The 62,372-nt window shown below is 43.3% G+C and overlaps 2 protein-coding genes across 4 annotated transcripts; both read left to right on the top strand.

Moving 5' to 3' along the window:
• Positions 1 to 14,264: 14,264 nt before the first annotated feature.
• Positions 14,265 to 33,542, top strand: TSPAN33 (tetraspanin 33). Of its 3 annotated transcripts, none has more exons than XM_044677900.1 (8): positions 14,265 to 14,549; positions 26,027 to 26,084; positions 26,663 to 26,790; positions 27,163 to 27,237; positions 29,049 to 29,144; positions 29,873 to 30,001; positions 30,578 to 30,739; positions 31,390 to 33,542. In XM_044677900.1, the coding sequence occupies exons 1-8, from the start codon at positions 14,445 to 14,447 to the stop codon at positions 31,471 to 31,473; spliced, it is 837 nt and encodes a 278-aa protein (XP_044533835.1). In that variant the 5' UTR covers positions 14,265 to 14,444; the 3' UTR covers positions 31,474 to 33,542. The 3 variants fall into 3 exon arrangements, with proteins under 3 accessions (XP_044533835.1, XP_044533834.1, XP_044533833.1); XM_044677899.1 differs by having other exon boundaries at positions 26,669 to 26,790; positions 31,265 to 31,482; XM_044677898.1 differs by having other exon boundaries at positions 31,265 to 31,482.
• Positions 33,543 to 43,600: 10,058 nt separating this feature from the next.
• SMO (smoothened, frizzled class receptor) lies at positions 43,601 to 59,894 on the top strand. The gene is made up of 12 exons (XM_044677667.1): positions 43,601 to 43,928; positions 48,794 to 48,999; positions 49,960 to 50,169; positions 50,825 to 50,997; positions 51,416 to 51,635; positions 51,713 to 51,836; positions 53,411 to 53,503; positions 54,496 to 54,604; positions 55,486 to 55,671; positions 56,154 to 56,302; positions 56,960 to 57,094; positions 58,178 to 59,894. Exons 1-12 carry the CDS (start codon positions 43,601 to 43,603, stop codon positions 58,600 to 58,602), a joined length of 2,358 nt encoding a protein of 785 aa, XP_044533602.1. The 3' UTR covers positions 58,603 to 59,894.
• The last annotated feature ends 2,478 nt before the right edge of the window (positions 59,895 to 62,372 follow it).

The following is a 62,372-nucleotide window of genomic DNA, read 5'->3' as shown; positions in this document are numbered from 1 at the left end:
AACTACCACACCAATGCAACTACCAACAATTTGGAAATTGGTCTTGATCAAGGACACATGACAAAACTAGTGGAAATGCGCATGGGTAGGGGGGGTGCGGGGGGGGGGTTGAAGGGGAAAGGAGGAGCATGAATCATGTAACCATGTTAAAAATGAATATTAATAAAAAAAAACTGGTTCAAAAATCTAAAAAAAAAAAAAAAAAAAAAAAAAGTTCTTCCCAAAGCTCTTTGAGTTCATTGCCATTTATTATGTTTCTTTGGTGTTTTTGAAGTAAGTGTTTTTATTTCATCGTCCTTTGAGTTTGAGCCAAGGTTTTCTCTGTTCCCACCCCCCACCCCCCAATAGCTATCAATAGTTGGGTCCTTTCTCCTTTGGCTGCTATTTTTTTTCTTTAGTGGCCAGTTTTGCTAGATATGTTATTCTTGGTTGTAAACCCAATTTGTCAAATAGGGAATGGCTGAACAAATTCTGGTGATGGTGATGCTGATGGACTACCTTTGTGCTATAAGATATGATGAGCAGGATGTTTTCAGAAAGAGCTGGAAAAACCTGCATGAACTGATGAAGAGTTAAATAAGCAGAACCAGGAGAATATTGCACATAGTTATAGCAATATTGTATGATCAACTGTGGAAGACTTAGTAACTCAGCAATACAATGATCCAGGACAATTCTGAAGAACTTATGACAAAGAATGCTATCCATCTCCAGCAAAAGAACTAATGGAGTCGAAATGCAGATGAGAGCATACTATTTTTCAATTTCTTTCTTTTATTGATGTTTTTATTTTGGTGTTTTGGTTTTATATGAGTATTCTCTTATAACAACGAACAATATGGAAATGGGTTCTCTAAGTATAACCCAGATGAAATTTTTCTTTCACCTCTGGGAATGGGGAGAGAAGGGAGGAAGGGAGACAATTTGGATCTCACAACTTCAGAAAATGTATATGGAAAATTGTTATTACATGCGATTGGGGAAATAAAATATCTTTTTGGAAAAATGCTAGGAATTGATGCAGAGTGAAAGGAGCAGAACCAGGAGACCATTATATACAGAGAATGATACACTGTGGTACAATCAAATGTAATGGACTTCTCTAATAGCAGCAATGCAATGATCCAGGACAATTCTGAGGGATTTTTTTTGCTTTATCTATCTTCTTTTTTTTAATTTTTTTAAAAATATTTTCTCATAGTTACATATTTCATGTTCTTTCCCTCTCCCCCAAACCCTCCTAACCCCCCTTAGCCGATACACAATTCCACTGGGTTTTATGTGAATCATTGATCAAAACCTAATTCTATATTATTGATAGTTGGACTAGAGTCATCCTTTAGTGTCTACATCCCCAATAATATCCCCATCAGCCATGTGTTCAAGCAGTTGTTTTTCTTCTATGTTTCTCCTCCCACAGTTCTTCAATTCTGAGGGACTTATGAGAAAGAACGATCTCCACATTCAGAGGAAGAACTGGCTTTTCCTGTAATAGCTGCTAGGGAGATGACAGTGTGATCAGTGTTCTGTTGCTGGCCATCCATCCTCTGAATGTCTTACTTCAGTGTATTCCAGAGGGAAGAAAGTATCTGCATCCTCCACTACCCAAAGGTAACATGCTGATTGAGTTTGAGGTGGCATTTTGTCCAGATAGGATGTGTTTTGATCACTCCAATCTGTGCAAAACCACTAGGTGGTCAGTTCTGTTTCCTATTTCCTATGATGTCATCAAACCAGGGTATGTCATCCCTGTGTCATTTTCTGGACTCAAGCAGACTTGACTCAGACCTAGGGGAGCCTGACTACTAAAAGAAGCAAGATCAGGTTTTTTTCTCACAAATCTGCCTCACTATGCTACTCCACTTTGGGATTCTGGGAAAAATCTCTGAAATGAATTTTAGGTATGTCTCATTTCTAGGGCTCCCCAAAAGAAATTAATAGAGTCCTATATAGAAAAAGTACTCGGTGCACCAAATTGTTTTAATAGCAGGTATAAGAGAACTACTTATATCCTGCTTCAATCAATCAACAGGCATTTATTAAGCACTAACTACTTATCAGGCACTGTGCTAAGCATTAGGAATAGATCAGGGGCAGTGAGGTGGCTCAGTGGGTAGAGTGTCAGGTCTGGAGATGGGACATCCTAAATTCAAACCTGACCTCAGAGCATTCCCTAGCTGTGTGACCCTGGGTAAGTCACTTGATCCCAATTGTCTAGCCCTTACTACTCTTCTGCCTTGGAACTGATACTTAATATAAATTCTAAGACAGAAGGTAAAGATTTTTAAAAAAGAAGAAGCAGAGGAGAGAAGGGAACAGCAAAGCAAAAGTATAGAGGTAAAAGATGGATCCTTGTGTATGAGGAAAAGCAATCAGGCCAATATGACTGTAAGTCAAAGGAAATGCTTAAACTACAAAAGATTCATAAGCATGTATAGATAATAAAGCATAAACAATAATCTATTACACTCTCCCAAGAGAAAAAGATTCTATGGGACTATTTTTTAAAACTCTTATCTTCCATTTAGAAATCAATATTAAGTATCATTAAGGGCTGGACAATTGGAGTTAAGTGATTTGCTCAGGGTCACATAGCTAAGAAGTATCTCTGTGGGACTGTTGAACAGATTTCACTCTCTCATTAGATACTATTTAATTAATTTAATTCATTCACTAGATACTGTTTAAGCAGCAATTCAAGATTCATGTCTTCTTGCCAGTCAGCCCAGGTACGCATGACTGTTCTAGCCTCCTATCTGTGATCATTTCCTCCAAAAAGGGTTTAGTAAAAAAAAAATGGGAAAGGACCTGTTTGTACAAAAATATTTATAGCTGCTCTTTTTGTGGTGACAAAGAATTGGAAACTAAAGGGACATCCCTCAATTGGGGAATGGATGAATAAATGGTGCTATACGATGGTGATGGAATACTATTATGCTATAAAGACTGATAAACAGGATGATTTCAGAAAGAATTGGGAAAACCTACATGAACTGATGCAGAATGAAATAAGCAGAATCAGGAGAACATTGTACATAGTAATTGCAATATTGTGGATGATCAAATGTGATAGACTTTACCACTATCAGCAGTACAGTGATCCAGGACAATTCTGAGGGATTTATGAAAAAGAATGCTATCCATCTCTAGAGAAGAACTGTTAGAGTAGGAATGCAGATGAAAACAGATGATTTATCACTTGTTTATTTGGGTACATGATTTGGAGTTTTGGTTTTATAAGATTATTCACTTACAAAAATGAAAAATAAGTAAATATGTTTTGGGTGATAATACATGTATAACCCAGAAAAAAAACCAACAAAATTAAAATTTTAAACCTTTTTTTAAGTGTTAAGTAGTAAAGAGTACCTTTCCCAAAACAATCATTCCTTAATTCAATCATTCCAAATCAACTCACCAAGTTTCTGTTAAGGCTAGAAGTTTCAACTTCTCAGGATTGCCATTGGGTTATCTGTGCTAAAGGAATGAAACACAACTAGAAGATGCAGTCAGAAATTTGAAGAGCAATCTCAGGGTTACTTAGACAAACATATTTTCACTGCCACCATAACATTTGCTGGGAGAGATGGGAAGAGTGAGAAGTCCGATTTCTTTCTTTGCTAGAAGTCATAGGAAGAGCAGGCAGAATCAAAAGTGAGACTCTCAAAAGAAGAGAGAAGCAGACTGTCCCCTTCTTTCAAAGTGTAGAGTAATTCTGATATAGCCTCTATCAGGCTATTTACCTATTTGGGGAGGAGAGAAAGAAGGGTGAGAGAGAATCCAAATCTCAAAATGTCAGAAAACAATTGTCAAAAATAGTTTCTTCATGTAATCAAAAAATAAAATTCAATTTAAAAAAGGTTGAATGCTCAGTTTTTCCTATCTTTGTGGTCATTTGTCTTTTATATATCTCACAGGACTGGCAGCCAATAAGGATTTGCTTCACCATCACAAAATGCAAGGGTTTTAGCACCCCCACCAAAGGGACCTGCAGGGAACCATCAATAAGTCAATGGCTATTTATTAAGGATCTAATATGTGCCTGGCACTGCATGACATGCTGGATAAAAAGAAAGGAAGAAGACATTCCCTGCTCTCAGAGAGCTCACATTCTAAGGAGGGAGACATTATGCAAACAGCTAGGTACAAGCAAGTCATACATAGGATAGATTGAAAATAGCCAACAGAGGAAAGGCACAAGAATTAAAGGGGATCCGTTAAAGGGATTCTTGTAGAAAGTTGGATTTGAAGGAAGCCAGGGCAGCTAGGAGGGAGAGTTGGGAAAGAAGAGTATTCCAGGCGTAGGAGAGAGCCAGGGAAAGTGTTGGTAATGGAGAGGTAGACTTTCTTGTCTGAGAAACAGCAAAGAGGACAGTGTCACTGGATCAGTGAGTAGAGGATGAGGAGACGGCAGGTTATAAAAGGCTTTGAACATCAAATAGAGGAGTTTATATTTGATCCCAGAGATGATAAGTAGCCACTTCAGTTTATTGGGTAGGGTACTGATGCTGTCAGACCTGAATTTTAATAAAAATCAATTTGATAGATGAATGGTAGATGCCCTGGCCTGGAGAGAGACTTTAAGTAGGAAGATCAACCAGCAAGCTATTGCAAAAGTCAAAATATAAGATGATGAAGACTTATACCAGAGTGATGGCAGTGTCACAGGAGAGATGTTACCAAGGTAAAATTGACAGACTTTGAAAACAGATTAAATAAAGAGGGTGAGATAGAGCTGAGAAGTGATGAATGACCTCCAGATTGTGAGCTTGGGTGAGTGGAGTGGTAAACCTCAACAGTTATGGGGAAATTAGGAAGAGGGGAAGGTTTAGAGGGGAAATTAGTTCTGTTTTGGACATGTCAAATTTAAAATATCTACAAGACATATAGTTTGAGATGTCTCATAGAAGAGATGCAAGACTGGAATGTAAGGGACTCCGTACTATCTATAATAAGGGCAACTAAGTCCAAGCGTCAGGAAGACTCATCTTTGTGAGTTCAAATCTGACCTCACAGTAACCCTGAGCAAGTCACCTAACCCAGTTTGCCTCAGTTTCCTCATCTGTAAAATAAGCTGAAAAAGGAAATGGCATGCCACTCCAGTATCTTTGCCAAGAAAACTTCAAATGGGGTCAGGAAAAGAGTCAGATATGACTAATCTAAAATAACAATAAACCATCTATAATGAAGATGACCAAGAGTTTTGAGAAATACCCCTGGAAATATTTTGCTAAATGCAAACACCCCAAACCTTTAGAGACTTACTCCTGATTAGCATGTGACACATTTCCAGGAACTGAATGACATGTGTGGGTAAGGACGTAAGGATATCAGACTGGGTATCCATAAGATACCCCATAAGGACCTTGAGAAGCCTGGAGATCTGGAAGCCCATGCACTGTGCTCTACAAAACAAACAAAAACCATTCAAATGAATGGTTTTAGACATAGCTGGGAAAAGATTTGCTTGGAAGGAAAGAGAGTGTAATCATCAGAATCAGGAAAATAATTTATAAAATAACAAAAACATTATAAAAATAAACAACTTTGAAGGGCTAAAGAACTCTGTTCAACATAATCAACCATGATTTCAGATTCTGATAATGGAGTATGCTACTCTCTTCCTGACAGAAAAATGGACAAGGGTTTGAATGAGACACATATTTTGGGGCATAGCCAATGTGGAAATTTGTGTTTCTTGACTTTGCATGTTCAGCACAAGAGGTTTGTTTTTCTTTTGTATTTTTTAGGAGGGGAAAGGTTGGAAGGAAGAGAAAACAAATTTTTGCGTACTGAAAAAAAATGTCCAAACATACCAAAAAAAAAAGAAGGAGGAGGAGGAGGAGGAGGAGAAAGCAAAAATAACTCACCATAGGGTACTCAAGAAAAATCCATTGAATAACTTGAGAGTTCTGGTACCAGTGAACCCCTAAGGAGCACTAGATAGCCCAGTAAATAGAACCTCAGACCTGGAGTTGAGAGGGCCTGAGTTCAAACTGAATTCAGACACTTTCTAGCTATATGACCCTGCACAAGTCATTTAACCCCATTTGTCTAGCCCTTGCCCTTCTGTATTAAGAGTTGTTATTAAGACAGAAAATAAGGGTTAAAAAAAATACCCCAGTGAATCCCTAAGCCAAGACTGTTAAATATGAAATAAGATTCTGGGTCAGGCTCAGAGTGGTAGACTTGAAAATTAAAAATAACAAAAAGCTGACACCACAAAGAAGTCTACTGAAGAGAAGAAGAAAGGAGAGGAAGATAAGACTAAGGAATTGGTGACCTCTAAAGTATCAAGGCTTTCTGTTATTTCGGGACACCTTGCCTTTACAGCTTTCTGTTATATTACTCTGCATCCAATATTATACTATATGTTTTAGTGAAACTGGCTTTCTTCTTCTTTTTTTAACTCTTACCTTCTATCTTAGAATCAATACCAAGTGTCAGTTCCAAGGCAGAAAAGTAATAAGGACTAGGCAATTGGGAATAAGTGACTTGCCCAGGGTCACACAGATAGGAAGTATCCAAGGAGATTTTAACCCAGGACCAAAGGTCTCCAGGGCTCCATTGAGCCACTTAGCTGCCCTGAAACTGGCTTTCTTACTAATCTTTGCCTATATTCAATGCCAATTCAGCCTTGTGCCTCTTCCCAGGCTTCCTATTTCTGGAATGCTTTTATCACAGGATACTAAACTAGCACTCCCCCTTTAGAAGGCAGTGTGAGTGCCACCGTTGTCTCTGATGTCTTGAAGTCAGAAGACCTAGGTTACTCACACAAGCTCTGTGATCTTGAGTGATTCTTTCTAAATCTCTTTTCTCATCTATAAAATGTGTATACAAATATTTATACAGGATTGTTGCATGGAAAGAGTTTTGGAAACCTTGAAGCATAAACATAAGCAAGTGTGAACAAATCATTTAACTTCCCTACACTTTAGTTTTTTTACTTATTAAATGCATATAACACTTTTACTAGTTACCTCACAGGGTTATTGTGAAGATTAACAGGAAGTAAGATAAAGACTGTGGAAGAGTTATTAGACCTGCTCTTCTGAGATCCACATGGCAGACTAAGAACAATGGGTAAAAGTTACAAAGAGTGCTCTTTGTAGTGACAAAAAATTGGAAAATGAGGATCTCCCTTGATTTGGGGAATGGCTGAACAAATTGTGGTATCCGTTGGTGATGGAATACTATTGTGCTCAAAGGAATAATGAACTGAAGGAATTCCATGTGAACTGGAATGATCTCCAGGAATTGATGCAGAATGAAAGGAGCAGAACCAGGAGAACCTTATACGCAGAGATGGATATACTGTGGCACAATCTAATATAATGGACTTCTCTACTAGCAGCAATGCAATGATCCAAGATATTTCTGAGGGACTTATGAGAAAGAACACTATCCACATCCAGAGAAAGAACTGTGGGAGCAGAAACACAGAAGAAAAACAACTGCTTGATCACATGGGTTGATGGAGATATGATTGGGGATGTAGACTCTAAACAATCACCCCAGTGCAAATACTAATAATATGGAAATAGGTCTTGATCAATGACACATGCAAAACCTAGTGGAATTGTGCGTTGTCTATGGGAGGGGGTGAGAGGAAGGGAGGGAAAGAACATGAATCATGTAACCATGGAAAATTTTTCTTAATCAATTAAATAAAATTTTAAAAAATGGGTAAAAGTTACAAAGAGAAGCATTTCCTAACAATTATAGTTCTCCCAAAGTGGAATAGGCTACCTTGGAGGGGGAGGGGGTTATCCTTCATTTGAAGTCTTCAAGCAAAGGCTGATCACTTTTGGGGCAGATTGTACAAGGGGACCCTTTTTCAGGCACAGAGGGTTTGGATCAGATGCCTCAGAGGGCTCTTCTAACTTTGACATTCTATGATTCAGAATGTGAAAGCACTTTGTGACCATAAAACACTATATATATGGAAGCTATTATTATCATTATCTGCCCTGGTGCTTCTCCTGAAGGAAAATCAGTTTTTCTGTGCCCTCAGCGAGCAATCTAATCTTTCTTTCTTGATCTGATTGATTTTCTCTGGGTTGTGATCTCAGCCCTTTCATGGCCTCACTAGGCAGGTCACTTTGAAAATCTGTGCCTTAGTTTTTCACCTGGTTGGGCAAGTATAAATGACTTGCCTACGATTACACAGTAAGTACAAAGCTGGGGCTTGGAGCCAGGTCTTCTGATTACAAGTCGGTGTTCAGTCCTTTTAACGATTATTCATTCATCTTCGCTATGTGAGAAATGCAGAATACAAGTGCTCTTCTAGCTGCTTTTGCCTGGATGTGAAATGAATAGAAGGACTAAAATGCAAGTCCTGTAATATTAAATGAAATGAGGGTTGTGCTCGTCATGACAGCACATATACAATATCTTTATATGTTGAGGCATATGTCTTGGAAAGGATCCTGGACTGGGAATATGGAGATCTGGCTTCTAGTGCCAACCTAATTAAATTAGTCATGTGAAAAGGGGCAAATGTCTTCATTTGTAAAATGAGATGGTTGTACTTCTTTTCCTCTGAAAGCCTTCTGCAGTTATAGTAGTCTAAGTGTGATGTGAGATATGTGGGCCTGCTTTGCTAACATGAAATATCATCAAAGCTATGACCTTCCATTATGACCTATTATGACCTTCATGTGGATGATAGGCTAGAATGATGACTCGTCATCTAATAAGATGAAATTAAGGTTTAAACATTAAACTGTACAAGTATAGGTCAAGGGAGACTTTAAGGTTTTAGTGGACAAAAACTTAATATAATTTAAAAGAATTACATGTGCAAGTAACAATCACACACACACACACACACACACACACACGCACACACACACACACCACTTTAGATCTTGGAAAGAGTACTAGAGTGGAAGACAAGACATTTGGATTCTATCCTGAACTTGATTATCTTTGTGATTTTGTCCACTTGGCAGAGTATAAGGGTACTGGGTTTGAAGTCAGAAAAACTGGTTTAAAATCCCAGCTCTATGATTTATGAGATTTGTAACCTTGGGAAAAGTTACTTAGCCTCTCTGAGCTGCTCCATTTCATCATCTGTAAAATGGGCATGGCAATGTTTATCTTACTAGGTTTTTGCAGTGATCAAAGATCAAAGATTTGGGTCTGGAAGGAAATTTCAATATTGTCTAGTTTGATTCCTTATTTCATTGCCAAGGAAACAGGCTAAGAGAGTTTACATGCCTTGATTAAGGTCACACAAGTGGGCAGAGTTGGTATTTGAACTCAAATTCTCTAACTCCAAATCCAGCACTCTTTCTATTCTACTGTACTATTTTTATGTTTTTATGCATTTATTTAAATGCAACTTTGCATCTAAATAATTTGTAAAACTATAAAGTCTCTATAAAGGCCAGCTATTGTTATCTTAAAAGCTCATACAATTTTAGACTTCACTGAGAGACACAGCATCCAACATGGAGGAAGTAATAATTTTGCTATAATCTGCTTTGTCCAGACCTAGAGAAAATTCCCCAAGTAAATAAATTTCTGTGGCTCTCTAAGTACCATATAAGGTCAAGCTCTTTTTTCTGCTTTTCATTGTCATCCATAATCTATCCCTTTTCTGTTTTTAAATTCAATTTTATTTTCAGTTCCAAATATTCTCCCTCACACTTCCTCTCCTCTACCCCACTGAGAAATAGAGAAACACAAATCCATTACAAATAGCCATAGCCAACAGGAAGGGGGAGGGAGGAAGGTAGAGAAAGAACATGAATCATATAACCATGGAAAAATATTTAAATTAACTAATTTAATTAATCAAAAAAACAAACAAACAAATAACCATAGCCAAGCAAAACAAGTTTTCTCTTAATAGTCATGTTCTTTCCCTCCCCTCAAAAATATACTTCTATCTGCATTCTAAGTCCATTACCTCTCTATCTGAAGGTAGATAGCAGGTTTCATCATGAATCCTCTGAAACTCTTTGGTTCCGTTGTATTGATCAAAGTTCCTAAGTGTTTGTCTTTACAGTAGTATTGTTATTGCATAAATTGTTCTTCAGGTTCTGCTAACTTCATTTTGCATCAGTTCATGTAAGTCTTCCCATGGTTTTTGAAACTATCCCTTTCATTCCTTACAGCATGATAGCATTCCATAGCATAACATTACATATATTTTATACATATACCATAGCTTGTTCAACTACTCCCAAATTGATGGGTACTCCCTTAGTTTTCAATCCTTTGCCATCAGAAAAAGAGCTTCTAGAAACATTTTTGTACACATGGATGCATCCCCTCTTTCTTTGGTCTCTTTGTGAGATATAGGCTTACTAGTGGTACCACAGGGTTAAAGGTTTTATACATAATTTAATTTATTTAATTATTAATTAATTTTATTTATTAATAATAAATATGTTTTTATTGATTATTTATTAATAAGTAAATATTAATTAATTTGATTTTTTCTTTCATTCTTTTTCATTGTCATCCATAATCTGAACCACAACTTTATTCCCTAACAAAATCTTTTTACTACTTTCAGGCTAGATTTCACTCTTCTGTATAGTCTTTCCATCTTCTTGTTCCTGTCTTTACACATTTACTCTTATTCTCCACCTTTCTTCCTCCCAGCTACCTATATTAACTTTACCTGTATTTCAAAGCTTAGCTCAAATTTCACCTAGAATCAAAGGATGTTAAGAGTTGAAATCTCCTTAGTCCAACTTCCGGGTTTTACATTGCTCAGCATTTGACAGAATATGTGATGTTAGGGTGATTCAATCACTCCTGTTTGCTCCCTTCATCCTACTACTGAATCATTGCTCAGTTGGGTTTCCTAGTATAAATGCTCTTTTATTCTGGAAAGTTCTAATAAAGTATCTGTAATTTTCTTTACCTCTTTTTTTTTTTTAGTTGGAAATTCCAGCCATAGATAGCACTTCTGGCAAAACACCTCAACTTTTATACATAGCCCTGACACTTCTCCATGGATGTTTCCCCTTCAGGGGCTTCCTCCCAACAATGTTCCCAATAAGTACCATCATTATTATTGTTCATCCTTCCTTTAGAAGAGGACCAATGGCATCATGGGGTGATGCCTTGACTTGCTTGTGAATTGGATTTAAATGAGGCAGAGTTGCACAAAGTTGTCAGTCTCACTCTCTCTTCCAGAGTCATTGAAGTCCAGTGGCAAGACAAAAGTCAGGACAACTGGTAGTGAATGACCCAGGGCTAAGTAGACCTTGATATCATCAATGTCAGACTGATCTCTAAGCACTCCATAATGTCTGTTTCAGCCACTTTCATGGATGTTGGAACAAACTGTTCTCATCTTTGCATTCTGCCAGGGGAAGTTTTCACATGCTTGAAGTATATGTCCCCCTAATTCACTGAAGGGTTTGAGGCCTATCTACTATTCTCAGTACCTCTGGTATAGGGACTTGCTTTCCAGGACAGCACATTCACTTTTGCTGTCTACCTGTCATCCATCTCTCATCTGTGGCTCCAAGAAGCTGTAGCATGCACATCAGTCACACACTGGTAAAACTGTCTTGGCAGATGGCTAATCCCAATAAGTATACCCCACTAGAAAATGGAATGCTTACCACTGTTTATTAAGTAAACTTTTTTTTTAAACCCTTGTACTTCGGTGTATTGTCTCATAGGTGGAAGAGTGGTAAGGGTGAGCAATGGGGGTCAAGTGACTTGCCCAGGGTCACACAGCTGGGAAGTGGCTGAGGCCAGGTTTGAACCTAGGACCTCCTGTCTCTAGGCCTGTATTAAGTAAACTTTTAAAACAAAAAAGGATAAACTCTCCCTCCCCCTCTCTCTAGAGGAAGAAAAAACAACTTCCCAATGAGCTAAAGGGGAGAAAGGAGATAAAGATGAACTACCTCAGCTGAATCTTTTGAAGAGTAGAGGTTGGGAGAAGGAATGTTTTGATAGCACAGCTTCTGGCCAAGACACCTAGTACTTAACTGGTCCAACAAGTCTTATTCCCAGAGTTCAGACCAGACCTCCTTTTTTTTGTGGCAATTGCTATTATCTTCCCACTGTCTAACCTCCATGAGGTTTTTTCAGTTTCCCTTTTTCCAACTCCATGCTGCTTCTGCTTGGCCAGTGGGAGCAAGGTTTCTGTTTGAGTCTTTAGACAGAACTTTGTGAACTGATTTTTAAAGGTCATTCTGAGGAGCTGCCCATTCTTCTTCTTCTTCTTCCTGTTTCCTTTCTGAGTGATTCAAGGGACTTAGTTATACCTCATGGAGAGAAGCCTTGACAAAGTCTGAAATATGTAACTGAAATACCAGGGTGGTATGAACGGGATATTGGTAGGTTCAGGGAATAGGTCTAAATGGTTACTCAGGACCAGTAATAGAAGATAACACAGGTTTGGGGAAGGCCAACAGGATATTGATGACAGGCAACAGATAGAGTCCAGGCAGAGGTAACAAACACAGGGATGGTTTAGTTTATTAAAGCAAGGGAAGGTAGGAAAGGGAATTTGGATAACCTTATCTAATATCCACTACCTAACCCTCCCCCACAGATCTATAGTTGTTCCCTCACAGGAAGCCTTCAGAGAGATTAAGCTACACTATCTACCTATCTACCTGAAGACCCAGTCCCTAATATAAATAAACTCCCCTAACCCAAAATCCCCTTGGATGGTAACAGAGGTATTGAGTTTAGAAGCTAAACAGGACAGGGCACAGGGAGAGGTTCTCACGAATAGATGGCTCAGATAGTTCAAGAAGTTCTGTAGATGTATCACTCAGCCAGCAGGAAATGGAATAAAATGGGTCTAGGCAAGAAGTGAAGATATAGCAGAAGGAAAGCCATAGGAGAAAAAGCCAATCTCACTAGGTCTACCCCAGGGAAACAAGACTCAGCCTTCAAGGCTTAACTGACTGTTAGAAAACATCCTAGTCACTTCTGTAGAATTCCAGAATCTTTCTTTGCCTCTGCATCTTTTCTGCAGATCCTCTCTTTCCTTATAAAGAGTCACATCTTCAACTTTTAGCTTTACATTTCATTGTTCCTTTTCTGATATTAAAACCATGGCTTTAAGGATCATCCCCTTTCAGAGGAAACTAAGGAACAAAGTGGGAAAGTAACTTTCCCAGGATCTCAGTAGTGGCAGAGCCAGGACTAGAACCAAGATCTCCTGACTTCAGGTCCATAGGTGGCAGTGTGGGTAGATTTTGGGGTCTGGAATCAAGGAGACCTAAATTCAAATTCCACCTTAGATACTTACTACCTATGTGACCTTGGGCAAACCACTGAACCTGTTTGCCTTTGTTTCCTTAAACATAAAGTGAGGATCAACTAGTACTTACATCCCAGGGTATTTTGAGGATCAAATGAAATAATGTTTGTAAAGCTCCTGACACAATAAATGCTTTTTCCTTTCCCCCCTAAACTGCTTTAGTTCTGTTGTTCAGCCCGTGGGGGTTTTCTTGGCAGAGATATTGGAGTTGTTTGCAAAACGTTTGGAGTCCTATAAATGAGGGAACTGAGACAAATGGGGTTAAGGCCCTGACTTGCCCAGGGCCACACAGCTAGTGAGGCTGGATTTGACTCAGGATGATGTCTTCTTGACTTCAGACCCAGACTGAGCCCCTACCTGCCCACTATATACCTTTTATATACTTTTTCAATTAATCTTTCTCCAACACTATTACTGATTTTTCTTCTCTGAACTCTGTATTTTAAGTCAATACCAAACATCTTTTTTCATAAATTTTCTCAAATGGCTTCCTGTATATTAGCTCTGTGAGAGGACCTCACATAGTATCTTACACATTTGTTGGACTTCATTGCTCTCACCTAGAGTGTCTCGTTCTTCTAATGGATTCCCCACCACAACTGGAGCAAGGGTAGGTACATAGTAGGTTCTTTAAAAGTAACTGGAGACTGGACTATATGTGTGTGCACTTATTGGGGGGTTGTGTGGGCGGCTGGCTGGACGCGCTGGGTACCTTTCCTCCCCCTCACCTCTTTCCAGTCCAGCAGCTGCAGCTCTGGCCCTGCCCTTTTCTGGGAAGCCAGGGAAAACTACTGACCCTTTAAGAAGTTATCCCTCACAGAACAGGTGTTCCCCTCTCCTCTTGGAGAAGAGGGAATGGCTGGGTATTTAGTGACATCAGCGACAGTCCAATGAAAAACCAGACGGCCGATAGCTGTGCCAATAGGCTCCGGCTTAGGGCGGGCCAAGTTGCCTGGGTGAGGGGAGGGGAGGGGGTGGTCCTCTGCTCACGGAGTATCGGGGTTCCTTTGGCTGCTGGCGCTGGCTTGAGCCTGTGTTCCAGCGGTTCTCGAAGACATTCTTTCCGTTCCTGGGGACGTTCCATCGCTGTCCAGCTGCCTCCCAGGGCGCGCGATTCCTATGTCCCTGGGTAGCAGGTGGGCCGGGCAGTCACTGGGGAAATAGGCCCCCTGGGGGAGGCAGCGGCGGGGCCATGGCCCGGAGATCGGGGCCAGCGCCGGCAGTCTATGATGAGGAGTTCTCCTTCGTCAGCCCCGTTGTGAAATACCTGCTCTTTTTCTTCAATATGCTTTTTTGGGTGAGTCTCGGTCCGGAGATGGGCGCACTTGGTGTTGGGAGGCGATCTGAAGACGGAAAATCAGGTTGTCTCTGATCCGTAGCTAGGGAAAGGCAACGAGGGCTATCTCAGGATGCCCAGCTCGGGGAGAATGGAGTGCGATGAGGAGCCCTGTGATCCTTTTCTCTGGAGATAGGTTCTTGGGATAATTTAATTCCAGCAGAAATGCTGAGGCAATGTGGATTGGGCTGAGGAGGGGGCGGCACGAAGCCGGTATTTGATCTAGGAAACATTGTGGTGGAACCTTTGATCCCCAAAGAACCTAATGGAGTTGTGTCTGGCCAAAGAGCTGATTTTGATACGAGGGAACCATCTGTGTAACCCAAGTCAAAGAAGGGGGTCGCTAATCAGTTCTAAGGTTAGAACAGGGGACTTCTCTGCTTGCGATCTGGGAGAGACTGCACTTTGGGAAAAGGGAAGCAAAGAAATGGCATTCCCTTAGAAGAGGGGATTCTATGTTGTGGGGTGAAAATCTTCCCTTTTTGGCCGCCTAACCTCAGTTGTGGCCTAGAACAGGAACTGCCTCAGGATATAAATGTGTTTCACCTGCCTGCCTGCCTGCCTCACCTGTTGCCTTCTCTTTCCCAGAACAAGGTTTCTGCTCTCCAGGGCTCCTAGCAATTTTAGGCTGATTTAGAGAAGGCCTGTGCCTTTGGGGCATGCAGCTAGGGGTCCAGGCAAAATTCCTATTGGTTAGCTGGAGTCAGAAAGATTTGGCAAGGTCTGGAATCCAGAAAAATCATATAGCTACAAGGTTAGGTCTGGGAAAAGACAAAAATTATATCCTGCCTAGACTTGCTACTCAAAATTTGGAGGGAAGATCTAGTGTCTCAGTTCTGAAAATGCCTTGATGGATCTCCTGGAAAGAAGCCATGTTCTGGAATGTCCCACAGAGAGTACCTGAAGTACTTCTTCCTCAAATTGGCCATTCCAGTATATCTCTCACATCACTGAAACTGCCTCTTTTGGGGGACAAAATCCCTTTGTCTAAGCCCAGCTCTGACTAGGTCCTAGAGCTCAGAGCTGGGATACAGAGGATGAGTGAGTTTAAATTGAGTTTCCAGAAGGAAAAAAACAAAACACCCAAAACCCAGACCAGAACTCTAAACCAACCAAAGAAAAGCTTCAGCTGGGTCTGAGCATGGAATACAGATAGGGAAAATAAATGGTAAGTGTTGGGATTTGGCATCAGAGTGGGATTAGCTCCTGGGGGCACTAGGAAGAAATTCCAGTGGTTCAGAGGGATTGAAGTTCAGCTACTTCACAGAAAGAAGTTTAGGTCTGAGGTTCACATGATAGGTTTAGTCATACCATTTTGGACCTGTAAAGAACCTTAAAGATAAGCTAGTCAACCCCACTCATTTCACAGATAAGAATATTGAGGCCCTTAGAGGGCTTTGCCTGAAGTCTCGCTAGTAATGACACTGGCTACTAGGGGCAAAGACAAAGCTGAGAACTGAAGTTTCCTGAGTCTCCATCCAATGCCTTGTCTAGTCTACCTTGTTGCCTCTGGGTAAATAAAATGCATGCCTATGGTTGGGGTGTCATTTATTAATAACCCATTCAAGAGTTTGTACTTATGAGCCTCTAGTTCAAGGGGGGGGGAAGTGTGGAGGGGTGAAGGGAGGAGAAGAGGTATTGAAGAGTAAAAGGAAATCCCTTTTCACCACATAGTCTGGGCTAAGAATTCCTTACCTCCGTTTTTCCACGTAAGTGCCAAATGAAATCTCTCACCCTGATGCCCACACACTGCCAGCTTCACATGACTCTTGTGCTGGGGGCGATGGGTCCAGGGCTGTCATCACAATGATTCCCCTGGCTCACATTCTAACTTAATCTACTCTTCCTTGCCCTGTGTCCCCTGTGGACTCCTCAACAGCCTGTGAACCACAGCTGTTCTCTTCCTGTGGACACAGCTCAGTGAGTGTACTTTGTTTCACTTTTAGTTCATGCTTCTTGTAGCCTCTGTATTTTTCCCCTTCTCTCTGTCAGTTGGGTTTGAGAAGCTTCTGACTAGGGAGAGAGCTTAGCTCCTCAGACCCATTCACCTTGGTACGGAAACAATCTGTTCAGTAGCAGAAAGAATTTGGCATAGCCAAAATGGGGGTCAAATTTGAGTCAGACTAATGAATGCTTTTCCTCAAATCTACCTTAGCCTAAGGAGAAGTCCAATTCTAGAGGGTCTTCAGTTCTCTCTCCAATTTGCAGCATAACCCTGAGTCAATGATCTCCTTTTCTGTGCTTCATTTTTTCTCCCTTTAAGAAAGATGGACTCGTATCTAATAGCTATTTAATGGTAAGTAATATGACTCTAGCACTAGACGTCAGTCTCTGTTTCTAGAAATAAATCTTTTTGACCTTGACTGTGAGGTGATGACCTTTCTAAAGGGCACATATACATACCCCAAAATACACACATGTACACATACATATATGCTTACATACGTGTATATACATACACACATATGTAATTCTCTTATTTCCCAGTCCCTCAGCCATGGTCTTCACTCCATTCATCTGGAGCTCTAGGTGAAAGATATGGGAAAATGGCAGTCCTCCCATTCATCTTCCATGGAGTGGTTTTTGCTGTTTTCTCACACAGTGTTCAGTCATTCTACCAGCATGGAACAATGGAAACAATGCTGGATTTGGCATCAAAGAACCCAGATTCACATCGCACTTCTGCTACTTATTAGCTATGTGACCTTGGGCAAATCATTTAATCTTGGAACCTCTGTCTTCATCTATAAAATGAGAAGTTTGGAGATGACTCAAAGGTGGTCCCTTCCAGCTCTAACTATGATCAATTAGGAAGACTCTCTAGATCAGTGATGGTGAACCTTTTAGAAACAGAGTGCCCAAACTGCAACCATTATGCCATATGTGAGCGTTCCCCCCCACCTTTACCCCAGACAGGGAAGGGAGGAAGCACTCCCATTGTGCTGCTGGGCAGAGGGTGAGTGATGGGAGAAATGTCCTCAGGTACATGTGGAGAGTGGGGAGGGAGCCAGCCTCTTCTAGCACACATACCATAGGTCTGCCAACATGGCTCTAGACCTTTATGCCTGAGGAACCCAATGACTCCAAGTGGGCCATTGTTGGCAGCTCATTTCACAACCAGAGTATGCTTTGGCCTATTAAAGGGTGGGGGGAATGTGTGGGTGCTATTTGTGTCTGTGCCTGGAACATATTAGGAGGACAGCTAGGATTGCCACTGTTTCCATAGAAGCTCCATCCCTGTGAACTACCTAGAGTCTGACCCTGGTCCTCTCAGAAAAGACAGTCTGGACCAGAAGCACCTTATTTTATTCCTTTTATTTAGGAACGTTGAGACTGTCTCCATGCCTTTATACTGTCTGTCTCCCTTCTATAGAATGTGCTCATTCCTCATCTTTGCCTCTTAGAATCCCAGTTTCTTTCAAAAATCATTTCAAGTGCCTCTTTCCGTATGAAGCCTTTCTTGATCCCACAGCTGCTTAGTGCCTTTCCACTCAGAAAATCACCTCATACTTATTTTATAGATACCTACATATATATAGTTATCTTCACTCATATTCAGAAAACTCTTTGAGGACAAGGACTTTTTTTTTAGTCTTCCCATGTACTAGGTTATACATAATTCTAATGCTTAATACATGCTTGTTGATTGATTGAAACAACCCTCCTATATACATCTGGGCAAGCTGTTAATTGTTTAGAGGTGATATCTCTTCAGGATCCCTTGACCTGAATTAGTGTTTCCAGGATCCTGGAAACTGTCTATAAGATTCCCAGTTTGGAAGTATCTAACACTCCTTTGCTTCTTGCATTGGTGAAATGCAAAGGCTGGGGGTGGAGTAGGAAGAGAAAAAACGGACAGAGAAGATATGAATTTATCAGTCACATGCAGAGGCTGAAGGGTTGAGGTACACACCCAGTATTAATTAAGGAGCTTGATCCTGCCCGGATACCCTCTGGTTCCATCTGCTGCTCAGGGATACCAACAGGGGTAGGTTCCAAATCTAGGGAGAGTCCTAGAAGTTCATACCTCCATAGTCCTAATACTAGCAAAAATCAAGATGCCACAAAGGAATCATACAAAGGTCTTTGAACTTAGAGTTGTCAGGACTTTATACCATCTGGACTACAGATTCTTTTCTTTTCCCCCTGGAGACAAATGTTGTTCAGTCACTTTAGTCCTTGGCCCCATTTGGGGTTTTCTTGTCAAAGATACTAGAGTAGTTTGACATTTCCTTCTCCAGCTCATTTTATAGATGAGGAAACTGAGGTCAACAGTGTTCTATGACTTGCCTGGGTCACACAGCTAGTAAGTGTCTGAGGCCAGACTTAAACTCAAGAAGATGAATCTTGGGACCAAGCCCATTGCTTTATCCACTTCTCCACTTAGCTGTCCCTGGTCTTGGAATTCTTAAGCTTTTTGGTGTGTATCATAGACCCCTTTGGTGAAACCTATGGACCCCATCTCAGAATAATGTCTTTAAATGAATAGAATATATAGGATTACAAAAGAAACCAATTATAATGAAATTCAGTTTCAAATATTTTTCAAAAAACGTTCACAGGGGGCAGCTGGGTAGCTCAGTGGAGTGAGAGTCAGGCCTAGAGACAGGAGGTCCTAGGTTCAAACCCGGCCTCAGCCACTTCCCAGCTGTGTGACCCTGGGCAAGTCACTTGACCCCCATTGCCCACCCTTACCAATCTTCCACCTATGAGACAATATACTGAAGTACAAGGGTTTAAAAAAAAAAGTTCACAGACTCAAATTAAGAACTCCTGTTCTAATCCAACCTGACATCATTTCATGGATAAGGAAACTGGACCTTAAAGAGATGAACTTACTTGACCAATATCATACAAGTGGTAGAACTGTGACTGTAAGCTAGGTCAACTGACTAGAAATCCATTGCTTTTGCTCTATTCTCCCATGCTGCACTCTTGCTGTAGAGTCCATCTTCTTCTTGATCACCAACACTGGGTATGTTTCAAGATGGAACATATATCAAGCTAAACAACAGTCCAGCAACTTCAGGGCTTTGAGCTACAATGTTAGCTTTACCGTGTGACCTTGAGTACCCCCTTCCCTTTATAACTTGGGGAACCCAAAGTGGGCAAATTGTGAAGAATGAAGCTGAAAGATTGTGGCACACAATCAGAGGACTCTAGAAATTGTTTAGTCATTTTAGATGGAACTGTGGCCCAGAGAGGCTATTGGCCATGCTTAGGGTCATGAAATAAATAAATGAACCCGGATTAACCCCCAGGAGCTCTGACTCCAAATTCAGTGTTCTTCTCACTACTACAACATGCCACCAGTTCCAAGCACAAAAAAGGCCAACCAGTCCACTTCTTAAGGTGACTGGTGGTGTGCCATGAATAACACCCACCGAGTAGTTCATTCTATTAAGGAGACATCATTCAAAGAGCCACTAAAGAAACTATTGTGGGGTGGGGGTGGTAGATGGCTCAGTCCATAGAGAGCCAGGACTAGAGACAAAAGGTCCCAAGTCCAAACCTAGTCTCAAGATACTTCCTAGCTATGTGACCCCGAGCAAGTCACTTAACACCATTGCTTAGCCCTTACCAATCTTCTGTCTTGGAACTAATACATAGTATTGATTCTAAGACTGAAGGTAACGATTTTGAAAGAAAGAAAATCAGGCACAGCTAGGTAGTACAGTGGATAGAGAGCCAGGTCAGGAGTCAGTAGGACTTGAGTTCAAATTTGACCTCTGGCACTTCCTAGCTATGTGACACTGGGCAAGTCACTTATCCCACTGCCTAGTCCTTGCCTCTCCTCTGTCTTAGAAGTGATACTAAGACAGAGGATAAAGGTTTAAAAAAAGAAAAGAAAAGAAAAAGAAACAATGCCCCAAGATATTCTTCGACTCAAAGTAGGAGGAGATAAGAAAAATGACTACCCTGGAGACGAGAGTACACAAAGAATATGTCACCCCTAGATGTAAATGTCAACACTATTCTAAGGCTCAAGAAGTAAATGAATTAGTTTCAAGAGAGTCAGGAATCTGAATTATTACTCTCTGAAATTCAGGGACCTGTATGAAGGATTACATTTATGCAAACTTCTTACCTCCTCCAGGACTCTCCATGAAGTAAGTGCCTGATAATCTTGGTAGAAAGTTAAAAAAAAAAAAAGAAGAAGAAAAACATACTTCCAAGGGTCTGAGGTCTCCTTGATGTGGATACTTTTTCCATGAGTAAGCATCTATTCTGTATGGAATACTATGGTGGGCACTGGAAAAGGTACAAAGTTTGGAAAAGATGTCATTCCTGTGGCTAAGGAGCTTTTCCCTTAAAAACAAACAAACAAACAAACTAATTCTTATCTTTTATCATAGAATCCATACTAAATATTAGTTTGAAGGCAGAAGAGCAGTAAGGGCTGGGCAATTGGGGTTAAACGACTTGCCCAGGGTCACAAGGTAGAAGTGTCTGAGGCTAGACTTGAACCCAGGACTGGATCTCTCACCCCTGAGCCACCTAGCTCCCCTAAAAAGGGGCTTATCCTAAAGGCTTTTTCTGCAGTTGATCCCTAGCACTTTCTCCTGTTCTTCTTCTACACTGACCTTGCCTTCATCCCAGAGTAGGGATGCCCAAACCCCTAAATTCGTGTCCCAAACTAAATAATGGGGCTCTGAAAAACTGGAGGAATAGGGATTCCAGAAAAGGGCTTGGACTCAGAGTCTACCCTCCCCTACCTCATGCTTTAAAACATGGGAGGAAGCCAAGCACTCAGCTTCTTTCCAGGAGGCCTTTTAAGCCCACACTGTATGGTGTCTTCTTCCCTGATTTGGGAGTTACCAGGGGGTTGCCCCGGGCTCCAGACATGCTGGCTCTTTGCCACCTTGCCTCTGAAGGCCACAGGCACCAAGCCAGCTCTCAGTTTTGTCTTACTTCCCTCTCTGGAGGGATGGATGAGCATATTGGGTATGCTGGCAAATGTTTAACAACTGGATGGGGGGGGGGGGACGGGGAGCAGAATGTGCTCTGGATACACTTACAGTTACTTTGAATCATTAACATTTTCCGCATTACTTAAGCCTAGACAATCAACAAAACAATAATTTAAGCTCTGGTTTATATTGCAGCTGATTGCCAAGGTGTAAATGCTCACACTGAAAATTTAACAATTGACTTCAGCACACTATATAGGATGAGCCTTTCCCCAGAGCAAGAATCTTTTGTGTATTTTCCAAGCAAACTAAGCAGAGCCTATGGATTTCCTCCTTCTTATGTTGTACCCAGGGGAAAGGGGTATAGAGCAATGATTTTTCTTTAAACTGTTACCTTCTGTCTTAGTATCAGTTCTAAAAAAGAAGGGCTAAGTACCTGGAGCTAAGTGACTTGCCCAGGGTCACGCAGTTGGGAAGTGTCTGAGATGAGGTTTAAACCCAAGACTTCCCAACTCCAGACTAGAGGCTCCATCCAGGTTTAGACCAGGTCTGGTGCTCTATTCATGGTACCATCTAGCTGCCCCTTTAAAAGGATTTTTTAGTTTAAGCAAGGATTCATGGAATTTTAGGGCAGAAAAGCAGCTTACGACCATCTAATACAAACTCTGTCATTTTACAGAGGAAGGTGAGGCTAAGAAAGATAAAGTGATTATCTCCAGAGCAAAAAGCCAGTTAATGGCAGAAGTGGGATTTGGACCCAAGTCTCCTGATCCCACTTTAGTATTTGTTCTTCCAGATTGAATTCTAGTCTTTTCCATCTGACTCAGGAAGATGGATGACTGACTATAGATCAGTGGACCCAGAGAAGACATTGATTTACATAAAAATTTTCACAGCATCTGTGTCTATCTCTCCCCATCTCTCTGTCTCAGTCTCTCTCCCTCTGCCTCTGTCTTTCTTTCTCTGTCTCTCTCTCCCTCTCTGTTTCTGTCTCTATCTCTCCTCTCTGTCTCTCTCTTCCTCTTTCTTTCACAGCTTAGGTATGTCTAGAAGATAATAATAGTTAAATGAAATTTTACAATTATAAAGCAGTTTACATGCTTTGAAAGATTTAGGAATACCAATTAGTTGATGATCAACTGTTTTTTAGTCATGTCCCACTCTTTGTGATCCCATTTGGGGTTTTCTTGGTAAAAATACTGAAGTGGTTTGTTATTTCCTTCTCTAGTTCATTTTACAAATGAGGAATCTGGGGCAAACAAGGTTAAGTGACTTGCCCAGGATCATACAGTTGTTAAGTATCTGAGGCCAGATTTGAACTCAGGAAAATGAGTCTTCCTGGACTAGCACTCTGCTATGCAATGATTAACTATGATTCCAGAGAAGCAATGACAAAAGTATTCTATATAACTCCTGTTGGAAACAAAATGGATTCAGGGTACAATAGAAGATATGTTTTGGACACGGCCAATGCAGGAATTTGCTTTGTTAAACTTCTTATTTATAAGGATTTTATTTTTCTTTTATTTTTCCCTAATGGGACATAAATGGAGAAAAAAGATTTTTATTCATTTTTTTAAATTACATTTAAAAAGTAGTTTCTAAACATTCTCCTTTAATTTTCACAACAACTCTATGAGGTAGGTAGTTCAAATATTTCCAGCATTTTATAAATGGGAAAACTGGTTCTTCTAGAAGACAAATGACTTACCCAAAGTCACACAGTGAGTAAATATCAGAGCTTAAATTTAAACTCGGATTCTTTAACTCTTAGATCCTGTGCAATTTTCATTCTACCACACTGCCTCCAAAGGAGTGAGTCCCTGGGAAGATGTCCTGATAGCTAACTACATGATGAACACGAAGGGAGGCTATTTTATTTATCTTTGTAGCATCCACAGTAACTAGCCTTATAGAGAGTAGGTACTCAACAGATGTTTTCTCAGCTTTGAGTTAACTATAATACAAAATGGGTAACGTGAAGTTCATCACCACAGAAATCCTCCTCCTTTGATGTCTTACTGCAACATGGAGGTGACCCTGGGTTAAGCAGAACAAAACTTGAGGAGATTTCCCAAAGCTGGGAAGTGCTGACCAAGAGCTGGACTGGATGTCTGTCATCTGAGGGCCGGTCTAGTTAAGTGGGGTTAGCTATTACTGGCGTGGCTGTAGGGTAATGAATTTTTGATACTCAAAGGCCAAAGTTTATAGAGAAGCTATGATCTGTGTAGGTAGACCCACATCAGTGAAATCACATTTCCCAGAGATATAATAATAATAACAATAACAAAATTATATTTATATAGCATTTGCAGGTCTACAAGGCATATTACATGTTTCAGTGTTTATTAAGGATCTACTCTGTGCCAGGCACTGTGCTAAGTATTCCGTGTCCAGGCAGTATCAGCTCCAATTTACTGATGAGCCGACCAACAAATGCCTTTGATGTTTTATGTCTTTCTCCTGATAGGAAGGGACCTGCCAGAATATTCTAGTGGGACAACTGGACTGAAAAGACTGGTTCAGGGAGAAAGGGAGAAATGGCTCCAGGAAGAAGGTTCAGAGGTGATATTAGGAGCCTGCTTTAGAATAAAAAAATTGGTATTCATTTGCTTTTGCAGCGACAGACCTTGAATATTTCTGGATGAGAGGAAGACACCTTCTGGTCCCTCAGTTTTTCCTCTTCCTCCATATAATTATAGACTGATAAATGGAATTACATTGGAATAATAGACATCTCTAATTCTGTACTTGCTATTTTTAGTTTTGCTGTGTCGGGACTACTTAGCAAAAAAAATTATGGATCTCGATTAGAATTAGACATGTAAAAAGAAAAAAAGAAAAAGAAAAAACCCAGTCCGAGGAGAATAAGAATGTGGGCTCAACAGAAATAAAGAGATCATTTATCAAAAAGTGTTGTCTGAAGGCAGAGTTGAGCATTAAGGGAAGAAGGCTGGGAGAAGTCCCTGAAAGAGATGAGGGGATGATGGGAAAGGGTCTCTGAAAGAGGGAATGGTTATGTGCCTATGGAGGGGTGACAAAGGGTCCCTGAAAGAAGAAAGAGGGAAGGGGGGACAAGAAAGGATCCCCCCAAAGGGGGAACCATGAGAGTGGAGAGGAGTATGGGAAAGGGTCCCTGAAAATGAATTGGTCTTTGGTGCCACCAGTGCTTTGCTGTTTGAAGAGGCCCCTCAGAAAAACAACTTTGTGCCTCTTGGCCCAGCCTGTCCTGTCTCTGGCAGCCCAAACTTCCCCAGCCCTGCCTCCTTCTCCATCCCCAGCCAGATCTACCACCCCCAAGGTTGTCTTCCTCCAGCCACAGGAGAGGGAGGGCCTCAGCCAGCACCGCCTGCCCTAGGCCTCCTTGACCCCTTCCCCATTGAGTCTCTTGAGTCCCTGCTGCTGAGAACTCCCTTTAGCCAGATCGGTGCCCCAGCCATCGCCATGGTGACAGCATGCTGCTGCTTAGCGCCAGCCTGGGGACTGGACCGCCTGAAAAGGGTGAGGGTGTGGGGAACAGGAGGGAGGTGTTCAACAAGGCCCTGCTCACTTGAATTAAAGGCACACAGGCAAGGTTCTTTCTGGGGCTACAGTCAAGCTCCATCGAGCTAATTCCCCTTGGGGGCAGCCAGAATTAAAGTTGGGCAAAATTTTGCCCAGGCTGCTACCCATAAACACATTGTCAGGCTCAACTCCTTAGCCTTCCGCCTATTGAGACTGCAGAACTAGTTCAGCTCTAGCCATGTTTACCCTAAAAGTTTCTAACTCTCCTTGCTAAAATAATACGATTATCATTTTGTAGAAACTCTTACCTTCCGCCTTAGAATCCAGATTGTGACTGGTTCCAAGGCAGAAGAGTGGGAGCTCCCATCTCTAGGGCTGGCTCTCAATCCCCTGAGCCATCCAGCTGCCCCTGTGCTTATCAAATTTGATTTGAGGTGCGTAAAACACTCTGCGTGTGTTATCTCATTTTGATTCTCACAGCAACTCGTGAAGTACAACCGTGAAGTATTATTCCCATTTTAAAGATGAAACTAAAGTTTGGGGGGGGGGCAGCTGGGTAGCTCAGTGGATTGAGAGCCAACCCTAGAGACAGGAGGTCCTGGGTTCAAATCTGACCTCAGACACTTCCTAGCTGTGTGACCCTGGGCAAGTCACTTAATTTCCATTGCCCACCCTTACCACTCTTCTGCCTTGGAACCAATACACAGTATTGATTCCAAGATGGAAGGTGAGGGTTCTAAAAAAAAAAAAAAAAAGAAAAAAGAAAGAAAGAAAATAAAGTTTTGTCAGAGCAGTTAATCGACTTGCTCACAAAATAGAAGGAAAGGATTCAAATTCCGGTCTTGACCTTCACTAACTAATTCCAGCTTTCTTTCTACTAAATGACACTGGAGCTTTTAGTCTCAGGAATTTAAAAGTTCACCTCCTTGCTCTATCCCCAGCATACCGTGAAGCAGGATTCTATTTTAGAACTCTTGGGCCCCTACTCTAAGGGTCTGCCGTCTTCTCTTTCTCTCTCTCTAGGTGATCTCCATGGTACTGGTTGCTATAGGAGTCTATGCACGGCTAATGAAGCATGCAGGTGAGTTCAAAACCTGTTCCCTCCCTAAACAGGATCCTGACCTTGTCTCCTTTCCAGCTGGTCCCCATAGCTCTTTTTCTACTCTTACCTCTTTCCCCTAACCCATCCGAGAGAAAATGGCTCTCTGGCCAACAATTCCAGGGAGCTACTCTGGGTAGAACGCAAACACTGAGGCTTGCCAGCTCTCCTGGAGTCCTTCAAGATGTCCCCAACTCCAAACCCAGGATCGAGGTGGTCAGGGATTGGGAAGCAAAGTAATTCTACCAGTCTACTAGTGAGGTAGCACCCTGCCAGTAGAGACACACCTCCTGGCAATAACTCCCAGAACTGAAATTCAAGAGCTGGAAAACCTAATGCCATTCTACTTTTCAGCAGGAAAACCATCCCCCACTCAGTTGGTCACCAAGCTGTACCTCCAGAGCAGGGCTAGAGTGGCTCTCTGCCACCCCCTCGTGGTGGCCAAAACTGGGACTTGACTTGTGTAAGCCAGTACCAAAAAGGTGATGATCAGGCTTGAGGGTGGTGAGTCTCAGAGCAAACAGGAATTGTGAGGAAGGTGATACTATGTGTCCCCTCAGAGGCAGCTATGGCTAGCCTGGCAGTGGACCCAGCCATCCTGCTGATTATAGTGGGCATCCTCATGTTTCTCCTCACTTTCTGTGGCTGCATCGGATCCCTTCGTGAAAACATTTGCCTCCTACAAACAGTAAGTACTTCTTGGGGGAAAGTGCCCCTCTCTTCCATTACAATTCTCCTCCTGTACAACTTTAAGGGCTAGGACTCCTGGGTTCCATTCTGAGATCTCTGTTAACTTCTTGTACCTGGCTACTCTGGTCTCAGTTTCAAAGGTGGAGCCCCTTCCCTCCTCTTCCCCAAAGCTTACAGTACTTATCTGCATTCCAGTCCTTTCAAGTATACCAGGCATTGTTACATCTGCACCTAGAAAAGCATGGCTCAGTGATGGATATGGTTGTCTTAGAGAAATGCTGTGGTATGCCCCATCACTCCCTGCAGTCTCAGAGAGAGTGGCATCCAAACTCAGTGATAAGCATCTCTCTCCCATTTTGTCTTCCCACAGTTCTCTCTCTGCCTCACCATTGTATTCCTGCTCCAGTTGGCTGCCGGAGTCCTGGGCTTTGTTTTTTCAGACAAGGTAGTATGATGGAGTTAAGGAGTCCTTTACATTGGAGAATGAGAGATAGGAACAGATGGTTCTTCCCTTTATAAGCTTTCTTAACCTCAGTTCTCCACCTTTTGAGCAAATTAGCCTTTAGAAATTCTAATTCAGGCCATCACTAGGACCACTGTATTTTAAATTGGTTGGAAGAAGATTGCTTGTTCTTGGAATAAGTTTTATTTTCCAATTTGGGAAATCCAAAATTGTGGGGTCAAGATCTCAGAATTTAAGGGGATCCATCCACAGTAAAATTAGACAGCAAATTTTCACTGCCAATGACCAAGTAAAATGTAGAAATTAAGTTGTTTGGAATTGAGTAATTCAGGATTTTCTACATCTTTGTTGGCAAAATGGGAAAAATGAAACAGTAGACCAGCTTACACTGTGGCTAGAAGAGCTGTCATTTCTCTTATTCTGCCCATTTATTTTATTCTGTCAGTGTCTTTGTTCAACACTTCCTGGAAAATCTTCAGTTTCTTAGCTTGACTTTGAAAGTCAACAAGTATTTTTAAGTAACTCACACAAGAGGTACAAGAGTCCCTAAGAGGTAGATTCAAGGTGCTTTAGAAATAGTCAACACTGTTCTCCCTCCAGCTCTAAGTGCTGCTCTTTCCTTCTCCTGCAATGGGCTTAATAGCTGGGCCACAGACCATTCCAAAAAATACCCACAAAGAAGTGTTGCTCTAAATGGTGCTAAAAGCCAAGCCTGCATCTCCCTACATGGGGGCACCTGAAGAACCCTAGGGCAGGAGTTGGAAACTGGATTTCAAAGCTAGAACTAGTCTCTATTTTTGAAGCTGTCTTAGATAGGGAAGGCTGGTCAGAGTCAATTCAGTTGCTGTTCTAAAAACTACAAATCTACAATGGGCATGGTAGGAAAGGAGATAATGAAGATTGCAATGGAGAGAAGAAACAAAGGGTGAGATCAGATCTTAGGTAGACCCCCTCCATCCATTTTAAAACTTGGGGGGAAAGGATGAAGTGACAGAGAAGGTGACTTACAAGAAGAACTCTGCCTCCAAGGACTTTACAGTCTATCAAGGTAAAGAATAAGGTACATGAATAACTATAAAACAAAATCAGCTCTGTGGAGTTTATCCTCCACTAAAATACTCTTCCTCTGATGCTTTATTGCAACATGGAGGTGACCCTGATTAAGTTAAACAAAATTCTAGGAGATTTCTCAAAGCTAGGAAGTTCTTAAGTGCTGGCCCATCACCTGAAGACCAACCTAGTTCAATTGGGTTAGCTATTACAAGCTTGGCTATAGGGTAATGGATTTTTCAACTGCAACTATACTCAAAGACCACCCACCAATTTATAGAGAAGCTGTGATCTGCACAGGTGGACCCACATCAATTAAATCACATTTCTCTGAGATAAAATAATAAAATTACATTTACATAGCACTTAAAGTTTACAAAGCATATTTACATGCAGTAGCATTTATTACGCACCTTCTATGTGCCAGGCACTGTCCTAAACACTATAATAGATAGGATTAACTCCATTTTTACTGATGAGGAAACAAACTCAGAGAGTTTGTGACTTACTCATGGTCATGCAGATAGTGTCAGATGGATGTGAACCCAGGTCTTATTAATGCTAAGTCCAGAATTTTGATCACTACACTTTGCCACTTCTTGTGTTAATTTAGAAGTACCAAAAGTTCTGAAGAAAAGTACAAGGCTCTAGGAAAATTCAGAGCATACCCTCCTCTCTGGCATAGCAGAAGCAAGAAGGGTGAGTGTCCTACCATACCACATCTCTTCCTCTGTATCTGGCAGACTCGTGGAAAAGTGAGTGAAATCATTAACAATGCCATCGTACACTACCGAGATGACCTGGACCTACAGAACCTCATTGATTTTGGCCAGAAGGAGGTATGGACTAGATGGTGGGCTTAGTCATCTGGGAAACCAAGGGCAAGAATTCAGCTGATTCCAAGAATCAGTCTGTTTTCTGGTTCAAGTTCAAATCAAAAAGTTCAAACTTTTTGGTCCTCATTTACTTTGCACAGTGTCCATCAGAATTTGCAAATGTATGCATTCTTTGGTGACAAAATGATGGTGAATCCTCACCCTGAACTTGACATTTGATTTTGAAGGGTTTTTCTTTGCTTCTATTCCATAATATTGGCTTCTACAACCAATTTTCTGGGGTTTTTTAGTGGATCTTCTCTCTCTTCTCCCATATGCTAGAGTCGTCCCCTCTCTCTTTCTTTGGATGGCAAAGGAAAATCTGCAGCATCAGATATCATTTCTTTAGAAAACATTTGTTGAATACTTACTCTGTGCAAGGCACCATGCTAGTTATTGTGGGTGCTACAGAGATTAATAAAACAACCTCTGCCATCAAGGGTCTTAGAATTTAATAGAGATGGCAGGTGTAATGCAAGGTAGAATGTGATTGGTGCTATAGGTGAAACATAAAGTATTATTGACCAGAAAATGTTTTAGCTCACAGGAATCAGAACCCTGACCTTTAGAAGATTTACTGAAATCGGCAAAAACCTAACATGGACTTGTGGAGGGTTCTGAGTTCTAACCATGACTCTCCATGGTGTTAAAAGTGGGCAATTCTTAACCTACATGGATGGGCTTCTTTGCAGTTCCACTGCTGTGGTGGTATCTCCTACAAGGACTGGTCCCAGAACATGTATTTCAATTGCACAGAAGACAACCCCAGCAGGGAGCGGTGTTCTGTGCCTTTTTCCTGTTGTTTGCACAAATCCAGCCAGGTGAGCTATCTTCCCTACTTATTCCTCTTAGTGAGGACAGCCCTGGTTCTGACAGGGACAGCTGTTAGAAATCCAGAAGGAAATCCTGGACTTCCTCCTACCTAGGACAGCCATGAAGTGAAACTTTCAATTGTGATTCCTGTTGACCCATCATTTTCTGTAGACCAAGGGTCTCATCTGAGGGAATGGGCTAGTAGAAAGAAGGGAGTGGAAGGAAGAGGAAAGAAATCTAGGCTATACCAGGTGTTCACAGATCAAAAGGAGTTGGATTTGGATTTGAATGGAGAAAACCTCCTACCTAATATTTTCCAAAAGTATTCCTGAACCATTGTGGGGTATGTAAAAAGTGGGCAGCTTATTAACTGGGGTCTAAAGTGGAAAATGAGTGGGAATTCCATTTGGTTTCTCTTCTCCCTCCTCTAATCCTACCATGCCTCTCCCCTTCTCTCTTTCTACTTTTCCCTTTCCCCATCCCCTATGTCTCCTTTCCCTCTCTCCTTGCCTTGCTTTTTTCTTCCTTCCCTCTTTCCCCTCCCTTCTTCTCTTTTTTCCTTCTTCTTTCCTCTCTACCTTCAGACAGTAATCAACACCATGTGTGGCCAAGGTATGCAGGCCCTTGACTACCTGGAGGCTGGTAAAGTCATCTACACTAATGGCTGCATTGACAAGCTAGTCAACTGGATCCACACCAACCTCTTCCTCATTGGGGGTGTGGCACTGGGCCTAGCCATCCCTCAGGTAATCCTCTTGGTAGAGTTTGTGAATTGGATTAGGATAAAAGAAGCTCTAATTCTTCTCCCACAGAGGTTAGAAGGTTGTGTTAAGGTTAGTGTACCACAGGGGACCAGTAACCAGGACATGGGTATTGATAGAGCTAGGAAATCATTTTATGATAGGGCATTAAAGCAAGGGAGGAAATAAGCATTTATTTAGTGCCTATGTGCCTTTTTGCCAGGCACCATACACTGTACTCTTACAAATTTTATCTCCTTGGATCCTCACCCTAGCAGGTAGGTGCTATTGTGGTCCCCATTTTACTGGTGAGGAAAATGAACCAGACAGGTTAAATTAGTTACTCAGTGTCACATGGCTAGTAAGCGTCTGGAGTCACATTTGATCTCAGGTTTTCATGACTCCAGGCCCTCTATCCCAATTGCCAGCTGCTCCTGGCAGGGTAGATAGACTGGGACTCAGGGGTAGAGATGGGGAGCAAGGGACATGGGAAGGAGTATTATTAAAGACCAAGTTCTTTGCCTCTCTCAGCTGGTGGGCATCCTGCTATCTCAGATCCTTATCAATCAGATCAAAGATCAGGTCAAGTTACAATTCTACAATCGGCAGCACCGGGCTGACCCATGGTACTGAACATCCATCCATTCCCCCACCAGGATGAAAGGTGGGCATCATCTACAGACAGCACTGGGCACATCCCTGGGCAAAGAACAGAAACGTGGATTCCCCTCGCCCAGTGACGTAAAAGCAAGCTGCAGACAGGCAGACAAAGGCAAAGGCAAGACTTGTAGATGGCCTTCATCACGGGAGGATGATCCTCCCTCACACTGGGCCATGCCACAGGTTTTTTTTTGTTGTTGTTGTTGTTTTTTTAACTGAGAGAATCTTATATTTTGTTTTTGTTTGGGTCTGCTTGGGCTTTTTAAAGTTGCTTTTAAACAAAAATATTTTAGAGGATGCCAATTGCAGTGTTGCTTCCCAGTGCAGGCATCCCAGTAACCAGCCCAGTCTTTTCTATCTCTGGACACTCAAATTAGTGCCAACTAGATTTGGGCACTGGAGGGAGTAGTATACCAGTAGCCCCTGCCCAGGGTCCAGCTGGCATAGTACCAGCTCCAAAAGCTTGACTGTAAGGTAGGGGGAGAGTTGTGATCATAGGAGTCAAATGGGGACAGTTATGTATGTGTTGGGTAGCACTGTGGAAAGGGATATAGCTGCCAACTCCCCATTCCGTGTTCCCCCTTAGATAGTCAGGGCCAACTCCATCCTGACCCCTCCTTCATTTCCATGGAAATATGGCAACAAGGGGGCAGGGGAAGCTGTGGCAGTCAAATTTCATCTTAAAAAAGTGGGGGAGCTTGGAGTTACAATATCTTCTTTGGCTGGTGCCTGGGGACTGTCCCTGTAGTGGCCAAGGTGGATGTGACAGCCACACACTTTTACAACCTCTTCCTCTCGCCTGGCACTTTCCCCCATGGGCAGACATTTCAAAAATCTTGGGCACATGGGGATATTAAAGACAACAACTCCTTAGCCTCCTTCTCTGCCAGCCCCAAGACTGGCATTGTTTATGTACTGGCACAACTTTCTCTTTCTACAAGGTAAGAAACAGGAATCCTTCAGCACTTGAGAAAGAAAAGTATCCAACTGTGCTGAGCTCCGTTCCATGTCCATGCAGTCCTGGAAGCTAGAAGGGGGACAGGGAGCCCTAGTTCGAGCGAGGAAAGCAGAAATAGCCCCCTAATGGCTTCAGTACCCTGTGGAAGCGATCTATCCCTATCTCCCCGTTCCCCACCTCCCCATCTGGATACCCCAGCTTTCGGCGATTCCCTACCCAGTGTTTGAGGTGCCCTGAGGTTTCTAATTATCTCGAGGGGTGTCATAAATGTCTCCAAACAAAACTAATTTCAAATCACTTTAATTAGGAAAACCTGTCATTCAACAGTTGGGGGGGCGGGGCAGATGTCAGGAAATCAAGCCACTTCGCTCATTGGTCTAGCCTCTACATTGTAGGGGAGAAGAAGCCCTCCCTTGCTCGGTCTGGTTCGGGCTCGCTCGCTTGCTCGCTGCCCTACCTTTCTCCGAAGCGTTTGTGTGCGGGGACGTTCACAATCGAACCCATTCAGGTTTCATGGCTTTCAGCCCACCTTGCTCCAGTTTAGATGGAGAAAGAACAGCCGCCTCTCCAGGCCTTGGAATTGGTGTTTGCTCTGGCCACCGGCGGGGGAGGGGAGGGAGGGAAGAGCACAGTTGCCATAGTCTCAGACTGAATGGAGATGACTCCCACTTTCTGGGGCCTCGGCGGCGCTGCGTGGGCGGGGAGCCTGGAGGGGCGTGGCCATTTCTCCGGCGGATACTTGGCTGGGCAGAACCCAGCTGGGACTTTCTGGGTGGTCCCACCCGGCGTACCTCCTCGCCCCTCCCCCGGGCTCTCCGAGGAGGGTGTCCTGACCCGGCCCCTAAGCTGGCGCTGTATGGAGTCTAGAAGGTAGAATTGGGAGAGGAGCTCCCGCTGCTGCCCGTGCCGCTCTTAAGATTCAGCCACAACGTCCCTCCTCAAGAGTCTGCGTGTTCGAACCCCCGCCCTGCTTTCCGGCCTGTCCAGATCGTGCATTTGGATGGTTCAATAACTTTAAAGGTCTTGATACAATAGGATATAAAATGTGTGCCCGAGAGGCAAAATCAGGCTTGGTGAGGATTGCGGAAGGGTCCCTTCCTGACACACACACCCCGCCCCCAGTGAGGGGCTGCTCACCAGACGGAGAAGGGAAGTTCATCCAATAAACGTCGAAGGGGATTGAACATGGTTCTTTCGAGTCTTTTCCCTTAAACCTATACTCCCCAGCCTCCCAATGCTGCTCCGGATTTTTAAGCTCCGGAAGGGTAACCTCAAGGTCCATGAAGCCGCTGGCCTATAGTTTCATCTCCACGGGTAAAGAAAACAACAAATAGGACCTTCCGTGCTAGGGATTAGGAGTGAAGAAACATTTCACCAGTAACTCGCATTGGTTCTAGGGACGTTAATTTTATGTTTTTGCTACTTTCCACATTAGTAGACTTTCGCGGGAGCCATTTGGGAGTAGGAACAGAACATGTGTCTACATTACTCTTGGAGCTGACTTGGGTGGGAGGGCTCATTGGTACTTCTAACTCAGCAAACCTAATCAAGAAACTGGGATGGTGTTGAAGAGTCCTGCAGCCCCTGAATTCCAATTCTGGTCTTGCCACTTAATTGCTTCCTCATTATCTAAAAGGGAAAAAGCCCAACTTCAAAGTGGAAGATTCTGGAGTAGAAATAAAACACCCCCCCCCCCCCGTGGTCATAGAAAAACTTTATGTTCATGCCCTCATGCTCTTTCACCATTCACCTATTTTTGCCCATTTCCCATCTGTCTCACTAACCCCCTGAGCTTGAAGGCTAGGCTGGAAATCAACTTCTCTCAGTTCTGTTATCCCAAACCCCTTCCTCTGAAATTAGGACTACCACATCATTTGGCTGGCAATCGGTCCTTCTATTTTTGTGGTGCAGACTTCTTCCAGAAAAAATCACACGTCACCATCTCTATGTTGTTCAGTTGGTTTTCAAATGTGATCAATCTTTTAAGTCCTTATTTAGGGGTTTTCTTGGCAAAGATACTAGAGTAGTTTGCCATTTCTTTCTCTAGATCACTTTACAGATGAAGAATGGAGGCAAAAAACAAGGTTAATTGTCTTACCCAGGGTCACACAGCCAGTAAGTGTCAGAAGCTGGATTTGAACTCAGGAAGATAAGTCTTCTTGACTGTAGGCCCAGCACTCTATCAACTTTGCCAACTAGCTGCACCATTGTCATCCAACTTTTTCTATTGGTCTGTATGAGTTTGGGGGGCTGAAAAATCCAACATATTGAGCTTCTCCAACCGTACCTAGACTGATCCTCATATTAGAAACACAACCTATCAATGGATCAGAACTTGGAAGGCTTCATAGTTTAAAGGGACCTTTTAGAGCTTGTATTCCATAAGAACTCAAGGTTGCTTCTACCACTTTATGAGACAAGGATGGTGAGGTGGGCATGACGATTATCTTTTTTTAGTAAATTCATGCTCTTTCTTGTTTAGAAAATGAGACATTCTTTCTCTTCTCCCTTCCTTAAGGGAAAAGGGCTTGATAATGGGCAATCTATTGCCATTAGCAAATCCAGTGGCAAAACTAATTTCCATAAGGTTGTAGTTGTTGTAATATGATGTAGGTAGGAGTGTAGGCCTTTAAAAAAAATCTAGACAATAGTTTTCCTTCTTTGTTGCTTCCCTCTGCCTGAAAATATGGAATATTCTGACCTTTCTTCTTCCAGTCAACCAAACTCCTGAACCTTTTTGACCATCTAATGCAAGCTCTCCCTCACTGGTTCTGGTAGATAGATGAATGAAAGATGGCCTGTGGGAGCTGGCAGAGTGCTGGATGGCTTAAGGAGAAAGGGTCTGGTGAGTCTTATTGAATTAACTTGGCTGAGAAGTTAAGATAGGTTCTAACCTGGAACAGTTTGAAAACAACTGAGTGGCTCACACAGGAAGCCTGTTGAAGCTAGAAAAGACATTTAGTAGTTTTTTCCACTTCCACCTCCCATATCATGAATACAGACAGAGTTCTAGACACAGAGGATGCTCAATAAATTCTGACTGACTCCCTTCCTCCCTCTCCTGGGTCTTCTGTCTGACATAATGCCCTATGTGGACATGTTAATGTTGGGTATGAGTTTCGAAGGACTTCATTGCCCTCCTAGCTGAAGATGGAAAACCTGTGCACACTGAAGAGCATTCATTGCTTTATTTCCTCCCCACCCTTGGGACTAGCCAGGTCAACAGGGACAGGGAGAAATATGAAAACAAGGAACCCATGATTTCCTGACACACTAGAAAAATATGTCTTACTTTAGCTACTGCCATGAGAAGTCTATTCTTTCCAGAAAAGCCATAAACTGAGAGACATTTTGCATTCCAAAAATGATTCTGGGAGTCTACAGATGTTCCACCCCTAGGTAATTAATGCATTTTGCCTGGTGGAACAGGAAGAGAAGGGGCAATATTGTCTGAAGGTCATCCTGGAAGCCAAGGTATCTGGGTCCTATTTGTGACTCTGTCCCAGATCTATTTTGTGACACAAAGTACATAATATTGTTTTCTGTCTTCTGGGAAGCAGAAAAATTGCCTTGAATCAAGGTAGAAAGCAGTTGCATTCAAGGCGCAAGAGGCCAACCCCTGCAGGTAAAAGTAATGTAAAATATCTATGCTGTCTCATCACAGATGATGTTCACAACTCCCCCTTACTGGTCCAGCCTGGCATTAACTCATCCCCTGCCCTCTAGGGGTATGGAGTTGATTAGAAAAAGGGAGGAACACTTAGATAACCACTTTCTTCTTTGAGAAGATTGGCACCAGCTAAAATGTAGAAGAATTACTTTGACATTTATGGAAATCTCTGGGTAGACAGCCAAAATAGGATAGAATGGTCCCACCATGATTCTAACATTAGGAGATGGGAAGAGAATGATGGGAAAAGACTGGAAAAACTTTTCTAGTGGAACTGCAAGGGAATTACAACATCCTGAATATGGCAGATGGTTACCCAGAAGTTATGGCTGAGCATAATAGTAGCAATGGGTTAGTCTTCTGGGAACCTAAAAAATAACTTTGAGGCAAGGTAGAATGCAGCTGCATTTTAAGCACAAGAGACCAACCTCTGCAGGTGTTGAGGCTAGGTACTTAGAATGGAGTTATGCTAGGACTTGGTCAGGCAAGCCATGAACCAAGAATAGGAAATCTGAGCTGAGGTCAGGTCAAGAATAGGTCAAGAGAAATGCAGGAAGCCAGTCCTGAAAAGGAAGGTCTGGCATGACAACAACAACAGGCTGATGATGGGACAGATAAATACATCATAAACTGAGCTGAAGTTGGAGGGACCACAAGGGATGTTGGATCAAGGGTGAGGCAAAGGCAAGTTACAACAGTTTCTATATCAAGTGCTACCTTTAGCAGAGCGTACCATAGCTTTTCAAGCAGCTCTGCCCTGGGGCCCATGGTGCATCCTCATCTTAAGGTGAAAAAAGAGTTGTACAGGCTGCCTATTGAGTACTTGAACAATAGCTTCATATGCTTCCACTTAGGATTTCTCCAAACCTGTTTTGAGAGGCAGTGTTACATCTTCAAAGTAGAAGGGGGTGGGTGGGTAGGGTTCACTAATTCATATGATCATAGGTTTAGAACTGGAAGGGGCCTTAGAGGTCAACAAATCCAACCTTCTCATTTTACAGATGAGGAAACTGAGACTGAGAAATTCAATAATTTGCCCTGAGACCCACAGCTAGTAAGTGTCTGAGGCTAGATTTGAATTCAAGTCTCCTTGCCTTCAAGTCCAACATTCTACTCTCTCTCACATAGCCTCCATCCCCAAACTCCTTGGGAGTTGCTATTGTTTTCCCCTTACATGGTTAAGGATAAGACTCCGTCCTAGGATACCTGCTCCAGATGTCCAATCCCAGGCCTTGGTATTTTTTTTAACATTTATTAATATTCATTTTTAACCTGTTTATATACTTTATGTCCCTACTTTCCCCTTCACCCCCCCCCCCCCCTCTCCCCCCAACCATGGCCAACGCACATTTCCACTGGTTGTATGTAACATGTGTCCTTGTTCAGGGCCTATTTCCATATTGTTGATAGTTGCATTGGTGTGGTCGTTTCGAGTCTACATCCCCAATCATGTCTCAGGCCTTGGTATTTTCAATGAACATTTCCACTAGGCTGCCTAGTTATAACCTCAAACTTAACATGTCTAAAAATTGAACTAATCACCTATCTTCACTTTACCTCAAATTTGTTCCCCTTCCATACTTACCAATTTCTGCCAATTCAATGATACCCCAATTTTCCTATTTACTCAGACTCAAGACTACAAAATCAGGGGGCAGCTGGGTAGCTCAGTGGATTGAGAGCCAAGCCTAGAGACGGGAGGTCCTAGGTTCAAATCTGGCCTCAGACACTTCCCAGCTGTGTGACCCTGGGCAAGTCACTTGACCCCCATTGCCTACCCTTACCACTCTTCCACCTATAAGTCAATACACAGAAGTTAAGGGTTTAAAATAAAAAAAAAAAAAAGTAAAAAAAAAAAAAAAAAAAAAGACTACAAAATCATCTTTTGTTCCCCCTCTCTTTTTCCTTCACACCCTACTAAGTCCTGTTCTTTAAGGTTACCTCTCAAATTCATTCCTTTTCTCCCCCAGGACCCTTGCATGAACTTTCACTAGTTCTCAGTTTGAGTCTTCAACTGTTTCCTAATTGGCTTTTTTGCTTTCCAGTCTCTGCCCTCCAAAATATCCTACCTGATTAATATTCCCCCCCCAAATTTTTTTTGATCATTGATATTTTTAATCACTTCCCTGCTCAAAAATTTTCATGGCTTCCTTTGATGTATGAAGAATTAAATACACTCTTTTGTTTAGAATTTAAGGTCCTCCAAAATCTTCCATCTTACTCATCCAGCTTGATTTTCTGCCACTCCCTTACAGTCAGAGATTTTAGATTTTCCCATTCTACTTACTCACTTATAATAGCTTACCTTTCAATCTACACCTATCCAAAGTCTCCCTGAGTCTCCCTTCTCCCTAAGGGTCCAGTTCAAAGCTCCCCTGCCCCAGGAAGCCTTTTCTGTTCACTTCAGTCTTCATTCATCACTCCCACTTCTGCAGTTCTGTTGCACTTATAACCATTCATTCATTTATTCATCCACCCACTAGCTATGTATCAAGCATCTTCTACAGGTAAGATGCATAGTGGAGGAAAGAAAGATAAGTAACACATGGCCTCTGTCCTATAGGAATTTATGATCTTTATATGTTTTTAATTGTTTCCTGAGCATAGATCCAGTGAAAATATAAGATTTTCAAGAAATAGAGCTATATCCTATCTGGCACAGAACTTTGCACATATTAGGCCTTAATAAAGATATATTGAATTAAAATGAACCCCTTGACACTCTCCCCTCTGGGTACCCAATCATTCATAGGAGGATGACTGAGGTTAGGGATGCTCTCTGTGACCAGTCTGTGCCTGTAGATTAAATAATTGGTTCCTAGAGGACCAAATTCATATCCTTGGTCCCAAGAGTATCTCACTTTAGCAAAAAAAATTTAAGCCAATTGAACTAACTCAAATATGAAACATGGTTAACATTATACAGGCAGAAAAGGAAATGAATACCTGTAATGAGTAAAAGATGAGATGATGAAGGAAACAAAGGTACAGTCTTTTGAGCATATTGATTTCTAAAGCAATGCACAGCAATTGCCCAATAAATCAGGACTAGGCTTCTTCCTTAGCTTAGGGCTGGACCCCAAATACAGGGGGACACAGAATTTTATTCATTAAAAAACAATCAAATATAGCCAATTAACAAAAATATAATATTAGGTAATCTATTTTCTAACTGAATGAAAGATTAGGGACTTTCCAAATTTGGAGGTGGGAGAGAGTAAATAGATACAATTCCCTGAATTCAGAAAAAGAGATGTCTCACTTGTCCCAAATGTCTATATGCAATCAAAGGAACATGTAAATAATAACTAATTGACCAGTATAGGGCCAGTTTTCAGAGAAGGCATGTGGGCTACTTGAGATGTATGATTACAAGCAAACTCCTTTTCATTAATCTTAGGATCTGATGCATTCCTGGTCAGCATAACCTGTTAAGTGTCTCTAAACAGCAGGTACAGGTGGTCCAGTTTCCTAGCCATCAGGGCTTAAATTCAAACAATGCAATAAGGTTTTCTCCCAATTCCCACAATTGAATAAAGTTTTCTCACAAGACTGGACCCATAATTGGATAGAAAGGGAACCAAGCTAGCTCCAAAATTGAGTTACAAGACTGAGTCAGGTGGGGTTCACTCAATTCCCACAATTAACCACTTGTTGACCTAATCCCTTCCATCCTTCACAGTCCCAGAATACAATTAACCTAGAATTCAATTCAATAAACTTTGATTAAAGGACTACAATGTGTGTTGGAGGGGATGTGGCAAAATTGGGACATTAATGCATTGCTGGTGGAGCTGTGAACTAATCCAGCCATTCTGGCTGGCAATTTGGAATCATGCTCAAAGGGCTATAAAAGAATGCCTGCCCTTTGATCCAGCCATACCATTGCTGGGTTTGTACCCCAAAGAGATCATAAATAAACAGACTTGTACGAAAATATTTATAGCTGCGCTTTTTGTGGTGGCAACAAATTGGAAAAAGAGGGTATGTCCTTCAATTGGGGAATGGCTGAACAAACTGTGGTATATGCGGGTGATGGAATACTATTGTGCTAAAAGGAATAATAAACTGGTGGAGTTCCAGGCGAACTGGAGAGACCTCCAGGAATTGATGCAGAGTGAAAGGAGCAGAGCCAGAAGAACTCTGTACACAGAGACTGATATACTATGGTAAAATTGAATGTAATGGACCTCTGTACCAGCAGCAATACAATGACCCAGGACAATTCTGAGGGATTTATGGTAAAGAATGCTACCCACATTCAGAGGAAGGACCGCAGGAGAGGAAACATATAAGAAAAGCAACTGCTTAAACGCATGGGTCGGGGTGGACATGATTGAGGGTGTGGACTCGAAGCTACCACACCAATGCAACTACCAACAATTTGGAAATTGGTCTTGATCAAGGACATATGACAAAACTAGTGGAAATGTGCATCAGCCATGGGTGGGGGGAGTGCGGGGGGTGAAGGGGAAAGGAGGAGCATGAATCATGTAACCATGTTAAAAATGAATATTAATAAATGTTTGAAAAAAATTATATGTAAAAAAAAACTACAATGTGTTATATGAATGGAGAAAGACTATTACAGTGGATAGTGCTTGGATTCAAGAAAAACTGAGTTTAAATCTAGCCTATGACATTTACTAGCCATATGATCTAGGGCTGTGCCCTAGATCCACTAGCCATCACTGGTCTAGGACAAGTCCTTTAACCTCTGTGTGCTCCAGGCAACCCTCTACCTAGAACTTAACTAAGTCATGGAGAAGTTTCAATTGGACTTTGTGGAGGGAATCAGAGCTAGACAGAACCTTAAAGGCTGAACAAATCCCGCTCATCTTACAGATATGGAAAGTAAAGCTTCCACAGGTTAAGTGAATTGTCCAGTCATATCCTCTGTGTCAAGTGGGATTTAAAGTGAGATATGACTCCAAGTACATTGCCCTATCTACTATAACTGCTGCCTCCAATACCAGGTTTTATCCAACTGACAGAACCATAGAGCTTTCTAGTATTCAAACTTATTCAAGGTGCTAGAGATGTAAAGGTATACCTGTCTCTCCTCTCAATTCTAAAAAGAGAAATATAAGGAGACAGTGTTATATACTAGAAAGTTCTGCTACTTGCTCTCTGACTTTTGGTGATTCATTTAACTTCAGCTTCAGTTTCCTCATATATAGATGAGATTAGAGTAGATGACTGCCAAGGTCCTTTCCAGATCTAAATCTATGGTTTTACAAACCTATGAAGCACAAAGAAAAGGTCCTACTGATATACTGAGAGACGGGGAGAGACAGACAGAGACAGACAGAGACAGACAGAGAGAGAGAGACAGAGAGAGAGAGAGAGAGACAGAGAGAGAGAGACAGAGAGAGAGAGACAGAGAGAGACAGAGAGAGAGAGAGACAGAGAGAGAGAGAGACAGAGAAACAGAGAGAGAGAGACAGAGAGAGAGAGACAGAGAGAGAACACACTAGTGGAGTCAGGGAAGGCTTCAAGAAGAACTGACAGTTGACTTGGACCTCCAGGGAAGGCCTGCTTACAATAATAAAACATTCTGAAGCAGTTCTTATATAAAGGATAAATACTATATACGTAAACTTCTGCATGGGGAAATCCAGCAAGGATGGCCACATGCGAAGTGAACTGAAGAAAGACAGACATTAAGCACAAATGGAAGCAAACTGACAGAGGAGAAAAGCAGGGAGCCACTGTATCAACCTGAACAATCATATCTGGCACTGCCTTTTTTTTGGACAAAAATAATTGGTAACCCACACGTGGAAAAGACAGAGCCGCTGCTGACTATCACAAGTGACAGCAGTCAAAAACCAAAGGTTAGGCTGCAGACATTTGCAGGGAGAGAGATAGCCTGGCCATTTTTATTAAATCTTTTTTTTTTCAGACACAGGAGTAAAGATAGCCATAGCAATAGCAGCAGCAGTCAATTTAGGGCTAGAAGGGACCAAAGAGGCCATCTAATCCAAACTCTTCAATTTAATCAATGAGGCAACTGAGACCTGAAGAGATCCTGTGACTTGGCAAAAGTTACCCAACCAGTAGAAGACAAAGATGATGTTTGAACCAGAATCATCTTACTCTAAATTCAGGACTTTTTGATCACTTCCATGTCAGCTACATCTTTCCATTTAAGGAATGAGAGAAATGTGTAATTGTGAAAAAGAGAGGCAGAGATAGAGATAGTCATACAAGGAGACAGTGACAGAGACACAGAGAGAGTCTAGCCCACAGCAATCAATCTCCACCTCTCTATTCCTCACCATCCTCCCCTAGAAGCCAAGCAGAAAGTATATTCTAGCTACTTATAAACAGGAAGGTAGAAGGCAAAGGGAAGTTATGGAAAACCTGAGGCTTGGTACAGTGTAAATAGCAATGATTCTGGAGTCAGAGAGCCTAGCTTTGAATTCCCTTTTCTCCCACTTGTTGCCTGTGTCAAATCAAGCAAATTACTTAATCTCTTTGGACCTGTTTCCTCATCTGTAAAATGAAGGGACAAAATTGGTTTTTATCTCTAAAGCCCTATATCTGAACCAAGAGAAACTGAAGATTGAGAAAACCAAGCTGAAAAACCAGCGCCTAGAAGCAGACTATAATCGAGGGGTCAGTCCTAGAGGGGAGGGGTGTTGTGAAATACAAAGTTAGCTCCTGGTCCATAGGCCCCCTTCTCCCTACCTAGACTCTATTTTGCGACATATACTTAAACCGTGACCCGGAGAGAAGGATCTTCGCTCTTACAAGTCAAGGAGTGGGAGGAGAATCCCTATCCCAAGTCTGACACCACCCTCTGGCTCTATCCCGTTCCCAAGATAAAGAAATCTGTGAAGCATCTCCTTCCTACCTCTCTAGCCCTGGTATTTGGGCCGGGTTGTTGAAAAAGTAGTCTGATTCCCCTTTTCCCGGCCCCCGAGACGGCGGGGCTACCCCTGCCCCTCCCCTCTCTTCCATCCTCTTCCCTCCCCTCAATTCGGTCCGTCCCTCCCCCCAGGCTGCTAACTAAGGGGGGCCGGGCTTGGCTCTCTGCGGCCCGTGCATTCCTGAGAGCGGAGCAAAGGCAACAAAGGAGCCGGGGAGCCGGCGGGGCTAGCTTGGGGTGCAGCGGGGTGCTCAGCGGGACCAGGCTGCGGCTCGGTGGTTGAAGGGCCGGGGCAGAGTTGGGGTGGGGGGTGGTTTGTCTAGCATTTACAGCCCACGCACAGCTGCGTTTGCTGAGCGCGCTGGAGGCTTTTATGGTGGGAGGGGGAATGAGCTCGAGGATCTGGGGGTCCGCCGTACTCTAGGTGCTGAAGGAGATTTGGGGAGCAAGGCGGAGGGGTGGGGGCTCCAGATCGGGCCCGGGCCGCCTCCACCCCAACCATGGGCCGCCAGTTACAAAGTTTGCAAAGTTGGGCGCGGAGGGGTCGGGGCGCGGGCGGCGTCCAGGGGGGGCCGGAGCGGGACTCGGGGGACTCCCAGGCAATCTGAGCGGCGCCCCCGGTACCTCGGGTGCTTGTGTACGCGGCCGGGGGGGTCAGGGAGGGAGGGGGCAGTCTCTCTTTCTGCTGAGTTGGCGGGTTTGGCCATGGCCGCGGCTCGGCCCGCGCGGGGGCCGTCGCTCCAGCTCCTGGGGCTGAAGCTGCTGCTGCTGTTGCTGCTGCTTGGAGGCCCGGGCCAGGGGGCGGCTCTGAGCGGGAACGGGACCAGGCCTGGACCCTGGAGCGGGAGAACGAGTGGGGCCGAGACTCGCCCTCCCCCGCTGTTGAGCCACTGCGGCCGGGCAGCCCCTTGTGAGCCGCTGCGTTACAACGTGTGCCTGGGATCGGCGCTTCCCTACGAGGCCACCTCCACGCTGCTGGCCGGAGACTCGGGCTCCCAGGAGGAGGCGCACAGCAAACTCGTGCTGTGGTCGGGTAAGAGCATGCAGCGAAGGTCGGAGGGCCATTTTGGGGGTGATGAGATTCCAGTCATGGGGCCCTGGGAGAAGGGACAATGGTGGTGGGATCGTGTGTGTGTGTGTGTGTGTGTGTGTGTGTGTGTGTGTGTACAAGAGATTGCTTTGGAAGGAGGGGGGGTTGTATGGGAAGTCTTGAGGTCCCATTGCATGCAGGATGCCACAGATTAATTGGGGGGAGGCTGGAGTCTGAAGGGATTTGTTTGCATACATTGGACAGTGAAATGATGCTTTTTAAGTTGAAGGTTACAAGGGGCCTATGTAGATTAGGGGTACAAGTGATATTAAAGGAGTTGGAAACCGGGGTTAAAACCATAGGGAAGGAAATAACTTAAGGAATAGGGGGATCCAGGTTAATGTTGCCCCAAAGTTCTTCCCCTAAGGGTCAGTTCCCAGGGTTACCAAGATGTTGTCTGAGTGACAGAGATAAGATCAGTGACTGAGGGAGGAGAAAAGAAGAGCAAAAAGACTGGAGGGGCTTATTCGTTTAGAAGGAGAATCCTTAGAAGGAGAATCCGAGGAAAGGCTTGAGATAGGAGAATATTGTTAAGGGATGGAAGAGTGGAGGGGAAACCCAGGAAGAAGGAGGTAGCTGAGAATTAAGTCAAAAAGTGGCAGAAATTCTGAAGACTGGTGATTTGGTGGTCAGTCTGAAAAGTTGTGCCTTCTGCCTCTTCCCTTCTTTGCTTCACTCTCAGGTTAGATAAGCAAGGATCTTTCATCTGAGTTTTCTCATCTGGAAAATGAGGTCTCTGATATTGGTCTGTGGCTGGGAAAGAGCAAAATAAATCTAGGAAACTTTTATAAGCCCATTATACTATTCTAGGCCTTAGAATCCATATGTTGGAAAGGACTCCCGTCGTACACCTCAATCTCTACTTTTTGGAGTTGGTGGATAATTTACATTTAGGACTTGGGAGGAACCAGTAGAATGGACCAACATGGATCCTTCATTATATCAGTCTTTTTAAAAAGATTCTTCCAGAGGCCTGGCCTACTATGTTCAGAGCTTATGGTAGTGGAGGATTGGTATCTTTCTGAAATGTCCCCAGAACACTGATTTGGTTTACTTCGTTGGGCCTGAGAAGAGTAGCTAAGGAAGAAAAAGAAGACAAGAAAGGAAAAAACCAGAATCATACAAATTATTCATCCTAGGATCATAGATTTAGAATGAGAAGAAACCTTAGAGATCATTTAACTCAAAGGTTCTTAGCTTGGAACCTGTGGGTTTAAAAGGGAGATCAGGATAATTTCAGGGGGTCTTTGAACTTGTGTGAAGGGAAAAAATGGCTTATTTAGTTTCACTAAAATCAAACTTAAATTCTGTATTAATTTTCTGTATTTTAATTTAAAACATTGTTCTTTAGAAAGAGGTCCATAACTTCATTAGAAAAAAGGTCCATGCCACATATAAAAGGGTCAAGAAATACTCATCTACCCCAGCTTCCTCATTTTACAGATTGAAGAAACTGAGACCTATTCAAATTAAGTGTTATCCAAGGGCACTGAATTTGACCCCCAAATCTTCTGACTGAATCAGGTGTTGTTCGATTGTTTCATTCTAACTCTTCATGCTCCCATTTGGGGTTTTCTTGGCAAAAATACTGGAGTGCTTTGCCATTTCCTTCTCCAGCTCATTTTGCAGATGAGGAAACTGAGGCAAACAGAGTTAAGTGACTTGCCTAGCATCACACAGCTTGTAAGTATCTAAGGGCAGGACCGAATTCAAGTTTTCCTGATTCCAGGCTGGGTGCTCTATCCACTTCACCACCTAGCCCAGAACCAGTATTGTGTCCACTAAACCAGAATTGTACTTTCATAGCATACTTGGTATGTCCCATACCTTAAAGACATACCCTGAGTAAGTATAGTATCTCATTACTTCTAATAGAGAAGCTTTAAAATGTAATATTATCTGTGTTTATTATATCATGATATTGTAATATAATCCTAATTCTGAGGTGATGAAATTTCACTGGAGCCAGAGAGGGTTGCTTGAGGGACGAAGAGTGAACAGAGCCAGACAACATTGATTGGGATCCTTAGAGACTTTTGCTCTGAAAATTATTGAGGGGATGGGGGAGGGGAGGGACAGAGAATATCATAGTAGAAGCAGTCCACTAAAAGTCAAACGGAAATACTCCATCCTCTGACTCTAGTAAGATATGACTTTGAGAAAGTTATTTAACTATGAATCTCACCTTTTTCCTTACTGAAAACGGGGATAAGACCTATAGTGTCTACTTCCCAAGACCTTTTGTGAGGCTCAAATGAAATCAAGCAGGTGCTTTGCAAAAACCTTTTATAAGCTACTCTTTAAATTATCAGCTATTGTTATTACTCACCAATGAAAAATGAAGAATGTATGGACATCTTCTCCAATCTCAGTCCAGGGAGCAGACACCAAACACAGAACAGATCCAGACAGGGGGTTTTGATAGAGAAATGTGTGAATTTCTTTCTTCTTTGACCCACTCTCAACTCAGCCCTTTCACTTTCTTGGGTTCTAGGTAGTTTCTGTATTATTACCCTAAGGAGGTGGCTGGTAACATGGAGAGCAGAAGAGAGAAAATGTGGGGTGCTTGAACACATGAGGCGGGCGGGTATGAGGGTGAATAAGGTGGCTGTGGACCCTATTTAAGATCCACAGTCAGTTCTGTGAACTGATTTGGATGGTGATTTAATCTGTCTCAAAGCTGGGACCTTACCTGAGAGTTGGGCATAGTCACTATGGAGATGTTTGTCTAGGGTCTTAGCTGTCTCAGCAGGCTGTAGATAATTCCTTGAGGGCAAGAATCATTTACTCTTTACTTTCCTTCCTTCCTTCCTTCCTTCCTTCCTTCCTTCCTTCCTTCCTTCCTTCCTTCCTTCCTTCCTTCTTTCCTTCCTTCTCTTACCCTTTATCTTTGAATCAATTCTAAGTATCAGTTCCAAGGCAGAAGAATGATAAGGGATATAGGGGTTACATGACTTGTCCAGGGTCTCACAGTCGAGAAGTGTTGAGGCCATATTTGAACCCAGGATCATAAGGCTCTAGGCCTGGTTCTCAATCCCCTGAGCCACCTAGCTGCCCCTGCTCTTTACCTTTCATAAAGGTCTAGAACAGAGATGACTGAATGGGCCACAACACTCCTAGATATAGCCAAAAGAGATTAAAATGTAATTAGAACTGTGTGATCCTGAGCAAAACACTTAATCCCCATTGCCAAACCCTTATCACTCTCCTGCTTTGGAACTGATACACAGTATTAATTCTAAGAGAGAAGTTAAGGTTTTTTGTTTTGTTTTTTAAAATGTAATTAGAAGAGGTAGCTAGTTAGCAGTGTGTCAGGCCTGGAGATCTGTGGTCCTAGGTCCAAATCTGGCCTCAGATACTACTTCCTAGCTCTGTGACCCTGGGCAAGTCACTTAACATCGATTGCCTAACCCTTCCTGTTCTTCTGTCTTGGAACAGATACTTAGTTTTGGTTTTAAGACAGAAAGTAAATATATTTTTAAAAATGCAATTAGAAACAAAATAATTAGAAACAAAGCACAACAATACAACTTAATTCCTTATGTATGGATTACTGGCCCCTCTTTCTTTTGAATTTGAAACCACTAGTCTAGAGGATTTTAGTACTCTGGAGAGATATTAGATTGTAAGCTCCTTGAAGGCAGGGGATTTTTAGCTTTTGTTTCTGTATCCCTAGAGCTTAGCGCTATGCCTAGCAAAATAGAGGAGCAGGCCTGGAGTCATCTTCACAAGTTCAAATCTAGCCTCAGATACTTATTAGCTGTGTGACCCTGGAAAAGTTACTCTACCCTGTTTGCCTCCGTTTCCTCATCTGCCAAATGAGCTGGAGAAGGAAATGGCAAAGCACTCCAATATCTTTGTCAAGAAAACCCCAAATGGAGCCCTGAAGAGTTGGGCATGGCTGAAATGAACAAACGACAACAGCCACCTCTCAGGGACCCTGATGTCATGATGCTTTTGAACTCTCTACAGCTCATCACAATACACCCCAGGTCTCTGCTCTGGAGATGGCCCAGTAGCAAGGAGAGAGGTTAGCCTACTTTTTAGATCCCAGATGCCCACTTCGTTCTTCCTAGGCGGTGGTAGGGAGCCTTCCACAAACTCAGACCTACAAACACACACCCCATTTAATAATTTCACCCTGGACCCCATACTCCCAGATGTCATTTCCGATGCAACTCCTGACTAGCCAAGGATAGACTGTCAACTAGTGATGAAGCAGGGATGACTGAGCAGGGGCTACTTAGGGATGGAGTAGGAGGAAATGGACCAGACCAGCAGGGATGATGGGCAGCAATGATGAGCTGGGTGAAGAATAGCAATTGTCCGTTCCTGGCACCTTTTTTCCTGCTGTCATGCACAGAGTCTCCTCTGTTTTTCTCCATGTGACTTCCTGTTTCTTTTCTCTCTGGCCACGGAGTACCTGGCTCCTCTGATCACCTCTTCCTATGCTCCCACCTCCTCTCTGTTTTACCTCAGCTTGGTAAGGGGGGAACGAGGCTTCTCGGGGGGGTGTTTGCAAATAGAAGAGGCTTCTGAGGTCTCTTGAATTGATAGCATGCTCCATGGAGTGAAGGGGATGGGGTGGGGGAGTCTTGGCTAGATGTATTCTACTAATGATGGCTGTGAAAGGTTTAAGATCACTAATGTAATGTGTTATGCTGACTTAATGTCTCTGACCATGCCTGGTTCACAATGTTAACAATAAAAAGTGCCCTAGGATGCTTTGGGGTACATAGAACGCTGTCTTGTATCGGGGTAGGGAGAGTCTCTTCACTGCTCTGTCTTCACTGTTTCCCTCATCCCAGGACTTCGGAATGCTCCCCGATGCTGGGCAGTGATCCAGCCCCTGCTCTGTGCTGTCTACATGCCCAAGTGTGAGAATGACCGGGTGGAGCTTCCTAGCCGAACCCTGTGCCAGGCCACTCGGGGACCCTGTGCCATCGTTGAGCGTGAACGGGGCTGGCCCGACTTCCTGAAATGCACTCCAGATCACTTCCCAGAAGGCTGTCCAGTAAGTGGGAGTAATGAGATGCTAGGCTTAGGGGACAGATCCAGGGTGGCTTGGATGAGGGGTGATAGGAACAGGATACCTTCTCTTTTATGATATTCTTATTCTATAACCAGAAAATAAAAAAGCTATAGCCTCAAATGAAACGAATCAAAGAAATTGAGTGGGTTCACTTTATAGCATAGCAGACAAGTGAAAATCCAACCTTTGCTTTAAGACCTCAAGTGTGGGTGAATCTATTATTACTGTAAGCCACTCTTTTGGGTGCCTCCAATGGTTAGAAGTTTTTTTTTGTATGAGCTTTAACTACCTCTTTCTCCCTAAAATCTGGAAATAGAGGAGCCCAAGTACAATATTAGACCATGACCCAAGATACCAACTTGGGGTCAAATTGCTTTGTTTAGGAAAAAGCAAAGAAGGACATAGGAAGATTTGAGCCTCAGGTAGACTGATCAGCCATGTCATAACTGGTGCTGGTGATACACCGGTTGACCATGAGTCAAGAAGGCCAGAGTTTGAATCCTTCCTCATACTCTAATGGCTTTTAGCTCTGGGCAAATCACTAAAGCTTTCTTCATTGGGAAAATAGAAATAATGAAAAGATCTCGGAAATTCACTGTGGGGATCAAACGAGATAACATATAAAGCATTTTGTCAACCTTAAAACTCAATATAAATGTTATCGTATTAGCATCAGTATCATTGGAAGGGATCCCTTGATTAGTGTCTAGAATGGGAAGTTATCTCTATTCTCGCTCTCATTGCATTTAGTGTATGGAGTCTAAAGGCATATTTGCAGAATAGCAACTACATAATGAAATATAACTGAATTTGATCATGTGCTAGGTCTGTGAAATTTATTTTAAATTAAGTGATTATACATTATTAGAAATACAAATCATTTCTGATCACGCTCTTTGCACTCTCTTCTTCCCGTCTTTCCCACCCTGATGATATCCCTAGAATGAGGTACAAAACATCAAATTCAACAGTTCGGGACAATGTGAGTCACCCTTGGTACGGACAGATAACCCGAACAGCTGGTACGAGGATGTGGAAGGCTGTGGGATCCAGTGCCAGAACCCGCTCTTCACCGAGGCTGAACACCAGGACATGCACAGCTATATTGCTGCTTTTGGCGCCGTCACTGGCCTCTGCACCCTCTTCACCCTGGTCAGCATGGGGAGGGTCGGGAGAAGGAGGGCAGCACCCTAGGTTTTGAACAAGGGAGGCCAGAGAGGTTAGGAGGCCCCTAAGGATGGAGGAATTCAGTTCACTTCAACAAGCATTAAGCAAGGCATTGTCCTGGGTCCTGGAAATATAAAGACAACAGAAAAAAAACATTAAGCCTTGACCCTCAAGAAGATTACATCTTACTGCGGCTAGGGAAGTACAGAAATACAACATTAAATATGAAATAAATGCAAAGATAAACAAAGTAAATATAAAATGATTTCTGATGGAGAGCACTAACAAGGGAGTGAGGAAAGGCACCTCGGTGTAGCCTTGGAGTTTCTAGAACAAATGAGAAAGGAAAGCATGGCACATAGCCTGGGCAAAGGCAGGGAGTGGGAGAAGTCTGAGCTTCTCAAAGCTGTGTTAGCAGGGATTAAGGGCCGGAGAACAATTAGGATAATGGGTTTATGGAAACCAGGAGAAGGAGGCTTACTAGGAATGGGCTTGGCTAGGGAGCATTCACCTCCGAGGGAAGTACCCAGGGGTGCCAAGGGAAGATCAGGGAGTGAGAAGTGGTGGGGCTGGGAGTCCAAAGGGGAGGCAGACTAAACAGCCCCCCCCAATATTCCATTTGTCACTCCCCCCTCCCCAGGCTACATTTGTTGCTGACTGGAAGAATTCGAACCGCTACCCTGCTGTCATCCTCTTTTATGTCAATGCTTGCTTCTTTGTGGGCAGCATTGGCTGGCTGGCCCAGTTCATGGATGGTGCCCGCCGGGAAATTGTTTGCCGAGCCGATGGTACCATGCGGCTGGGGGAGCCTACGTAGGTGCCCGGGGAACCTAAAGGTGGGAAAAGGGGAAGGGAGTTTGGGAGAGGTTAGTCTTGAAGGCCAGTCTTGAAGGCCAGCTTGGAATTGGAAACCAAAGTCCAGTGCATACTTCAGATCCAAGTCCTTGGAACCTGTGTTAGGTTGGGGAGCAGAGCCAATATGGCGGCTGAGTGGCTGCGAAAGCTGGAGCCACTCGGGGAACCCTAGATGGTGCCCCTTCCCTTCGCCCCCTCGCAGCCTGCATCCCCCGTCGCCTTGGGGCCGGGTCCTCTGCTACAGTGAGGCCTTGTTCTGAGAGAGTGGCCGTGCGCTTCTCCCTGATGAGGCAGCGGGCATGTTTTAGGGATGCTTTGGTGGGAGAAGAGAACGTTAGGCTGGCCTGCTCTGGTGACTCCATATCTGTCCCCACAGCTCCAACGAAACCCTGTCTTGTGTTATCATCTTCGTCATCGTCTACTATGCGCTCATGGCAGGCGTGGTGTGGTTTGTGGTGCTCACCTATGCTTGGCACACGTCCTTCAAGGCCCTCGGCACCACCTACCAACCCCTTTCTGGCAAGACCTCCTACTTCCACCTGCTCACCTGGTCACTGCCGTTTGTTCTCACTGTGGCCATTCTTGCTGTGGCCCAGGTACGGGGGCCAGAGGCTACGGGAGAGGTTGGGGACCCTGGTGGGGCATTATGTGACCAACTGCCCTCTCCCTTTAGGTGGATGGAGACTCAGTGAGTGGCATCTGTTTTGTGGGCTACAAGAATTATCGTTACCGAGCTGGCTTCGTGTTGGCCCCTATTGGGCTGGTGCTTATTGTTGGGGGCTATTTCCTCATTCGAGGTGAGTGGGAGGCCCCGGATCAATCAGTCAACAAATATTTATTAACTACTATGAGACAGATAGATGGCTTAGGTGACAGAGTGCCAGGCTTGGATGTGGGTTCAAATTTGGCCTCAGATACTTTCTAGCTGTGAGACTCTGGTTAAGTCATTTAACCCTCATTTCTTAGCCCTGAGTGCATTTCAGCTTTGGGAAATGATACTTGGTATCAATTCTAAGATAGAAGGTGAGGAATTAAAAAAAATAAACCAAGGGGGCAGCTGGGTAGCTCAGTGGATTGAGAGCCAGGTCTAGAGATGGGAGGTCCTGGGTTCAAATCTGGCCTCAGACACTTCCCAGCTGTGTGACCCTGGGCAAGTCACTTGACCCCCATTGCCTACCCTTACCACTCTTCTGCCTTGGAGCCAATACACAGTATTGACTCCAAGACGGAAGGTAAGGGTTTATAAATAAATAAATGAATGAACAAATAAATAAATAAATAAATAAACCAAAAACAATGACTATATGTGAGGTATTGGGTTTTATCTGACATGATATAGTGCCTCAAGGCTTACAAAGTAATTTATTGTAGGGGATGGGAGTCCTGTGATCCCTGCTGCTGGGGGGAGGCTGAAGCTGGAGGATCCTTAGAGCTCAGGAGCTCTAAGCTATATTTCTACTTTTTTTTTTTTAAACCCTTAACTTCTGTGTATTGACTTATAGGTGGAAGAGTGGTAAGGATAGGCAATGGAGGTCAAGTGACTTGCCCAGGGTCACACAGCTGGGAAGTGTCTGAGGCCAGATTTGAACCTAGGACCTCCCGTCTCTAGGCCTGGCTCTCAATACACTGAGCTACCCAGCTGCCCTCTCTAAGCTGTATTTCTAAATTTTTTTCCCATGGTTACATGATTCATGTTCTCTCCCTCCCCTCTTCCCTTTCCCCTCCTGGAGTTGATAAGCAATTTCACTGGGTTATACATATATTATCACTCAAATCCTATTTCCCTTTAAAAAATTTTTAATTTAATTTTTAAATGTTGAGCTATAAATTAGGCCTAAAGTCCATCAGGTATCCACACTAGGTCTGGCACCAATATGGTGAGCTTTTGGGAACAGAAGACCATCAGAATATCTAAGGAGGGGTGAACCAGCACAGACTGGAAAACAGAACAAGTGAAAGCTTCCAGGCCGATCCAAATTGTGATCAGGCTGTAAATGGCCATTGCACTCCCACCTGGGAAAGATACAGAGACCCAATCCCCAAAACAACAACAATAACAATAACAAAAGTGCTTTAGGATCCTTATAACAATCTTTTGATATAGCTCTTATAAGTATTATCATTCCTATTTTACTTTGGGGAAACTGAGACTCCGGTTATGTTAAAAGTGCCTGGCCCAAGCTTGGACCTTTCTCTCACCTTATATCAGCTTCTGGGCAGTGCTGGCTTGTCCTTCCTGTTGTCTTAATCCTCTGCAATTTTGAGTGTTTTGAGTTTCCACCATTCACAAGAGCAAAGCCTGGTTAGCTTGGTGGCTCCTTTTCTTGCCTGATAACTTTTGAAGTGTTTTGTTTCTTTTTTTTTTTTTCAGGAGTTATGACTCTCTTCTCTATCAAAAGCAATCACCCTGGGTTACTGAGTGAGAAAGCAGCCAGCAAGATCAATGAGACCATGTTGCGTCTGGGTGAGTGGGACTGCTCTGGGACACGAGTCTTCCAGGTCCCTCCATTCAATTCAGTTCATCTTAGCCGGTATTTATTAAGAGCCTGGCACATATGAGACATTCTGCTAATATACAAAAAGAAAATGACCAATAGCCCTTGCCCTTCAAGGGTCTTACATTTGGCAGCTAGGTGGTCCAGAGAACATAGAAGTATATCAGTTTGGGAGTGAAGAAGCCCGGAGTTCCAAACACAGAGTCAAGTCACTGTATCACTTAACCTTTTTGAGACTCAATTTCCTCATCTGTGATAATGATGGCCCCTAGCTCCCAGGATTATTTCAAGAATCAGATGAATATTGTGTGTAAGGTGCCGTAGAGACCTTAAAGTGCTCTCTACATGCTATTATAATGACATTTCATGTTGCCCCATTATTCTTCACTCTTACAAGGATGGAAGAAAAGCATTGGCAGTTGGTTTTCAGACAGGAGCTCTTAGAGATACCAGCAGGAGGACACACTATCTGTACTGTGACTCAGAGCAACAAAAGAACAGGGACAGGAGTGGGAGAATTGAGGCCGACAGGACATTCCTAGGAACTTCCCCTCTTTCCGAAATGGGAGGAGAGTTGGAGAAGATAGTGGGTCACAGGAGACCTTTGTGTCCCAGGCTCTTCCTTAGTCTCTGGACCCTGTTTCTGGGCTATAGCAAAAGCCTGATGTCTTAGTCAGGGCTGTTTCCTATTTTCTCTTGCTTCTCACTGCAGGGCCCTCCACCAGTTGGACCCATTTCTCTTTGCTTTCTATTTAAATAAACTAGGTTCAGTACATATGTCTTGGTAGTCTAGTACTGAGCCTAGTTTGTTAACACTTGAGAACCAGCTGTCTTTTAGGCTCTAGGCAGGATAAGCTTCTTCTTCTCTGCTTTCCCCTTCCTGGGGAGTGGGATCTAATTTATGAAGATCATCACCAATTTGGGGATATGGTAAAAGGGTAACACCTCTGCTCCCCCATAGGTATTTTTGGCTTTCTAGCCTTTGGCTTTGTGCTCATCACCTTCAGCTGCCATTTCTATGACTTCTTCAACCAGGCGGAATGGGAGCGCAGCTTCCGGGACTATGTGCTGTGAGTATGGGGCTGGGCCTCCAGAAGGCCCTGAGGGTGAAGCCTGGGTTGTGATACAAAGGGTCCCATGGCTGCCAATGCAGGAGGGAATTTTTGCAGTCTTGGAATCAAACAGGAGCCAGTATTGGCTGATTTTGTTCCTCAGGTGGGAGCTGTGCCTAACTCTGTATCCTTGGGTGCTTCAAATAATCCCTTGATGTAATCTGGTTGTTAAGGCTTCCTTCAAGGCCAGTCTCAAAGCTCCCTTCTGCTTTGACTAGGTGATCTCTAAGGCCTCTTCCATCTTGAACTCCCATGAGTCTGTTTGTCCCATCAGCCCTGTGCCTTCATTTTGTAGCACACAACTTTGTTTTGTACTTGTTAGCAGGGCTCTTGTAATCATTACCAAGTTATTTCATGCTTCCCCCTCTCTAATTAGGCTATAAATTGGCCATGGGGACCGTGTCGTCCAAATTTTGTGAATTCCCTCCTAACAATTAGCACTGTCTTCTGTGCATAGCAGTTAATTTATTATTAAACTTGGATTTTATTTAAAATTTATTTAAAGGGCCAGCAGCCTCAAATTCCTGCATGATCTTTTTCTCCATTTACCAGGGTCATCTGAATAATGGATCTGAGAGCAGGGAGCATGAGTAACTTCTGAGCTAGAGGATAGTCCCCTTGCCATAGATGACTTTTAAAATCTTTATTAAAATAGATACCTGCGCACATTCTGATTTTTCAGACTGAATTTCTTTCTGATCCTAGAATGAAAGTTCTCATTTCTCTGCAAGGCCAGTTTAAAGGATTGAGCTAAACTTTTGGCAATTCTGGGGTGATGGGTATCGGAGGGGCTTGCTGAGAGTCATATTCTCCCCTTCCTCATCCCTCACTACGAACAGGTGCCAAGCCAATGTGACCATCGGGCTACCCACCAAGAAACCCATTATTGATTGTGAGATCAAGAATCGCCCTAGCCTTCTGGTGGAAAAGATCAATCTGTTTGCCATGTTTGGCACTGGCATTGCCATGAGCACTTGGGTCTGGACAAAGGCTACTCTGCTCATCTGGAGACGTACCTGGTGCAGGTGGGGCCAGCCCAGGGACTTCCGGGGCTTTCCTATTTTTTCTTCTCTCTTGCCAAAGCCTCTCTCCAGCTGTAGCTCTCAGCTACCCTTGCCTCTTCTACCCAGTGGGCACCTAATGAAATGGGCTAGGGAAGGTCATACCTAGCTTCCTTGTGCCTCCTGGTGACACCAGGTGCTCTTAACTATTTGATTTATTCCCAGCATGGTGGTGGTCTCCCACTTGGAATAACAAGTTTAAATTCTAAGAACCCAGGGTCCTTCTCAGCTTAGTTGCTGGAAAGATCTTTTTTTGGGGGGAGGGAGGATCTATAGTATGACTTTTTGAACAATATAATATTTGTGCTTAGAATTTGCATTTGGACTTTTCTCTAAGAAAAGCATATCTAACAGTATGGTGATAAGGGTGGTCAGTTCCTCTTCTTCCAAAAATATTGATGGACAATCTATTCTCTTTCCCCCTCACAACCATTTTTCCCCAACAGGTTGACTGGGCAGAGCGATGATGAACCCAAACGAATCAAAAAAAGCAAGATGATTGCCAAGGCTTTCTCTAAACGTCGAGAATTACTACAGAATCCAGGCCAAGAGCTCTCATTCAGCATGCATACTGTGTCCCATGATGGCCCTGTGGGTGAGGCTCTGTCCCATTCTGAGCCCCAGCAGTTTTTCCTCATACCCTTGTTGGCTTCACCCAACTCCCAACAGAGAATGGCATGGAAATATAGGCTCCCTCTCTTCCTTTTCACTTGCTCTCTTTCTTCTCCTCCTCTTCCTTTATCTTCCTCCTTCTCCTTTAGGTCTATCTTTCTCCTTTTGGCAGGGTGATTTGTCTTCTGTGCTTGTCCTTTGGTTCTGGTCATTCCTTTCCACACAACCTTCCTCCTCCCCATTCAGTGACCCATTTACTGACATTAGACTGGGTTTGGGAGTCTTTCTTCTTCCCTGTGCCAGCATGGAAGATAAAGATCTGGCCTCGCTTAGAAAGAACTGTGTTCAAGTTCTGCCTCTGGAACATTCTAACTTTGTGAGTCCAAGCAAACCACTTAGCCCCTCAGCCCATCCCAATTCCCCCCCAGGCAACTTGCAAAGACTTAAGTTACAGAATGTTCTGCATTGGTAGAGAGAGGTTCCTTAGCAAAGATCCACATCAAGGAGATCATAGTGTGAAACCAAACTTTCTCTGTGAAATAGAAGGATTAACTGAAAGGGAATGGTCTTGAGAAAGAAAGGGGTTTCAGGCCAAGCCCATGCTGATGTTCTTTAGATATCTCTCTTTTCTTTTCCATAGCGGGTTTGGCCTTTGATCTCAATGAGCCCTCAGCTGATGTCTCCTCTGCCTGGGCCCAACATGTCACCAAAATGGTGGCCCGAAGAGGAGCTATCCTTCCGCAGGATGTGTCTGTCACTCCTGTAGGGACTCCAGGTATGAGGGGCAGAGGTTGGGTGGGGAAGAGGAAAGAAGACTGTGAGCTACTGGAGATGCTCTAGGGCAGAAGCTCCTGGCCTTTTTGTTCAGTAGATCCCTTGGGAAATCTGGTGAAATCTATAGACCCCTTGTCAGAATCATGTTTTTAAATGAATAAAACAAAATACATAAAATTGCAGAGGAAGCCAATTATATGGGAATACAGTTATCTGAATTTTAAAGTTGACAGACCCCAGGGGAAGAACCTTTGCTCTTGAGGCAGGTAAGTGGCTCAGTGAATAGAGCAACGGTAGGCAACTTTTTTGGCCATGAGAGTCTGCAGAAGGAGGAGGATGGAGGCAGAAGGCCCTGGAATATGGGGCGGGGGCTGAAGGGCCCCCTGGGGCACATCCTGGGGCTCTTCCCAGACTGGCTGGTAGGGAGGTGGAGCCAGATATGGCTCGAGAGCCATACGTTGCTGACCCCTGGATTAGAGCCAGACCTGAAGACAGGAAGTCTTGCAGACATTTCCTAGCTATGTGACCCTGGGCAAATCACTTTACCACAATTCTGCCTTGGAATGAATTCTTAGTATTAATTTTTTCTTTTTAATTGAATTCTATTTTTTTTAATTACGTGTAGAAAAAATGAGTATCAATTTTAAGATGGAAGGTAAGGGTTTAAAAAAACAACAAAACCTTTGCTCTGGAAGGGGCAGTGAGTGATAAAGCAAAAAATGAAAATTCACCAGACTGGGAATGGTAAGATCTGGGTATTAGTTTTGGCTATTTCTTTACTATATGGCCTCAAATTTAACTTTTCTGGGACTTGGTTTCCTCATCTGTAAAATAAGGCAGTTAAGCTAGATGAATTATTAAGTGCTTTCCAGAGCTAACCTCAAATGGAATTTGGTGAAACAAGAGCCTGAGGCTAGTAGGATTGGGAGATTACAGGAACAGAATTGTAAATCTTAGAGCTGAGAGAGAGCAGTAGTCTAGGATGAGTGAGAGGAGGTGGGCAGAGCCAAGAGAGGTTAGTTAGCACCACAGAACCCTACAGCATGGCTAAATAACCTCATATTCTCTTTCCCCTTTCTCCTAGTGCCCCCAGAGGAACAAGCTAACAAGTGGTTGGTTGAGGCAGAGATCTCCCCAGAGCTACAGAAACGCCTGGGGAGGAAGAAGAGGAGAAGGAAGAGGAAGAAAGAGGTGTGTCCTCTGGCAGCACCCACAGAGCTTTGCCATCCTGTACCTGCACCTAGTGCTGTACCCCGCCTGCCTCAGCTGCCTCGGCAGAAGTGCCTGGTGGCAGGGGCCTGGGGGACTGGGGAAACCCACCGACATGGAGCTTGGACCCTGGTCTCTAACCCTTTCTGTCCAGAGCCAAATTCTCTCCAGGATCCATTTCTACCAACCCCACCAGGCCCTGCAGCCTGGGCTCAAGGTCGTCGGCCTTGTCTGGCCCCCATTCATTCCCGCACCAACTTGATGGAGGCTGAGTTACTGGATGCTGACTCTGATTTCTGAACCTTTAAGAGCAGGACCTGGGTTGAAGGTAGTAGGGGTGGGGTGGCAAGTGGGAAGAAGTAAATTCTGGTCCCCTGACTACCTCAGGCAAGGGCCAGGAATAGGCAGCTTTTCTCTCTTCCCTTTTGCCTGCTCCCCAGGGCACCTCCTTTTCCCAGAGACCCCAAGGGTCCAGAACCCTCTCAAGGGAGTTATTTATCTCTGGCTCTTGATAGCAAGACTGTGGGAAAGAGCCCTGGCTAGTTGGATTTCCATGGCACAACTGCTCTGCTTCTCAAAACTGCCCATTCCCTAATGGGTTTTTCATTAGGGCAGAGATATGTAGCCAAAGGCCCTCAGTTCTCCCCCAGCCAAGTAGGAATTGGGCTGAGGGCAAACAGTGCCTGAAGGAATGATGATAACACAGTGCCCAATATGTTGGCAGTAGTGGTACTAAGCCAGGCTAATGGTGCCCAGAGAGCTAGGCCTAAGAAGGAAACAGGACCTTTCTAAGCACTGATGAGGGACTGTCCAGTCTCAGGCAGAGACTAAACCTACTTCTCATCAGCTCTCAGACAGGAAGGCCAAAGCTAGGAATGATAGTATTCATGCAATTTTATTTGTGCCTTTTGTCTGAAATAGGGCAGGGAATTCCCTTCTTCCCTTTCTAGGTATGGAATGAGGAGGAGGGTCAATAGCCCCACTCTTATAAAAGCCAGAGTGTCTTTTAGGGACCCCACAGGTTCCACTGATAACCTGTAATTTAACCTTTTTTCCCCCTATCTTTTCCCTACCCTTCTACTCCTACCAGGCAAATTCATTCTTCTCTCCTCTTTGAATTGTGTTGTCTTTTTTCCCCCCTCCCTATTATATTTGTTTAGCACTCAGAGCTGTATTCTGAAACTCCGGGCAGTCACCTCTTCGCCCTTTGCTCGTAGGCCCCATCTCCCGGAGAGTAGGTGGGGTACATCAAGCTTTGAGTATAAACATTGATCAAGAAAGGAAGTGGTGGGTTGTCCTTTATGCCTTCATGGGACAAATGCCATCTCCTGTCTTGGACCATCTCCTGAGAAGTGGAGCATTGTTCTGAGGATCTGCTCCAGAAAGACAGACATTGACCATCCTATTGACCTGAGTACGGGTGTTTATCTCCCTACTGTTTTAATCTATGGTACCATTTCTTCCCATTCCCTTTCCACCCTCTTCCCAAAAGTCAGGCAGCAGAATGCCTTTGAAGCTTGTTGGGTTCTAGGCCAGGGGTATGGGGATTTGGGTAAAGGAGTATAAATAGCCAATAAAAGATTTTGTACAAATTCTCATCTTGCTTATTTTCCTGAATACCTCTGCCTTGGGCCACTTGACCACCACAGTATTTGAATCCTAATGTCGATGGAGACTATTTCTTGAAATAAGTTCTTGGTGTTTTATGAAGCCAAAGTTGAATCTCTGTTTCTTCCACTTGCCATTTCACTTTCCACAAAAATAAAATTTTCCATGGCTCCAAGTTGTGAAGCCTGGTTGACTGCCTCAAAAACATAGTCTTGGTCACAGGGGTGCCTTAGCAAAAGAACGGAAGGCTCAATGCTTCTCATTCATATTTTCCTTAGAACAGTGCCTGTTCTTTCTTGCCAAGACCTTCTTGACTATAAAAAAAATCTTGAAATACACCTATGGTTTATAAGTAACGTCCATTAATTGGCAGGACTCTGTAGAGTTCATGCCTTTCTATGCCTATTCTGATCTGAGGGGCTACCAGAGAACCTGGATCCAGTGCTTTCCCATCTGTCAGCCTCAAGTTGTCTGGTTGTTGGCACTCAAAGCCCCCTGAGGAATACCCACCAATATCTTCCAGGGCAGGAGTTCTAAACCCTTTTTTGTTTCAGGCACCTTTGGCAATCTGGTGAAGTTTATGGATTCCCTTCAAAATATTTTTAAATCCATAAAGTAAAATCTAGTCTGAGGCTGGCATATCACATGAGTTGAAGACTCTGAGCTAAAGCCAATCGAGGCCAAACTAAGCCCAGTGTCAATATGGTGAGCTCCTGGTATCAGGGAGCCAAGGCTGCCTAAGGATGGAAGAATCCGAACAATTTTCAAGTCAATCAGCAGTGCAGTTGGCCATTGAATGGCTGATGTACTCCCCAGCTTGTGTAAGAAAGGAAGAGCCAGTATAAAAAAAGTCAATCAAAAAAAAAAAATCAAACAACCCTAAAATGCATAGGATTTAAAAAGAAATTAGTCATATCAAATGGTTGCCAAAAGACATTGTTGGAAAATTTCACACACTATAGGAGAATTCCTGTGCTAAGATATCCAGGCTATCTATGGATTTCTAGAATAATATTTCTGTACCATTAGAAACAATGAGCAGGTTAATTTGAGAAAAACACGGAAAGACCTATGTGGAATTATGAAGAGCGAAATGAACAGAACTAAGAGAACGTTATATGCAGCAACAGAAATATTGTTTGAAGAATGACTTGTGCATATCTGCCTCCAGAGAACTGATAAATAGAAACAAGCAAAAACATGGTTTATATACATATATATATATATATATATATATATATATTTGTTGTTAAATGATGCCTTCTCTGGTGCAGGAAGGGGAGGAAGGGTGAGAGATATTTAGGAATTTTAATGGAACAAACAAATTTTTAAGAAGAAAACAAGACCACCTAGGAGGTATGGGAGATATTTACAAACTTAAGTCCTTGAAACTTAGGGTTTACCCACAAGCCTAGGGAAATAAGGATGCCTATGGAGGGAATCCAGAAGTATTGGTAAATTTGGAGGAGGTGGTGGAGAACAAGTGTTGGCAAGGTTGTAAAAAAGGTTTGCAAGAGTACCACATGCTGTTACCACATCCACATCAGGGAAGGCAAGGAAGACAGCAAATAGGTCTGAAGAGGGAATTAGCCTCTTTTCCACTTGGAGGCAGCATATAAAAGCAGGAAAGTACAGACCGCTGGGGTTTCCAAACGGTTCTTGACAGGAAGGACAATTTTGGCAGAGCAGCTTAGACCAGGAGAAGCTGTATGTCTGATTATCTTTCCCTCTGTGCTGTCTAGAGAAGTCTCATGCCTCAGCCTGTGCTTCAAGCTGTCTGCGGTCTTAAACATACTTTAGAATATACCAAAGGGCTGGGCAATGATGACTATCATCACATCAATGCTAGCTGCATCCTTGACAACATCTTTTACCTTCAGAAGCAATAGGAAAAACATGGATTTTGGAGTCAGAAGAACTGGCTTCAAATCCAGATTCTGACATATCAACCCGTGTGATCTTAAGTAAATCATCTTACCCCAAATTTCCCTGTCAGTATATTGAGAGGGCTTAACTAAATGACATTTAGAGCCTCTCTTAGGGGCAGCTAGGTGGCACACTGGATAGCACCAAGGCTAGAGGAGGACCTGAGTTTAAATCTGGCCTCAGGCACCTCCTAGCTGCATGACCTTGGGAAAGCCACTTAACCAAAACTGCGCAAGCTCTTGCCTTTTTGTCTCAAAGTTATTACTATGACAGAAAGTAAGGGTTTTTAATAAATAAAAAAAATCAAGCCCCAACTCTAAAGTCCTATGACCCTATTCACCCTATTCTGAGCTTTTCACTATTTACTGTGTCAGAGAGCTGGGAGACCTGATATAATGGCTAGCAACGTCAGTAGCTGCTTGCTCAGATGCCTTTTTGAGAGAAAACAAAACCCGAAGCCATCCTAATCCAGTCAGTTCTGTTCTGTTCTGTTCTGTTCTGTTCTGTTCTGTTCTGTTCTGTTCTGTTCTGTTCTG

Source organism: Gracilinanus agilis, chromosome 5, assembly GCF_016433145.1.
Source record: "Gracilinanus agilis isolate LMUSP501 chromosome 5, AgileGrace, whole genome shotgun sequence".
Taxonomy (NCBI): domain Eukaryota; kingdom Metazoa; phylum Chordata; class Mammalia; order Didelphimorphia; family Didelphidae; genus Gracilinanus; species Gracilinanus agilis.
The sequence above is the reverse complement of the archived record's forward strand: the minus strand, read 5'-3'. Positions and strand labels throughout refer to the sequence as shown.

What these genes read in the sequence shown, in the direction of transcription:
- SMO (XM_044677667.1), top strand. Translation starts at nt 43,601, where the DNA reads ATGGCCGCGGCTCGGCCCGCGCGGGGGCCGTCGCTCCAGCTCCTGGGG. An exon ending in TCTGCACCCTCTTCACCCTG is followed by an intron (nt 50,170 to 50,824) that starts GTCAGCATGGGG and finishes CCCCCTCCCCAG; the next exon opens with GCTACATTTGTTGCTGACTG. An exon ending in ATGCGGCTGGGGGAGCCTAC is followed by an intron (nt 50,998 to 51,415) that starts GTAGGTGCCCGG and finishes CTGTCCCCACAG; the next exon opens with CTCCAACGAAACCCTGTCTT.
- TSPAN33 (XM_044677898.1), top strand. Translation starts at nt 14,445, where the DNA reads ATGGCCCGGAGATCGGGGCCAGCGCCGGCAGTCTATGATGAGGAGTTC. An exon ending in ACGGCTAATGAAGCATGCAG is followed by an intron (nt 26,085 to 26,662) that starts GTGAGTTCAAAA and finishes GTGTCCCCTCAG; the next exon opens with AGGCAGCTATGGCTAGCCTG. An exon ending in GCTTTGTTTTTTCAGACAAG is followed by an intron (nt 27,238 to 29,048) that starts GTAGTATGATGG and finishes TGTATCTGGCAG; the next exon opens with ACTCGTGGAAAAGTGAGTGA.